Source organism: Pinus tabuliformis, chromosome 7, assembly GCF_031772625.1.
Source record: "Pinus tabuliformis cultivar Carrire ecotype Pingquan chromosome 7, CPIR1, whole genome shotgun sequence".
NCBI lineage: Eukaryota > Viridiplantae > Streptophyta > Pinopsida > Pinales > Pinaceae > Pinus > Pinus tabuliformis.
In genome coordinates this window covers 1879481207-1879553295 of record NC_142293.1, presented here as the reverse complement: position 1 = coordinate 1879553295, position 72089 = coordinate 1879481207, and positions in this window count along the sequence as shown.

The window sequence follows — 72089 nt, the reverse complement described above, 5'->3', positions numbered from 1 at the left end:
AACCCAAAAGGTTGGAGCCTCGAAAAGACAAGGTTGGTGTCTTGGAATATAGGGTTGGAGCCCTTGAGGTTAGTGCCTCTAAATTGGCAACATTGGAGCCTTGGAAGTCTATGTTGGTGCTAGGAAAAGTATAGGTTGGAGCCTGGGAGATTGAAGATCAGTTTCTTCATCTAGGGTTGGAGCCCTATATATATTGTATTTAATTTATTTTAAAGAAGAAATTAATAAAATCGTTTATTCTTATTGTTAATTTTGTGTTCTAAATATAAGTGATCTGACTGGTAAAAATAACAATTGAAAATAAATATTGATTCAGCCCGCCTCTCAGTATTTCCAATAATTGGGATCAGAGCTAGTACCTTCACTCAAAACCTAACAACTTGAAGGTTGATCCTTAGAACAAAAATGGAAAAGCCAAGGAAGAAATGCTCCAATCCTCCTAAAGATGTCTCTTCCTCAACCATGAAAATTGAATGCAATCAAATTGAGAAAGTTCCATTGTTCAATCAAAACTTTGATGTATGGAAGGTAAGAATGAGAAATTTCTTAATGGCTCAAGGCGTTGGAGTATAGGAATCAGTGATTACTGATATCACGATGGATGGTGAATCCAAGGAGTACAATTGAAGAGCAATGAAGAAAATTTTGAATGGGCTACCAGATTCTGTAAAGTCCAATTTGGAAAAATGTTTGTCATCAAAAGATATATGGAACAAACTTCATGACCTTCACTAAAAAGGAGCATTGACCATGACCTCTAGTCAAGAAGATGATGGAAAGAAAAAAGGAAATCTAGAACCCATCAAGGAAGATGAAAAATAAGAATGATGACATCAAGGCCAAAGAATACCTAGAATAAGAAGAAAGAAAATAAGACTTTGAAGAAGATCTCCTGACTAAACTTATAGCTGCCATTGAAGAGATTAACAATTTGAAAAAGGAAAATGAGGAACTTAAGAAGAAAGTGCAAGATGGTGACCAAGACAAGACAAGGAAGGAAGTTGACCTTTTCAAGCTTCAAGTAAAATAAATAGTTAAGGACCTTACCAAACTTAATGAGTAATTTCATAAAAAAAAAAGAAATCATCATGAAGAAGTCATATCCATGAAAAATCAATTGGATAAGGCAAAGAAAAGGGAAGAAACTTTGTCAAGCCACCTTGAACAAAGACTCAAGAGCTTGAACAAACTTGAAGTAGAGATTAGTCAATAAAAGGAAGAGGTCTCCTCCCTTAGATATCAACTAGAAGAAGCAAGGAAATAAGCACAAGGAGATGAGAAGGTGATGGAAGCTTTGGCATTCATAGAAGGACAAGTTGATGAAGCAAAAAAATAAAGAAATAATATGTCATGTCAACTAAAAGAAAAGGATGAAAATATTTTCCTACTAAAACCAAATGTCATCTCTCTAAAAATTGAAATACATGAAGTAACAAGGATGATGGAAGAAATGAAGAAGCAACTAGTTATGAAAGATGAAAATCATGAAAAGTTGAAAGGATAAATTGTATTTCTTAAAAAGGAAGTTGACTTGCTGAATAAGAACTTGAAAATCTCTCAAACCCTAGATGACATCCTAAGTCATCAAAGGTCTCCCCTTGATAAATTAGGTCTTGGCTATGCAGGTGAGTCGTCAAGTAAGAATGATAATGCTTCAAACAACAACAATGTGAGGAAGCCAGGAAGAAATGTTGATGCTCCCAGTTCCAACAAAGGCAAGGAGAAGAATCAAGACAACAATGGAGGGAATCCTACTCCAAGGAAACTTGCAGATGGTGTCAAGAATATAAAAAGCGATGAATATCATCAAAGAATCCCAAGGTGAAAAGACTTCAGGAGTACATTAAGGAAATCTTCATCTCCCAGGTACCAAAGTATATTTCTTGGTTATTGTTATTTTTGTACAAACTTTGGGCACATGAAAAAATATTGTAGGGAATATCATAAAGACAAATATAATGGTCCTCGTCAATCTCCTAGAAGCAATTTTGCAAGAATAAGTCATGATTCCTCATTCATGAATAAGATGGAGTGCTTCAATTGCCATAAAATTGGACATATGGCTCGTGATTGTAACTTGACTTGGGTCCCTAAACAAGCTAAAACATAACAACCAAGCCAAAGAAGAAAGTTACACAAGTATGTAGAAGGAAGCAAATTGGATCCGAAAAACTATTGATCACTCCAGACAACAACACATGTTGTTGATCTGATTAAGTCATCCTTGATATTCCAAGTGCCTATGATTCTTAATCATTCTTTTAGAATCTATCTGTGAATGGGACCTATGAAATTCTTGATGTGTCACACATGGACAATCATCTTTTGATATATCATCTCTTGCTAACAACTCCATTGAAGAACATTATTCCTTACTTATCCGATGGACAATTGTTGAAGATTTATGCCCCTTGATCACAAGGCAGAAATATTTCTTGTCTAAAAAAGTTAGAGGAGTTTATGCAAGAAGGGGGAGTTGGTTCATTACATGAAGAAATGTAGACACCTCTATCATGGATAACATTTCTAGAAGGAAGAGCACCATGACAGGGGGAGTAACATACCTATGAAGAACTACTATTGATGAAGAAAATAAGCAACTTGACAGGGGGAGTACATGGGCACCCCATTTTCCATTAATGTCAAAGGGGGAGAGAATGTTGGAAGGTTAAGAATATATCCATCAATGAAAAAGGGGGAGATTGTTAGTCAAGGTTGTCATTGATGTCAATATGGAATTGATGAGACATAAAATATTCTTGAGAAGTGTGATGTTGTCATAACCCTAGGGAAATCCTAGATTTACATAATGCTCTAACCCTAGTTGAAGTAAACACTAGTCCTAATCATATCCAAACTATTGAAGAAGTTCCAAGTGTGAATACCTTTCATATAAAACCCTATCCTAATCCTTTTACATATCCTAATGAAACCCTAGATGAATCTTTAGGCATTAAACTATTAATGCAAGTTCCATATAATATCCTAGCCTTATTGAAGCTTACACAATATATATACATGAATACCCAAATCCTAGATGAATCTTTATGCATTAGAATATTAATGCAAGTTCCACATAATATCCTAGCCTTATTGAAGCATACACACCATATATACATGAATACCCAAATCCTATCAAATATACCTTTATCCATAAAATGGAAAGACTTTTTTTTTTTTTATGATGCCTTTATTATATAAAAATAAATACTCTATTAAAATAAACTCTTAATTCCCAAACACCTACAAAAACATCATATAGCTATGAACCTTACCATTACCATATAACATGACTTTGTTTAATGGCAAACAAACATGACATACTTGTTCCCTATGACCATACATGGAAGACAATGTATAATTACAACATGTACATGGAAGATGGGATACAATGGAAGACAAGGCCTTTTGCATGGCAGACAAGACTTTTGATGAGATATAACAGTCACATGGTAGACAAGTCTTTTTGCATGATCTTGTTTTTCATCTTTCACATGGCATATTTCACATGGCAGACATATAATGCATCTGCATCACATAGTAGACCAAATATTGACATATATGTCATAAACTATGTTGGACATATAAAAAATAAATAAATAGCATATTGATGCCCAAGGTAAATAATAGATAACAAATAATTGAAAAAAAAACGCGCCATATTAGATGGCCATATTACGTGGAAGTTGAACAGATGTTTAACACTAGATGTTGCATAGTTGATGGACATATTACGCTGAATATATTTGACGTTGGACACTGCATATTTTATGAATGTATTACATATTATGTATTATATAAATTTGGTTGGTTTTGAACGTAACATAATTTTGTAATACAATAATCCTGAGCATTCTATAAAATTAATGTTGGTCAACCCACAAGCTAGCTCCACACCCAAAAGACACATCTATTCATTGAATGGAAAAACTTGTATAAATACAAGTCATATCTCCCCATTCCAAACATGAATTTGGTGATAAATTTGGAGACAAGTGGCCATACAGAAGATAGAAGCCGAGGAGACAAGGAAGATTATTGTTTGGGCAATTCATCCTTTCAAGCTCGGATTGCAGACTTAAGACTCGGTGATAGATAGAACTGAGAACAAATAAGGCTTGCATCTCAAACTGTGACAAACCTATAAACTGAGTTTTGTCAAGCCCAAATTGTTAACTTATCTTAGGGCTCGAACCTGTATATTTCTACCTCAACTCTGATTTGTGGACAAGAGGCTAACAACTCAGCTACCTGTGGCAGTCACAAGTTTTAAGGACCCACTTGTGAAAGTCTCGGACCTCAAGAATAGTGGAAAATCACTTTGAAAAATACTTGGTGTAGTAATAATAACCATTTTTACCATTGCAGTAGCTCAGATTGCTAGCTAGGAAGATATTGCAGTTCATTTGAATTGGCTTTGGAGGTAGGACCTATGAACTAACATCTACTTAGAACCTTCAACTAAGTCAACAATAATTTGGACAACTCATTGAAGGGATTTGTTGGAGGGCTTGGACCTTGAAGCAGAGTTTTTGAGCTCAGACCTATGTTCACAAGGATTGTGTGCTGAAATGATGTAATAAGAAGCATACTTGGAGTCATAAACTACTTCATCTGTTGAAGCAGCCTAGTGACCTATTGGGAGAAGATTGTAGAGGAGGTTTGTTGAAGTAGATTTGAAGATTTCTGTAGCAGAAGCTTGTGTGAAGTCACCCTTGGAGTAGATCTAATAAGGCCATCATTGAAGACATCTTTGAGTAGTCCCTTTCACGATAATTGAAGAAAAACTATTGTAGCAGACTTTGGAAAGTAAACTTGGAAGAGCATTTGAAATAGTTGAAGCTTTGTGATGACACCTTAGAGCACCTTGTGAAGATACTTTGAAATTGAACTTGGAGATATTATTGGAGATCATGATGCATCACTGATTTGATCATGAGGTGGCTTGAAGAAATTGATTGGGTAGCATGAAGGACAACAGAGACACCTTTATATGAAGATATCAAGGTTGTCATTGATGATGTAACGTGGAGACTACAGTGAAGACGAAGATTGACAGGGCTCATTGAAGAAAACATTGGGATTCGTGAAGTATAACCAAATACATCTTGACAAAGTGAAGCTGAGGGTTGGAGCCCAAGAGGTTCGAGCCTTGAAAAGATAGGGTCGAATCCCTAGGGTATCGAAGTCCTCAAGAAACCAGGTTGGAGCCTAAACTAGATATAGGGTTATAGGCCTTGAGGTTGGTGCCTCTAAGTTGACAAGGTTGGAGCCTTGGAATTCGAAGTCGGTGCTTGGAAAAATATATGTTGAAGCCTAGGAGATTGAAGATTGGTTTCATCATCTAGGGTTGGATCCCTATATATATTTTACTTGATTTATTGTAAAGAAGAAATTAATAAAAGCTTTTATTCTTATTGTTCATTTTGTGTTCTAAATATAAGTGATCTAACTCGTAAAAATAACAATTGAAAAGAAATATTGATTCACCCCCCCTTTCAGTATTTCCAACAATCAGAGAAGTGTACATATGATTTATATTTTAGTTTAGTTTTATTTTAAATTACACAAATTTGGAAAGGAGAAATGGTAGGAGGATAGGTAAGAACTTTCACATCAAATTGTGAGGTCTCTCTTAACCTTAGTTGTTGATCTGAATTTTTAATTGCATTAATTTCAATTGAATAAGTTAGAGTGCATGTATAGAGGAAGAGATTCTAGAGGAAGATTCATCAGTAGAAGAAATTCAATACTACAACTACTTAAGACCTCCACTAGATCACATGGTACAGTAAAAACCACATCATGAATTCCTAATTTTGCAAGTAGAAGAAGACCAACTCCTAGAGATGGAAGAGATGTTAGAGGAGGTAGAAGAAATAAATATGGAGATGATGGAAATGAGGAATATCCCTATGGATTTCCTATCTAAAATATTGATGAAAATATCAATATGAAGAATATTTCTATATATGTACTTCCAAATTTTCATGGTATGAGAACATAGGATCCAATTTTTTTTTTTTTTTTTTAGTTTGAAGTACTTTGCAGAATTTATGATTACATACAAAATGCTCAAAAATTAACGTTGTTTCCTACCACATTAAAGATAGACCTCTAAAATGGTTTCTGGCAATAGGAACAAATTCTATGAGATCATTGGATGTAGCGGGACAACTCTTTTTAGAAATATGTAAATATTATTGCATAGAACATGATCTTAAAGAAAAAATTGTTAAAATAAGCCAGAAAAGGGATGAAAATATCATGCAAATCTTGAGTATTTTCTAGAAATATTTGTTTATAATGTTAAAATAGAAAAAAATGCATAAACTAGGATTAGATACTTTAAAAAATCATTTTACTTCAAGCAATTATGGATGAATGGATTGATCTTGTAAATCTAAAGGGTAAAGAGGATGTCTCCCAACTTTCATTTGAGGAAATTTGTGAATTGTGTAAGCATGTATCAAGAGGAAAGGCAAAGTATGGTAGGATTTATTGGTACCCATCCATGGAAAGATTAAGTAAATCAACATCTGGTTTGGTAAGTAGTTTTGAACTTCGTAACTTGCTAGAAAATTTTAAAATAGACATTCTTGGCAACATAAATGAACAAATAGATATGCTACGAATGCAAAATAAACAAAAAGTTGAGAATATTTCCTTATCTATATTTTGTCCTAGGTGCATAAAGAAGCATAATTTGAGATAATATCCACTTGATAACATTGAAATATGTTTTATTTGTATAGAATAACATGCTACAAAGGATTATCCACCACTACCTACATTGAAAGTAGTTTATTAGGAAGATAATGGAGAAAATCAAGATTTGGATCAACTATGTTTTGTGGCACCAAGAAGACCTTGGCATTCCCGACAAGCAAGTATGATACAAGACCCTACCCAAAAATTTCAATCTTATCCATAACAACCTTAGAATAATTGGAATACCCGATTAACTTGGCAACCTTGTCCACCCCATCCTCAAAATAAATCTTGGAAACAGGGTTGGAGAGGATCATATGGAGGGAATAATCCACAATATTATCCATCATATCCTAAAATTCCTAGTATCCTCAGCATCAAGCTCAAAAATCATACCATCCACCTTAACCATAGCAACAGTTGACTTTCAGCCAGCCACTCCATCTACCCTCTACTCAACCACGTCAAAAACCCACTCAATTACCTACATAACCACTTCTAAATCCAAATAATAAAGTAACTCAGCCCACTTACAATGCTCAGGTACAAAATTTTCAAACATACATGATAGATCTGGTGAGCTCCAGTATTGCAGCAAGAATGCAACAAGTCCTGGGCTGCGAAATTTACTTTTATAAACCCAGTAGTTCGTAACAAACTTGGAAGCGTCAGTGCTGTATGGACAAGTACTAGTTCTCACTGCAGGTTGTCACTTGGTTAGCTGGCATGAGATCACTAGGAGCTCAAGCCAACTTCTATAGATTTCAAAAAAAGCTTTATGTGTGATGAAAGAAAATAAATATTACTCTACAGAAGCTATTCTAATTGTAGAAAGGAGAAATACTGGAATGTATAGCAAAACCTAGTAAAGCCTAATTAACAAGCCAATTCTATTTCTACCAAAAGCACTATGAAAACCATGAAAGAAATGCCATTACCTACTCAAGGAAGTAAACAACATCTAACCATGTAAATTCTGGGAGTAAATAAGCAAGAAACATATTTTTGGATTTTTATGTGTTTTTATGTGAATTTAATCATGCATCTAATTTATTGTATGTGAGTGTGACAGCGAACACGTGGCATTAGAGGGTAGTTTTGGAGCTTGAGAGGATGTAGGATAGTGTGGATGGGTCTTAGGAGGTATTAGGTGGCCTTCTAGAGGCTTTTCCCACACTCGGACTTCAAAAGAAAGCCTACAGGAGGACACAGGGAAACTACAGCAGGAAATCAGGGAAACTACAGGAGGCCTATAGGAGGAGACCGAGAGAAATTTCTACTATTTTTAGGGTGTAAGAGTGGGTGAAAAAGGTGGATGAAGGTTGGAATGAGGTGTTAGGGCACCTAAGGTCTACCATGAATCACCAGGAGAGAGAAACATGATTGGGTTTGCTCAAGGAGAGAGGAAGAAGTTCTATGAAAAATGTAGGAAACTAGGGCAGAATTGAGGTGAGACTTGGGAGACCTATAGGGCATGGATCAGATGGAGGGTGTGATTCCTGGTAAGCTAGCCTACTGCTAAAAGATATTTGATGCATATAAATTGACAGTCAACCAATAAAATCAAGCAACCAATGAAATGAGTGCATCCCTAGGAAAAACAGAGTTTTTCATAAAAAGTTCTAAACTATGATGTATGAAAGGAAATGATGAGAAATGTGGTGGGCTCCAGTATTGTAGCAATAATGCTACAACTCCTGGGACTCCCTTCTTTACTTTTATCAACCCGGTAGTTCGTAAAAAACTTGGAAGCGACGGTGCTATATGCACAAGTACTAGCTCTTGTCGCAGGCTGTCACTTGATCAGCTGGCACAAGTCCGCTAGGAGCTTAATCCAACTTCTATGAGCTCTTAGAAGAAGCTTTTAACTATGATGGATGAAATCTAACTCTAAGGAGGCTAATATATTTGCAGAAAGAAACTAAAAGCTGAAAGGAAATGCAACCCTAGCAAACTCTAGTTTTACCGACTAACCCTACTAGTGCAAGAAAAGAGATGAAAGATGCTGAAATGGATGCCATTGACTCTTGGAAAGGTAAAATGCATGTGTCTAAGCTACTTCTGAAGTAAAATTTGGAAAAAACATATTTTTGTATTTTTGAGTAATTTTGCAGAATTATTATGCATGTGCTTTAACTGTTTTTTACTGTGCATAGGTTGATTGGTGAAAGGGGATGAAGAGGGCACTTGCAAGAGGTTGGGAAGATGAGAAGAGGGCCTAAGGGGTCCCTAGCACCCTTCTAGAGAGTTTAACAATGATCAGATCTCGAGAAACTGCCCACATGATCTTCTACAGGAAGTCTGGAGGATGTTCTACAGGAAGAGCCGAGAGAGGATTTCTGAGGGTTGATGGAGGAAAACTAGTGGGAATGTGGAAATGGAGGTTGGATGAGGCTGTGAAGAGATCTAGGCCCTGGTAAATGAGGCTAGGGGGTGATGAAGATGGTTGGATTTGTTCAAGGATGGAGGGACCAATGTTGCACAAAAATGGAGAAATTAGGTCAAACTGGTAGAGTGTGGGGAATGAAGGGAAGGAATCCAGAATCTAGGGTTGGAGCAGGTGGTGTGAGGAAGGAAGGATAGGTAGGGGTAGATTACAGGTGATATGCACACTATTTCTCCAAACTAATCAAAGAAAGACTAAAAACATCAGACATCTATCTACTTTAACTTATTCTGACCTAAAAACGAGAAATCATGGTGGACATAAGTTTATTGGCAGAAAATCATGTAAGACAACTATGAAAACTGAGCAAGAATAGATCTAAGCATGTCATCATAACTGGTATGAACTTCCCTAACTAAAAATCTAACGCTTGCGATTTCATGGAAAGGCAAAACAGTGTTTTTGTGGCAGCAAGCATGCCTTGGTCTCAGCTCATAGTCCCAAGGAGGGAGAGATGAGATCAAGGATTTCTTGGTGGCCTTTTTGAAGGTATTTTCCTTTACCAAACTATCAAAACAACCTGAAGCATGAAAAGCTATTTCAATCATCAAAATCAACCTAAATAACAAAGCAATATGTTAATCTAAGTAGAAAAAACTATTCTAGGAATGCAGCAAAAACATATAAAAGTACACAAGAGGAGGTACTGGCACTTGGGTTGGGCCCAACCCCAAGAGCTACAGCCTCGTCAAAGAAGCTAAAAGCTGATGCAAAGTGAAACTGATCTCCATTACTCAAAAAATAACCATGTCACAAAAAGGTTTACAGCAAAAGCTTGAAAATGAGCTGAAAGGCAAAGCAGCACTGAAGTGCGAAAATACAATTGTTCAAGAGCTAAACTACGAAGGTTGGAAGCCTTCCTACTTATCACCATGAGGAACTCCAACAGCCCTCCTTAACTCAAGGGGCTTGGCTACTCAAAACTGCAAGTAATCAACCACTTTACAAAAGCTGCTTGGCTGCCCTTGGGGATCATCTTCGGTGGGCTGTTGAACTCCGATCTGATGGTGGAGAACTCGAGGAAGGGGCCATTTAGTGTAGGAGACACCCTTCCTACAAATCCTCAGCCTTGTTCCCTCATATTTGGCTGTCAACTAGCTTATAAATGCTTGACCTTGGTCCAAAATATGTCCAAAAATCTGCAATAAGCACGTATTAGACTTCATGGTCAAGTGACTATTCTCATTCATTCAATTAACATAAATATACTAAAAAGCATACATAAACTATGAAGGATGGTGGATTAATGGAGAAAAATAGGCAAAATGAGCCCAATAAGTTACCCATTTTTGGGGCTCATCATCACCCCCTGCTAAATGGTTTGCTCATCCTCTGAGCAACTAATCTAGCTCATCATCTTTGATTGCTTTGATTGCCTCTCTCATATCCCAAGCTTCTGAGGTGATGTCTTCTTCTTGATCATGGAACCCTACTTTTCTCTCTACTTCCTCCCACTGCCTGTGCTCCTCTTCTTCTTTGACTCCTTCCAGTAGTCCTAAAAGCAAGGGAGGATTGAACTTTAGGCCGATCCAGTTGACCTGCAGATTTTTCATTGACTGTTTATAGAGTGGTACTCTTGCCAAGGCCTCCCTCATCCTTTTTGGGGTGTGGTATTCTCTTATTTTCAGACTGTGGGACAGTGTGTTCCATCTCTTTTTGCAAGCATGAATGCAGTTATCCCCCAACAGCCTTTCCATGTCCTCAAAGTGAGCAATGGCCTGAGCTTGTTTCTCAATGTAATTTGAGTGAACTTGGGGGTTTTTGGCAAGTTACTGATGGGCATACACTAAAGCTAAGGGATCTTCTGGTTCTGCTCTGATCATGAGTGGCTCCCATAGTTCCCTGTCCATAACATTTTGAATTTCTCTTGCCCTCTTTTCCTCATGGTTTAACCAAGAGGCCATGGCCATGAGTTGCACATCCCCCAATGAAGCATTGGGGTCCCACAGATTCATGTTTGGAAGGGCCAAATTGTGTAAATAGAATTCTGATAACTTGGCCTTATCTTCGGCTAAGTTGTTGTCACACAAAGCCATGAATTGATGGTAATTCTGAAATGGAATGGTGCCCCTTTGGGCCAAGGTGTTAATTTGGAATTGCAACCATTGATATTTAAGATATAAGGCATATGACTTATCAGGTTGCCTACATTGTAAGGCTTCTACTACCCAGCTAGCCATTCAGGCCAGTTGGGCCTCTTTCTCTTGCACCTGTTTCTTTAGGGACTGTATTTCCTCTGTTTCCTATGACTCCTTTCCCTGTAGCAGTTTTGTTAGCGCCTCAACCTTAGCCTGTAGCTTGTCCCCTTTTTGTTATTCATCAGATGCTTCCTTGTCTACTGGAGGCCCTTCTTACTGCTGTTGTTCTCCCAAAATGGAGGGCCTATCTTCCTTATGACTTCGCTGTAGCTGCAATTGTTTTCTTAGCAGCTCATTCTCCTCCTGCAACTGGGCTCTTTTGAAAAATTCTACATGCTTGACCATGGCCAGTTCTCCTCTTAACTCTTTTAACTTCTCCTCCATGTGGCCTATGTCCTCAATTCCCTTAGATTTGGCAATTTTCATCCATGTGTGTGTTCTGATACTCTCTTGTTCTAATGCAAGGAAGAGTGGCACAAAAAAATTTTGTGGGATGATTTTCCCACCCTCTAACAGGTTGTAGTATGAGCCCAAGCTAGGCTGAGGGCTTGGTTCTAGTATCTCCTCGGTCTTTCCCTCTCCCTGTGATGATTTCACTATCTTTTCCTCCAATTTCTCGGTCTCTTTTAACTTAGCCAGAGTTTCCTGTAGAGACGTCTTAGCTTCCTGTAGAGCTGTCTTTGAGTCCATCATCCTAATTCTCTCTCTCCAGGTGGAGGTTTTTGGGCTTCCTCATTCATAGGTGATAGACATCTTTGAAGGAGACTCTTCTTTTGGTTTAGTTTTTGTGTCCTGAATGACAATTGGCTCTTTTGACTGTGGCTGGGGTCTGCCCACTTTTATCCGTGTGCTCCTCCTTGCTTTAAAGTACATGGAGGTTTGCCTCTTTCTTTTCCCTTTTTGTTTTGGAGGTGTGCTTAAGGCAGCAAGCACAGCTGCCGCCTCCCTTGCCAATATCTCAAGTGATTTCTCCTCTTGTTGTTCTTTTTCCCTGCTTCCTGTAGAAATCCCTGTGACAACTGTTTCTATTTGTGTTGCTGAGATTTCAGGGTGTGTCTTTTCCTTTTGTTTCTGTGTGCCTGCTTTGGCTATGGCAGCCTTCATTCAGGCTTTTTCGGCCTTCTTTGTTCTACTCTGCATCCTCTTTTCCCGTGTTGTTTTTGTTGTTTGTTTCTTCCCTTGTTTTAGGCTCAGCAATTTGGCCCATTTCCCCTTTTTCTTTCTATTCTTGTTGTGCTTGAATGTCTTGTGTTCCTTCACCATTGGTTTTGTCATCTTCCTCAGTGTTTTCTCCCCCCTCACTGCTAGATGAGGTGATGTCTTCAGCCAGAATTCTGATATTTTCATCCCTGGACATGTTTCGGAAGGTCTCCCAAGAGATGGGGATAGTGTAGGTGTGCAAAGAATCTTCCACCAATAGTTTGATGAACCCATGATGGGCCAACTGATCTGGGATCCCTTCATTTAATTTTGTACCACATTCAATTAGTGACTGAAGAAGAAAATAGGGGATGTTTAGTTTCTTGTCTGGAGGCAAGTCAATCCCATGCCTTAATTCACACAACAACCTGAAATGATATCCATATATGATGCTAAATCTCCCTTCACATGTGATGTACTTCATAATTTGGAAACTAACTTCACTCCAGAGAGGAGGAAAGCTGGTTCTTCTAACCCCGTTTTTGTCTTCTACAGGATGCTCAATGGGCAGAAAGAATGAATTCTTGGCAATTTGACCCAATGATCGCTCTTCTTTGCTTCAAGGGAGCCCCAATGGTAGCCCAGTAACTGCACTGATGAGCTTAGGGGTGAGTTCCAAGGTCAAACCCCTCAGTTATCTCTTCATCATGACCCTGAATTTTGTCAAAGAATGATATCCAATTTGCTCGGGTGAAAAGGTCCACCACCTCAGGATGCTCATGCAGTTTGCTAGATTCTGATGGTTCTTTCCTTATGAATCCTCCTGGCATGGTGAGAGTGCTCTTTTTATGCTTTAATCAGAAAAGGAAATGCCTTTTATGGTTTCCCCTGAACCCAAGAAGGAATTTCTTGAGTGTCCAATATCAACTAGCAACAATTCTTTGGTTTTAAGACTGTTGTCACCCAGAACTTGACTATCTGCTTATGGAAAGACAAATTTGGTTTTACAGCCAGAGCACAAGGATCAAGTTTTATTCTCAGCACACAAACAAATATGGGAATTCAAATTTTTTTACACACACAGGCTGGCCCCCATGGCTGCATATATCTTCCCTACAGGAGAATTCAAAAAGGAAACGTGGAGGAGAATTTTGATGCAGAAAACTGGGAAACTCAGTGCAATACGCAGGAAAACATTTTACTTCCAATACACAGGCAGATTTTTTCTCTGATTTTCCAATCTGATGCCGTTCAATTCACCACCTTGCACAAACACATCATGCATAGAGGAGTTTTTCAAGCCTACCTCGTTTGGAGCTCTAAATTCGATGAAAAATCCCAGGTTCTCCTACTCCGAAAAGTTGTGCAGGTTTTCCCGTAGAACCTTCCTGTAGAAGGCCCTCGGTTCCTGTAGAATGTCATTGTGCTGCTAAGCGAGCTCGATACGCGGGAGATTTTTGAAAACAAGTAGGAAAACCGATGGATGATGAATGGTTAACAGTTTTTGGAAGCGAAGGACGTGTACTCCAGTCAAGGACGTTGCAAGTGCAAGATGAACAGAAGGTGGTGTAAGTTTCAGCCGGGCATCTTTTAACTGCGACGTGATTCATGGTGAGGGGATGAGGTGGCTGGACCGGACCGTTGATCCAACGTCACAGCCATAATTTCTCTGCGTGTTTCTGACCGCCATCACCTCCTTTCTGCCGTTATCCACCACCACCACTACTAGTCCCGACGATTTCTCCCGGAATGGACACTCCACACGTGCTGGTTGCACATTTCATTGGCAATTTTGAATGTAATGGGGCTCATTTGGATCCCACGAGGATATGTAACTAGCCGAGGGTGGCCAGTTGACTGGCCACTGATTCCACTCAATCTGAACCATTCCCATACACACGCAGCTTTTAAAATATAATTTATGCAATTGACGAATGAGTTTAGGCACTTACCTGTGTGGTCACAGTTGCGTTATGCAGACTTCGGGTTTTGGAACCACTCCTTCATTTGTTGTTGCTTCATGCATGGGTTTTGTAACCCATTCCTTCATTCGCTAATGCTGCATGCAGGGTTTTTTCTTATCTTTGGTTGCTGCTGATATTTTCTTGTTCAAGGAGAGCCATTTGCATGTCTCCTTTGTCATTTTTGGCTGTCCCTATCTCCAGAGTATGTCTTCCAGAGGGATCAGTTGCTACAGGATTCCTGTAGGATGTCCTGTAGCTGCTTCTCCTCCTAGAATGCAATGCTAGAATGAGCAGGGCTATACTTCTGAGGAGGGGTTTGGCTGATGAGGCATCTAGATGGAGATTGATAGGTATGGTGAGAGAGACACTACTGCTTGATTTGTCACTAGAAATTCTTGCTGGAAATATGAAGAAATCAGGGTTTTTTTGTGTCACTGTGCAGGAACAAATAACTGGATGAGTGCAACGGAGGTGTAAAGAGATGAAAATGGGTGACATATGGTGATGGACGGAAACAGGGGTGTTGGCAGATCTCACAAGCAGATTCCCAACCTTCGGATTCTCTTCTGAGATCAATTTTGCTTGTCTGTGGGTTCTATAGGATCTTCCTTTAGAAGACACAGAACTTCCTGTAGAAGGTGAAATCTTGGTCCGAATGAGATCAAATCTTAGGAAAGGGGAGTGTTCATGGAGGAATTGTTTGTGAGGGATGCTTGTAGCCTGGTGCCAACCTCTTTCCTTGTTTTGTGCGATCCTCCTAACCTGTAATGTCCTTCTTGCAACCTGCAAATTTTTCAACAGAAGTCAGGTTTATTTTTCCGTGTTTTTTTTTTTTTTTTGAGAGACAGTTGGGGTGCCTCTAGGAGGTTTTCACCCTCACTGTCTACCCCAAGCGCCTCTAAGAGGTTTTCACCCAAGGATATTTTTAGTATTTTTCTGTTTTTTCCTCTTTTTTTTCTTTTGGTGCTCAGAATGTGGATGGGGTGGAGACAGGGACCTGCTCCACTACAAGCACTGATTATCCAGAGTTTCAATGAACTCCTGCTTAGAAAGGGGCTTCTTGTAGATTTTCAAACGATTCCCATTGATGAGCATGGGGATGGCTTCTTCATCAATGGTCCTGATAAGGACTGAACCATTGTCGTTACATTTCTCCACTGTATATGGTCCCAACCATCTTGTCCTCAGCTTCCCTTTGAAATCCTTGTATCTTGAATCATATAACAACGCCCAATCTCCTGGCTGAAATTGCTTCTCTTTAAGGTGTCGGTCATGCCATATTTTTCTTTGAAGTTGGACTACCTCTGAGTGGAGGAGGGCCTGCATTCTTTGTTCATCTAGTCCATTCAGATGAAGTAGTCTTTCCTGTTGCGCATGGCTGAGATCTAGGTCTAGCTGAGCTGCCAACCTCAATGTGTTGTATTCAAATTCTATGGAAAGCAAAGCCTTCTTCCCGTAGACCAACTCATAAGGTGTGAAACTTGTTGTAGTTTTCCAAGTAGTGTTGTAGGCTCGGTGGCCTCAACCAAGCGATCTGCCCAATCCTTTCTGCTGTTGCTCACAACTTTAGTCAAGATCTCTTCCAAAGCCCTATTAGTGACTTCCACCTACCCATTTTCTTGTGGATGATAAGGGGTGGAAGTTATGTGCTTAATCTTGTGATGAGCAAGCAGGTCTTCAATCAGGTTAGAGGTAAATTGGCTTCCTTGATCTGTGACTAATTCTCTTGGGTAGCCAAATTTATAGAAGATATTTTCCCTCCAATACTCAACCACTTTTTCTTCTATTGCTGCCTTGATTGCCTTTGTTTCTGCCCACTTTGTCAGGTAGTCTGTGCACACAATGATGTAAGACTTTTGTCTTGAAGGAGGGTTGATAGGACCTACAAAGTCCATGCCCCACTTCTCAAATTTCTTGAAAGTCACCTGAGGTTGGAGGGGCATTTCATCCCTTGGAGTCGGTTTCCCCATCCTTTGACATCGGTCACATTGGATGATGTATCTTCTGACATCTTGATGAAGAGTGGGCCAATAGTAGTCTGCCTGTAGAATTTTGAAAGTGGTTCTCTTTGCTGCAAAGTGGCCTCCACAAGGTCCATCATGACAGGTCAGGAGAATGTCAAAAACTTCCTGCTCCCTGACACAACGCCTCAAAATCTAATTTGGGCCAAGTTTGAATAGGTTGCCCCCAATCCAAGTGAATGGGGCACTTTTCCTCACGATCTTGGTCTTCTCTTTTGAGGATAGGTGTGGCGGGAATTGTGTTGAAACCAAGTAATTTGTTATATCAGCAAACCATGGTGAGAGTACTGAAATAGCAAACAAGTGTTCATCTGGCATTTGATCATCCACCACCCCTTCTTCTCCTGCATGCAAATCTAGTCTAGACATAAAATCAGCAACAACATTTTCCTTACCTGGCTTGTCAACAATGGTCAAATCAAATTGCTGCAATAAAAGTAACCATGTAATGATACGAGCATTTACATCAGGTTTATTCATCAAATACCTAATTGCAACATGATCAATGTGTACAAATGTCTGATAACCAGTGATGTAGTGTTTGAACTTGTTTAGGGAATGGACTACAGCTAGGAGCTCTTTCTCGGTTACAGTATAGTTTAATTCTGCCTTGGACAGGTTTTTACTAACAAAATATATGGCATATGGTAGCTTCTCTTCAACTTGTCCTAAGGCTACTCCTATGGCTTTGTTCGAGGCATTTGTGTGAATGTGGAAAGGTAGGGTCCAGTTTGGACCTCTCAAGATTGGGACAGTTACCACTTTATCCTTCAACACATCCAGAGCCTCTTGACAATTGTCAGTCTTCATAAACTCAACATCTTTCCCCAAAAGACCACACAATGGAGAGGCTAGCTTACTGAAATCTTTAATGAACCTCCTATAATATCCCACTAAGCCTAAAAAACTCCGAACATCCCTTACCTTTTGAGGAGGTGGAACCCTTTGGATGATAGCAATCTTGTTGGGATCCACCTGTAAGCCTTGCTGAGAAATTGTATGACCTAGCACGATCCCTTCAGTCATCAGGAACTCACATTTTTCAAGACTGAGGGACAGGTTCATTTCAACACACTTGGTTAAAACTTTTCCCAGGTTAGTCAATGCTTCTTAGAAGTTGGACCCATAAGGAGTAAAGTCATCCATGTAGATTTCCACTGAATCATGAACCAGCTCAGCGAATATGCTCAGTACTGCTCTCTGGAAAGTGGCAGGAGTGTTGCATAACCCAAAGGGGAGGACCCGGTAGGCAAAGGTACCCCATGGACAAGTGAAAGTGGTCTTATCTTGGTCTTCCGGGCTGATTTGGATCTGATTATACCCGCTAAACCCATCTAGGAAAGAAAAGAACTTCTTCCTTGCCAGCCCATCTAACACTTGATCTATGAAAGGAAAAGGGAAATGGTCCTTCTTGGTGGCTTTGTTAAGTTCTCGATAATCTACACAGATTCTCCACTTCCCGTTTTTCTTGGGCACAGGCACCAGAGGAGAAACCCACTCCCTGTCAGAGATGGGGTAGATGAATCTTGCGTCCAATAACTTTTGCAGTTCTTCTTTAACAATGTCCTTAAGGGCTGGATTCATTCTTCTCTGAGGCTGCCTGACTGGTTTACAATCCTCTTTGATTTAAATGTGATGGGTACAGGCTGAAGGGTGGACTCCCTTCATCTCCTTGTAGCTCCAAGCAAAAGCATCCAAATGGAGGTTCAACAAGCTACACAGCTCCTTCTCTTGAGAGGGAGATAGGGACGAGTTGGTCTTCAAGGTTCTTTCAGGGCCAAATTCCACATTCTTACTCGAGAAGAGGTCGGATCAGCCACACAGAGATCCCCTTAAGCACTGGCTTGCGGGTCTCCTACCAACTCTTATAATGGCAGCACACTAGGAGGTGGATTTTGGATTAAATTCTCAATAAGGTCATCCTCGGTTTGAGGACGCCTACTGGTGGCTTCCACGGTGCATACAGGTGCAGAGTAGAATTCATCCTCATCTTCCTCCTCTGACCAAAGAGGTAAGTCATGTTCAAGCAAAGGTTGGGCAGGAGGATATAGGACTAGCTGTTTGGACATTGGCCCATTCTTAATGGTCATGCTCCCAGCTCGACAACTGATGTAAGCATCTGCAGTAGCTAACCAAGGCCTTCCCAAAATGAGGGGGTATCTAGTGAGTTTTTCCTTTGGCTGAAGGACCAAAAAGTCCATAGGGTACTCCCAAGAATCAACAGAGACTAGGACATCTTCCACAATCCCTTCGGGAGTCACGGTGGAGCGGTCTGCTAACTGCAGTACTGTCGAGGTCTTTCTCAGGGAACCCTGAAGGTTAAGTTTGAGCATAGTGTCCCTGGTCATCACATTAATGGAAGTCCCTAGATCAATCAAGGTGTGGAGGATTATGGTGCCATTGATGTGGACATCCACTACAAGACTCCCAGGGTCCAAATATTTTGGACAGATTACTTGTCCCAACATTAGATCGGACAATTGTCTTATGCCATTAATAGTTGGGGCATCTCTCTTGCGCCTGCCTGGGTGCCTGAAACACTTCTCTTTGATCAATTTGTTGTAGATTGGTACATCTTTTATGGCCTAGAGAAATGGTATTTTTACACACAACTGTTTAAGTTCTCCCATAAGTTCAGTCTCTTCTGGGTTTGGTTGTGTGTATCCAGTTAGTCTCTCAGGAAAGGGTGGAATGGCTTTGGGTTCACTTTCCTATTTTTTGGCTTCATCCTCCTTACGATGAGGTTGGCTGTCTGGGAGGACCTTCCCAGACCGTAGGTTGATCTCCTGAATCTCCACCGTGTAGGTAGGGCATGTTGTCTCTCTAGTATATACCTGTTGGGCTTGTCTGTTATTGGGGTTCGGGTTCGGTTGAGCAAGCATCTGGGGTTGTCCTGGAGGAGTAGGAGGTAAGGGCTGTGGTTGAGCAGTTGGTGGAGGTAAAATGGCGGGAGGAGAGTTGTACTGGGGCCTCCACCCTTGTTGCGGTGCATTCCATTGAGGTTGTGGCTGAACATGAGAATGAAACGAATGAGCAGCAGGTTGAGTATGGTATTAAAGGTGGATATGACGAAGGAGGGGGTGTGGACCAGGAAGGATGAGCGGGGGGGCCCCAAGAAGGTATGGGAGTGGATTGGTTGGGGTTGTAATATGTTTGGGATGTCCCTTGCATCCCCTGTTGGTAAGGTCTAGATCCATGTGGCCTCCTTTGGTTGAGGAAGTAGAGTGGTTTAGTGGCTCCTTCAGCCCCTTGGTACATGGCTTTAAGTCCGGGTAAGGTTGGGAACTGGTTTGTAGGGTGGTCTTCCTCACAAATGAAACACACCTCTACTGAGTGCAATGGACACTCGTTCTTAGGATGCTTCCTTGTGCATCTGGGACAAAACATGGCCAAAGCCCTCTCAGCTTCTTCTTTTTTCTGTTGGATTCAGAAAGTATCTAGTTGCATGCCAATGGTCTATCTCACCTCACTTTTAAGGTCTTCCATCTGATTTGTAAACTCATGTTTGGAGAAGGTGGCACTAGCTGAAAGTGGATTCCCCCTACCTCTTTTCTGGGCTACCCTAGAATGGATTCTAAACATAGTCTTTATGTCATCATAAGGTAGTTGGTAGATGTCTCCCCCAGCTAGCAAAATGGAGGCTATCTAGAAGGTCTTCAGGGAATCCTCGGAGCACAACCAGCTTCAGAGATTCGGGGTCAAGTGTGCACCTAACCCTTTTATAACTGAGTTGGAACCTTTCTTCATATTCTTCCAGAGACTCATCACTTCCCATGGTCATTTGAAAGATTTCTCCCTTCGTTTCCTTTGACCTACAGTAGTCCCGGTATTTGTTGTTAAAGGCTTGCTGCATTTGAGCCCAAGTTGTGATACTGTTTCTAGGTAACCCCAAGAACCAACGTAGTGCTACATGGAAAGAGTTTCAACTTTTGCTCGTCTTCTGCATAGTCATAAGTTCGACAAAGGACAACAAACTCAAACAAGAAGGTATCAGGGTCTTCAGTGGTCAATCCATGGAAGTGAGGTAAGGCTGAGGGACTTATGTTTTTCATTTTTGTGTCCCCATTTGTTTCTCAGATGGGAAAGACACCTTCTATTCTCTCCTCATTCCCTATATCGTTCTTGTGTTCAGCCATGGTATCAAGAGGAATGTTTTCTTGCTCTTCTTCTGTTATAGGATCTTTGTATACCTTTGGAGATTAGGTTCTTTTGGATCACTGCCACCGAAGAAGAGAGAAGGGTGACTCAGTGATGTGGTGGGGGTGTTGGGTAAGAATTTTCCTGTATGGTCTCTGTTCCTACGAGGCATGAAAATGAAATATTTTTGGTTGATTTTTGTTTTTTCTGCTTGTACCTGCAAAACTGAAATGGATTGAACTGCAACTAACTAAAATCTATCTTGTTGGAATGAAAATGCAGAATTGAAATGAAAGCAGGAAAGGACTAATCTATGCTGCTGAAATGAAATTGCAGAAAGGAAATGCTAAGCTACGCTTGCAGAATTGAAATGCTAATTTATGCTTGCGGAATTGAAATTGTAGAATGGAAATGCTAATATACGCTTGCAGAATTGAAATTCTAGTCTAGGAAAGCAGGAAATGTCTAATCTACTTTTGCGGAAATGAAATTGCAGAATGGAAATGAAACAACTACTCTACGCTTGCTGAAATAAACTACTGAGCAGAAGGTTGTAGTAGAAAATAGAAGAAAAGCAGCAATCACAAATACTCTGATGCTTCCTCGGCAACAGCACCAAAAAGATGGTGGGCTCCAGTATTGCAGCAATAATGTTGCAACTCCCGGGACTCCCTTATTTACTTTTATCTACCCAGTAGTTCGTAACAAACTTGGAAGCGACGGTGCTATATGCACAAGTACTAGCTCTTGCCGCAGGCTGTCACTTGATCAGCTGGCACAAGTCCGCTAGGAGCTTAAGCCAACTTCTATGAGCTCTTAGAAGAAGCTTTTAACTGTGATGGATGAAAGCTAACTCTAAGGAGGCTAATCTATTTGCAGAAAGAAACTAAAAGCTGAAAGGAAATGCAACCCTAGCAAACCCTAATTTTACCGACTAACCCTACTAGTGCAAGAAAAGAGATGAAAGCTGCTGAAATGGATGCCATTGACTCTTGGAAAGGTAAAATGCATGTGTCTAAGCTACTTCTGAAGTAAAATCTAGAAAAAGCATCTTTTTGTATTTTTGAGTAATTTTGCAGAATTATTATGCATATGCTTTAACTGTTTTTTACTGTGCAGAGGTTGATTGGAAAAAGGGGATGGAGCGGGCACTTGCAGGAGGTTGTGAAGGTGAGAAGAGGGCCTAAGGGGTCCCTAGCACTCTTCCAGAGAGTTTCACAGTGATCAAATCTCGAGAAACTGCCCACGTGATCTTCTACAGGAAGTCTGCAGGATGTTCTACAGGAAGGCCCAAGAGAGGATTTCTGAGGGTTGATGGAGGAAAACCGGTGGGAAAGTGGAAATGGAGGTTGGATGATGTTGTGAAGAGTTCTAGGACCTGGTAAATGAGGCTAGGGGGTGATGAAGACGGTTGGATTTGTTCAAGGATGGAGGGACCAATGTTGCACAAAAATGAAGAAATTAGGTCAAACTGGCAAAGTGTGGAGAATGAAGGGAAGGAATCCGGAATCTGGGGTGGAGCAGGTGGTGTGAGGAAGGAAGGATAGGCAGAGGTGGATTAAAGGTTATATGCACACTATTTCTCCAAACTAATCAAAGAAAGACTAAAAACATCAGAGATCTATCTACTTTAACCTATTCTGACCTAAAAACCAGAAATCATGGTGGACAAAAGTTTATTGGAAGAAAATCATGTAAGACAACTATGAAAACCAAGAAAGAACAGATCTAAGCATGTCATCATAACTGGTATCAACTTCCCTAACTAAAAATCTAACACTTGCGATTGCATGGAAAGGCAAAACAGTGTTTTTGTGGCAGCAAGTATGCCTTGGTCTCAGCTCATGGTCCCAAGGAGGGAGAGATGATATCAAGGGTTGCTTGGTGGCCTTTTTGCAGGTATTTTCCTTTACCAAACTATCAAAACAACTTGAAGCATGAAAAGCTATTTCAATCATCAAAAGCAACCTAAATAACAAAGCAATATGTTAATCTAAGTAGCAGAAACTATTCTAGGAATGCAACAAAAACATATGAAGGTACACAAGAGGAGGTACTAGCACTTGGCTTGGGCCCAACCCCAAGAGCTAAAACCTCCTCAAAGAAGCTCAGATCTGATGCAAAGTGAAACTGATATCCATTAGTCAAAAAATAACCATGTCACAAAAAGGTTTACAGCAAAAGCTCGAAAATGAGCTGAAAGGCAGAGCATCACTAAAGTGCAAAATACAACTATTCAAGAGCTAAACTACGAAGGCTGGAAGCCTTCCTACTTATCCCCATGAGGACCTCCAACAACCCTCCTTAACTCAAGGGGCTTGGCTGCTCAAAACTGCAAGTAATCAGCCACTTCACAAAAGCTTCTTGGCTGCCCTTGGGGATCATCTTCGGTGGGCTGCTAAACTCCGATCTGATGGTGGAGAACTCAAGGAAGGGGCCATTTAGTGCAGGAGACACCCTTCCTACAAATCCTCAGCCTTGTTCCCTCATATTTGGTTGTCAACTGGCTCATAAATGCTTGACCTTGGTCCAAAATATGTCCAAAAATCTGCAATAAGCACATACTAGACTTCATGGTCAAGTGACTATTCTCATTCATTCAATTAACATAAATATACTCAAAAGCATGCATAAACTATGAAGGATGGTGGATTAATGGAGAACAATAGGAAAAATGAGCCCAATAAGTTACCCATTTTTGGGGCTCATCAAAATGCTGCAAGAAAGGAAAACATGAAAAAGTATTATTGCAAATGAGGAAGTGGACATGATAAAGGAGATCTAAAGCAAAGCAAAACTGGACTATCAACCTACTAAAGAGTTGCAAACACTAGAATTCCTAGGAATGAGGAAAATCTGTGTTTTTGGGGCATCAAGAGTCTTTGCCTCAAATCATGGTCCCAGAGGGAGGAAGAGAGGCCAAGGCACTATTGCTAGCCTTTTGAATATTTTCTGATCACTACTTAACCTCCAACAGAAAGAAAAAATGGAAGCAAACTACTAAATCATCAAAAGCAACCTATTCTTAACCGTAAGGAAAATACATCTAACAACAAATTGATCTACAAACTGAAGTAAAGCATACAAATAAAAGTAAAGAGAAGCTTGGCTACTTGGATTTGGCCCTAACCCAAGAGCTTCACCCCTCTGAGGTAACTCAGTGCTAGCTCAAAAAGGATTCCATCTTCATTATCAAAACAATAACAAGATTACATGAAACTGTCACAAAATAATAAGCTCTAAATTTGAGTAGAGTTTACATAAGAAAAAAATCTCGACCCTAACTCTAAGGAGGCTAATCTATTTGCAGAAAGAAACTAAAAGCTGAAAGGAAATGCAACCCTAGCAAACCCTAATTTTACCGACTAACCCTACTAGTGCAAGAAAAGAGATGAAAGCTGCTGAAATGGATGCCATTGACTCTTGGAAAGGTAAAATGCATGTGTCTAATCTACTTCTGAAGTAAAATCTAGAAAAAGCATCTTTTTGTATTTTTGAGTAATTTTGCAGAATTATTATGCATATGCTTTAACTGTTTTTTACTGTGCAGAGGTTGATTGGCAAAAGGGGATGGAGCGGGCACTTGCAAGAGGTTGTGAAGGTGAGAAGAGGGCCTAAGGGGTCCCTAGCACTCTTCCAGAGAGTTTCACAGTGATCAAATCTCGAGAAACTGCCCACGTGATCTTCTACAGGAAGTCTGCAGGATGTTCTACAGGAAGGCCCAAGAGAGGATTTCTGAGGGTTGATGGAGGAAAACCGGTGGGAAAGTGGAAATGGAGGTTGGATGATGTTGTGAAGAGTTCTAGGACCTGGTAAATGAGGCTAGGGGGTGATGAAGACGGTTGGATTTGTTCAAGGATGGAGGGACCAATGTTGCACAAAAATGAAGAAATTAGGTCAAACTGGCAAAGTGTGGAGAATGAAGGGAAGGAATCCGAAATCTGGGGTGGAGCAGGTGGTGTGAGGAAGGAAGGATAGGCAGAGGTGGATTAAAGGTTATATGCACACTATTTCTCCAAACTAATCAAAGAAAGACTAAAAACATCAGAGATCTATCTACTTTAACCTATTCTGACCTAAAAACCAGAAATCATGGTGGACAAAAGTTTATTGGTAGAAAATCATGTAAGACAACTATGAAAACCAAGAAAGAACAGATCTAAGCATGTCATCATAACTGGTATCAACTTCCCTAACTAAAAATCTAACACTTGCGATTGCATGGAAAGGCAAAACAGTGTTTTTGTGGCAGCAAGTATGCCTTGGTCTCAGCTCATGGTCCCAAGGAGGGAGAGATGAGATCAAGGATTGCTTGGTGGCCTTTTTGCAGGTATTTTCCTTTACCAAACTATCAAAACAACTTGAAGCATGAAAAGCTATTTCAATCATCAAAAGCAACCTAAATAACAAAGCAATATGTTAATCTAAGTAGCAGAAACTATTCTAGGAATGCAACAAAAACATATGAAGGTACACAAGAGGAGGTACTAGCACTTGGCTTGGGCCCAACCCCAAGAGCTAAAACCTCCTCAAAGAAGCTCAGATCTGATGCAAAGTGAAACTGATATCCATTAGTCAAAAAATAACCATGTCACAAAAAGGTTTACAGCAAAAGCTCGAAAATGAGCTGAAAGGCAGAGCATCACTAAAGTGCAAAATACAACTATTCAAGAGCTAAACTACGAAGGCTGGAAGCCTTCCTACTTATCCCCACGAGGACCTCCAACAACCCTCCTTAACTCAAGGGGCTTGGCTGCTCAAAACTGCAAGTAATCAGCCACTTCACAAAAGCTTCTTGGCTGCCCTTGGGGATCATCTTCGGTGGGCTGCTAAACTCCGATCTGATGGTGGAGAACTCAAGGAAGGGGCCATTTAGTGCAGGAGACACCCTTCCTACAAATCCTCAGCCTTGTTCCCTCATATTTGGTTGTCAACTGGCTCATAAATGCTTGACCTTGGTCCAAAATATGTCCAAAAATCTGCAATAAGCACATACTAGACTTCATGGTCAAGTGACTATTCTCATTCATTCAATTAACATAAATATACTCAAAAGCATGCATAAACTATGAAGGATGGTGGATTAATGGAGAACAATAGGAAAAATGAGCCCAATAAGTTACCCATTTTTGGGGCTCATCAAAATGCTGCAAGAAAGGAAAACATGAAAAAGTATTATTGCAAATGAGGAAGTGGACATGATAAAGGAGATCTAAAGCAAAGCAAAACTGGACTATCAACCTACTAAAGAGTTGCAAACACTAGAATTCCTAGGAATGAGGAAAATCTGTGTTTTTGGGGCATCAAGAGTCTTTGCCTCAAATCATGGTCCCAGAGGGAGGAAGAGAGGCCAAGGCACTATTGCTAGCCTTTTGAATATTTTCTGATCACTACTTAACCTCCAACAGAAAGAAAAAATGGAAGCAAACTACTAAATCATCAAAAGCAACCTATTCTTAACCGTAAGGAAAATACATCTAACAACAAATTGATCTACAAACTGAAGTAAAGCATACAAATAAAAGTAAAGAGAAGCTTGGCTACTTGGATTTGGCCCTAACCCAAGAGCTTCACCCCTCTGAGGTAACTCAGTGCTAGCTCAAAAAGGATTCCATCTTCATTATCAAAACAATAACAAGATTACATGAAACTGTCACAAAATAATAAGCTCTAAATTTGAGTAGAGTTTACATAAGAAAAAAATCTCGACCCTAGTGAGGCCCTAGGCCTCTCTACTTATACATTTGAAGCTACCAACAACTTCCTTAAAATCAGGGAGGCTTGGTTCCCAAAACCCGAGATAACTCTAAATCATCTTCCACTTGCTCGTCTGCCTTCTAGTGCATGATTCAGTTACTTGTACTCCAAGCTGAATGAAGGGGAATTTGAAGTGAGGAGAAATAAATGAGGGGGATTCCCTCCTATAAGTCCTATCCTCTATCTACTTCGAGTGATTATTGTGGTTTGGCCACCAGATCCTTGACTTTGACCTCGAAATCCATCAATAATCTGCATTAAATACATGTTAGACCACAAGGCATAATAACTAACTCAACTCACCCTATAAGCATAAATATAATCAGAAAATCATACAATAAGATAAGAGAATGGTTGATTTAACAAGGTTAGGAGGTAAAATGAGCCCATATAATTACCCATTTATGAGACTCATCATCACCCCCTACTGAAGGGGTTGCTCATCCTCTGAGAAACCTAGTCAATATCTTCATCTTTTATGGCCCTGTTGGTCTCCCTAGGATTCCAAGCTTCTGATGTGGTCTTATGTTCTCCATAAAATCATGTTGTTTTGTCTATGTCCTTCCACTGCTCCCTCTCTTCTTCTTCTCTTCTACCTTCCAGCATGCCTAATAGGAGTGGAGGACTCAGTTTGAGGCCAATCCAGTTGACCTTCAGCATTTGCATCGAGTGCTTGTACATTGGCACTATTTTCAATGCCTCCCTCAGCCTTATTGGGGAATGGTATTCTTTGATCTATAAGCTTTGGGGTAGGGTGTTCCATCTTCTCATGCATGCATGCACACAGTCATCCCTAAGTATCCTTTGCGTATCTTCAAAGTGTGCAATGGATTGTGCCTGATTGGTTAGATATTTAGGGGAAATATAAGGGTCATTAGCAAGTAGGTTGTGTGTGCTGATGAGTGCCATAGGATTTGATGGCTCAGCTCTTATCATTAATGGTTCATTCTGCTCTTTTATCAACAATCTTTTCATTTCTGCTACCCTCAATTCTTCATGGTTCATCTATGAGGCCATGGCCATTAATTTCAAATCCCCTATCTTGGCATTGGGGTCCCACACATTCATGTCTGTGAGGGCCATATTGTGTAGGTAGAACTCTGTCATCTTTGTTTTATCCTCTAAGGTGCTTTGGTCACACAGATCCATGAACTGCATGTAGTCTTGGAAAAGCATTATGCCTCTTTGTGCCAAAGTCTTTATTTGGAACTGAATTCATTGGTCCTTCAGATAGAGGCCATAAGATTTGGTTGGTGTTCTACATTGTAATGCTTCCATGGATAAGATGACCATGTATGCCAGTTTAGCCTCTTTCTCTTGCAACTGCCCCCTTAGTAGTTCATTCTCATTTTCAAGGTGGCTTCTTGTAATGGCCTCTCTGTCTCTGAGAGCACTCAATTCTCTGCCCATTTCCCTGAGTTTGTTTTCCATATGGCCAACATCCTCAAATCCTTTGGACTTGGCTATCTGCATCCACCTATGTGTTCCCACTCTTTCTTTCTCCAATTTGAAAAAAAGTGGAATTACAAATGTCTGTGGGATTATCCTACCTCCCTCAAGTAGATTGTAATAGGAGACAAGACTAGGCTAGGGGTCAGGTTCTTGTAGCTCTTGTGCTTCCTCCTTCACCTCTTACTGTCCTTCTATCTTTTTCTCAAGCTTTTGTGTCTCCTGTAGTTTTGACAGTGTCTCTTGTAGGACTGTCTGAGCCTCCTGTAGGTCTGGTTTTGGGTCCTGTAGTACTACCTTTCCCTTCCATGTAGAAGATCTTGGAGTCCCCCTTTCATAGGTTATGGGTGTCTTGGAAGGAGATTCTTTCACCTTGGTAGATGGTGAATCTTCAATGGTAATGGGAACTTTTGAAGAGGGCTGAGGTTTTCCTGTTTTAATTCTTGTGCTCTTCCTTACCTTGAAATACATGGAGGTCTTTCTTTTCCTCTTCTGCTTTGGCTTGACTGGTGTACTGAGGGCAATGAGGGCAGTTGCTGCTTCTCTTTCCAAAGTCTCAGGGGACTCTTCTCCTTGCTCTACCTTCTCTGCCTCTTTTTCTCCTTCTTCTGTCTCCTTTTATGTCTCCTCAACTTTTCCCTCCTCTGTTTCTTTTCCTTCCTCCTTCCTTTCTTGATCTGCTATGTCACCACTAGCTTCATCTTCTCCTCTTTTCTGTTCTTCCTCTTCACTACCAGTAGGACTGACATCATAGGTTAATGCCTTTATGTCATCCTCAGCTGTCATATTTCGGAAGACTTCCCATGCTATAGGGAGTGTAAAGATATGGAGGGCTTCCTCTACTAGGATTTTGATTAAGCCATGGTGAGCTAACTGCCCTGAATTTCCTGCTTGTACCTTGGTGCTAGAGTCAATGAGGGACTAAAGGAGAAAGTAAGGGATACTGAGCTTTTTAGGTGTTGAGGTATCCATGCCATACCTCAAGTCATGGAGGATTCTGAAATGGTATCCATAAACAATGTTGTGCCTCCCCTCACAAGAAATGTATTTGATTACTTTGTAGCTAACCTCATCCCAGGGATATGGTATATTAGCCCTTCTAATTCCATTTTTATCTTCAACAGGGGTTTCATTATTTGGAAAAATTTCTTCTTGGCGGCCTGACCAATTCGTTTCTCATCTTTACTCCAAGGCAGCCCAATAGGAAGGGTAGTGACCCTACTGATGAATTCAGGATTTATTTCAATGGAGAGGCCTCTAATGGTTACAGTAGCATGAGTTCTTGTGTGAGGGACTAGCGAGAGAGAAAATTCTTGGGCAATTTCATCATCAAGCCCTCGAAATTTCTCGAAGAAATTCATCCAATTTGCCCTTGTGAATATGTCCACCACTTGAGGATGTGCATGGAACCTAGTGGAGTTAGTGGGCTCCTTTCTCATAAACCCCCCTGTCATACTGCCTATACTTTTTTTGAAGAACCAAATATGGAGGTGGAGACAAAGAATTTTGAGAAAAACAGAGAAACAGAGGATACTGTGGTTTTTTTTTTTTATGTATTTTCTACCCTCTTAAAGACTTATTTCATCCTCAAATTGAGACTAATTATTTCTCAATTCAATATTCAATAGAGGGCATTCATGAACCCTACCTCTTCAGACTTAAATTTGTGCCAAAACCGTGTTTTCTCCCTTCAAAATGACTCATTGCCCCTCCTGTAGAATCCCGTTGTCCCTCCTGTAGATTTCCTATAGGTGCTCTTGTAGATTTCTTGTAGGTGCTCCTGTAGACAACACCGAGAGCAAGAATATGGAGGAAATAGATTGAGGATGGTGGTTATGATGCTATGGGGGCACAAGAACACTGTTGTGTGGCTGAGTTACGAGGAGGAAATGAAGAAAAGGTGGTGAGAATGTGTAGGGAGGAGTGCTCATTACCCTTTATGGATATTTTCGATTATGAGTGTTGAGCTGGCAAGGTGTACGTTGCCCATATTCGGACCATTGGTCCCAACCTACTTGGTCATCATGGCCCCTCCTCGTAATCATCCCTCATTATTGCATCAGAGTTCACACTTTCTCCCACTACCTATCCTTGGTATCTTGTGCTTGAGTTCACTGTGCGCAGATGTGGGTGACATCTTGGATAAGTGGAGTCAACTAAGTGAAGGTGGCCAAGTTAACTGGCCGTCTTTCCCTTGTTTGATCTCAACCATTTCATTGCCTTCATATGACTTCTAATTACACAAATGCAAATAGAGGAGTGACTTAGTTACTTACCTGTGATCCAAGTGTATTGGCTGTGAGGTGTTGTGGATTTCATTGCTGCATGCCTTCAGTTTTCTTCATGCATGTTGTCCCTGCTTGTTGATTTGTTGTTGTGTGTTTTTGGCAGGTTCTTCCTTTACTGGAGATGAGCTGCATGTTCCTCTTCAACCTTCAGATATGTTGTCTCTTGTTTCTAATGCTTGACTTCTATGGGATCAGTTGCTACAGGAATTGCTACAGGAGCTCCTGTAGCTGCTTCTCCCCTTGAAACTTCAACTATTTCCCTTTCTTGGAGCTTGAGAATGATGCCAGAGGTGGAGGTGAATGATGGAGGGATAGTAGGTAAGCTTCAGGTAAAGTTATTGGTGTCTTTCCCTCCTTTTATTTTTGTTTATTTTTCTTTTTCACTGAAAAAACTATTTTTCTATGTTTTTTCTTGGACAGGGAAAAAAAATTAATGATGCTTGGGGTGTGATGCAAGCTTGGAAATGATGGAAAGGAGGTTTGAATATGGGTGGAGGGATTATAGGTTCCTCGTGAAGCTTTATTGTCCCTCAACTGCCTTTTGTAGACACTTTTGGCTCTCTGTAATTCCTACAGGAGCCTCCTGTAGAAAACACAGTTTTGGAAGAAAAAGGTACAGTTGGGTGAAAGAGATGCCAAAAATGATGGAGGAAGCTATGGAGAAGATGAGATGGATGCTTGTGTGAATGTCAGGGTCCCCTTGGTACCTTCTTCTGGTCCCTGTAGTCCTCCTACAAACCTGAAATGCAATAAAAATTCATTTTTCCTTCTTTTTTTTTAAAAACAACTAGGGCACCTCAGAGAGGTTTTCACCCTAATTTTCTGCCCTGGGCGCCCCCAAGGGAGCTTTTCACCCAGGGATCTTATTCTTTCCCATTTTTCTCTTTTTATCTCTCTTTTTTTTTTCCATCATTGGGCTGCCTCAGGAGAGGTTTTCAACCCGATGATGGGACTCAAGCATCTCAAGGAGTTTTTCACTTGAGTCCTTATTTTTATCTTTTTCTTCAGTGAGTGGGTGAAGTGGGAGCTAGGACATTCTCCACTACCATCATTGTTTTATTCAAATCTTCAATAAACTCTTGCTGGAGAGGGGTTTCTTGTATACCTTCAACAGATGTCCATTGACAAGCATGGGGATGGCTTCATCATCAATGGTTCTGATCATAACTGAACCATTGTCATTGCATTTCTCCATAGTGTAGGGTCCCAGCCATATTGTCCTCAGTTTTCCTTTGAAATTCTTGTATCTTGAATCATAGAGTAGTGCCCAATCTCCCTCTTGGAATTGCTTCTCCCTGATATTTTTGTCATGCCATATCTTTATCTGAAGCTGAACTACCTCTGTATGGAGAAGGGCTTGCAATCTGTATTCATCCAACCCATTGAGCTGAAGTAATCTTTCTTTTTGTGCGTGGCTAAGGTCTAGGTCTAGCTGAGCTACCATCCTTAGGGTATTGAATTCAAACTCAATTGACAGCAAAGCCTTCTTGCCATAGACCAGTTCATAGGGTGTGAATGCGATGGTGGTCTTCCATGTTGTGTTGTAGGCCCAAGTGGCCTCAACTAATCTGTCCACCCAGTATTTTCTGCTGCTGCTCACTACCTTAGTTAGGATCCCTTCCAATGCTTTGTTCGTGACCTCCACTTTCCCATTGGCTTGTGGATGGTAAGGGGTGGAAGTCTTGTGCTTAATCTTATGATGTGTGAGCAGGTCTTCAATCAGGCTGGAAGTGAACTGACTGCCTTGATCTGTGACAAACTCCCTCAGATACCCGAACTTGTATAATATGTTTTCCCTCAAAAACTTAGCTACTTTTTCCTCTGTCACTGCTTTGATTGATTTTTTCTCCGCCCACTTTGTCAGGTAGTCGGTGCACACAATGATGTACTACTTTTTCTTTGAAGGGGGGTTGATAGGCCCCACAAATTCCATGCCCCACTTCTCAAATGGCTCAAAGGTCACCTGAGATTGCTTGGGAATTTCATCCTTTGGATTGGGTTTCCCCATCCTCTGACACCAATCACACTAGCTCGTGTATCTCCTCACATCCTGATGAAGAGTGGGCCAGTAGTAGCTGGCTTATAATATTTTTAAGGCAGTTCCTTTTGCTGCAAAATGACCTCCACAAGGCCCGTCATGACAGGTCAGGAGGATGTCAAAGACTTCCTCCTCCCTGACACATCTTCTCAAGATCTGATCTGGGCCAAGTTTGAAGAGATTGCCTCCAATCCAGGTGAAAGGGGCACTTTTCCTTACTATCTTGCTCTTCTCTTTTGAGGATAGGTGTGGTGGGAACTGTGCTGAAACCAAGTAGTTTGCTATATCAGTAAACCATGGAGAGAGTATTGATATAGAAAATAGGTGTTCATCTAGCATTTGGCCATCCACCATTCCTTCTTCACCTGCAGGAAAATTTACCCTAGATAAAAAGTCAGCAACAACATTTTCTTCACGAGGCTTATCAATAATGGTCAGATCAAACTGCTGCAAGAAAAGCAACCATCTAATAATACAAGCATTTACATCTAGTTTGTTCATTAAATATCTAATTACAGCATGATCAGTGTGCACAAAGGTTTGATAGCCTGTGATATAATGTCTGAATTTGTTTAAGGAATACACGATTGTGTAGTTTAACTCTGTCTTTGACAAGTTTTTGCTTATAAAGTATATGGAATAAGGTAAATTTTCATCAATTTGTCCTAAGGCTACTCCTATTGCTTTGTTCGAGGCATATGTGTGAATGTGAAAGGGTAGGGCCCAGTTTGGGCCTTTGAGAATCGGGGCAGTCACTAGCTTGATCTTCAAGGTATCCAGGGCTTCTTGACAGTTTTCCGACCATATGAACTCAACATCTTTGCCTAAGAGGCCGAACAAAGTAGAGTCTAACTTTCTGAAGTCTTTAATGAATCTCCTATAATATCCAGCTAAGCCTAGGAAACTTCTGACATCTCTCACCTTTTGAGGAGGTGGGACCCCTTGGATGATGGAAATTTTGTTGGGGTCCACCTACAATCCTTGTTGAGATATTGCCTGACCTAGCACGGTCCCTTCAATCATAAAAAAATTCACATTTTTCTAGACCTAGGGACAAGTTCATCTCTATACACTTATCTAGAACTTTTCCTAGGTTAGATAAAGCTTCCAGAAAGTTAGAGTCATAAGGAGTAAAATCATCCATGTATATTTCTACTGCATCATGAACCAGTTCAGAAAATATACTCAATACCGCTCTTTGGAAAGTGACTGGAGTTTGCACAAACCAAAGGAAGGACCCAGTATGCAAAGGTACCCCATGGAAAAGTGAAAGTGGTCTTATCTTGGTCTTCCAGGCTGATTTGAATCTGATTGTACCCGCTAAACCCATCTAGGAAAGAGAAAAACTTTTTCCCTGCCAGACCATCTAACACTTGATCTATGAAAGGTAAAGGAAAATGGTCCTTTTTAGTGGCTTTGTTCAATTTCCGATAGTCGACACAGATTCTCCACTTACCATTTTTCTTTGGCACTAGCACCAAAGGAGAGACCCATTCACTGTTAGAGATGGGATAGATGAATCCTGCATCAAGCAATTTATATAATTCTTCCTTAACAATATATTTAAGTGTTGGATTCATCCTCCTTTGAGGTTGCCTGAATGGTTTGCAATCTTACTTGATGTATATATGATGAGTACATATTGAAGGGTGCACTCCTTTCATCTCCTTATAACTCTAGGCGAAGGCATCTAGATGTTTTCTCAGTAGGCTGCATAGCTCCTTCTCCTGGATAGTAGATAGGGATGGATTGATTTTCAATGTTCTTTCTGGGCCTAACTCTATGTTTTTGACACGGAGTGAAGTAGGGTTGGCCACACATAGATCAGTTGAGGGGTTGTTTTGGGTTTCTCTTACTATCTCTTCTAATGGTGATATACTGGGAGGTGGATTTTAAATCAAATTCTTAATCATATCATCCTCACCTTGCAGTTTCCCCCCCATGGCGAGTTCTAATGCACAAAGTGGTGCAGAATAAACTTCATCCTCATCCTCCTCTTCCAACCAGAGAGGTAGATCATGTTCTAGCAGGGGTTGGGTAGGAGCATATAGGGTTAACTACTTGGACATGTGCCCATTCTTTATGGTCATGTTCCCAGCTCGGCAGCTGATGTAGGCATTGTCTGTAGCCAACTAGGGTTTTCCCAGAATGAGAGGATACCCAGTGAGCTTTGCCTTTGGCTGGAGAACCAAGAAATCAGCAGGGTACTCCCAAGAATCAACGGAGACCATCACATCTTCCACAATTCCCTCAGGGGTCACGGTGGAGTGGTCTGCTAGCTACAGCATTATCATGGTCTTCCTGAAGGAGCCTTGGAGGTTAAGTTTAAGCATTGTGTCCTTTGTCGTCACATTAATGGTAGCTCCTAGATCAATCAATATATGTGGGACCATTGTGCCATTGATGTGGACATCAACTACTGGGCTTCCAGGATCCATATATTTTGGATAGATTATCTACCCCAACATCAGGTCAGACAGTTGTCCTATGACATTGATGGTTGGGGCATCTCTCTTGTGCCTCCCTGGATGCCTAAAGCACTTCTCTTTGATCAACCTATTGTAGATAGGCACATCTTTTATGGCTTGGAGAAGTGGTATCTTCACTCATAAGTGTTTCAATTCTCCCAGGAGTTCAGTCTCTTTTGGTGTAGGCTGGACTATCATGGATAGTCTCTCAGGAAAGGGTGGATTTGCTTTAGGTTCGCTTTCCTCTTTATATTCCTCAACCTCCCTCGGTGGAGGCTGGCTATCTGGGAGAAATTTCCCAAATTGCAAGATAATTTCTTGAATCTCCACAACATAAGTTGGGCATGATGGTTCCCCACTATACACTAGTTGAGTCTGTCTGTTGTTCGGGTTTGGATTTGGTTGGGTAGGCATTTGGGGTTGCCTTGGTGGAGCAGGAGGTAACGGTTGTGGTTGGGTAGGTGGTGGAGGAAAAAGAGTAGGAAGAGAGTTGTATTGGGGCCTCCACCCCTGATGAGGTGCATTCCACTGAGGTTGCGGTTGAGAATAGGGTTGAAATGAATGAGTGGCTAGTTGGGCATGATATTGAGATGTGAAGGACCAAGGAGGAGGTGTGGACTAGGAAGGATGAGCAGGGGGCCCCAAGAAGGTATGGAGGGGACTTGGTTGGGGTTGTAGTATGCCTAAGATGTCCCTTGTATCCCCTGCTAATATGGTCTAGGTCCATGTGGCCTCCTTTGGTTTATGCAATAGATCTGTTCAGTGACTCCTTCGGCCCCTTGGTATACAACTTTAAGTCTGGGCAGGGAAGGGCACTTGTCTGTAGAATGATTTTCTTCATAGACTGAACAAATGTCTATAGAGTTCAATGGGCATTCGTTCCTAGGATGCCTCTTGGTGCATCTAGGGCAAAAAATGGTGAAAGCCCTCTCTGCTTCCTTTTGTTTTCTTTTTATATGTAAGGTATACATTTTCATGGCACGAGTCTGCAAAATCTCACTCTTGAAGTCTTCCAACATGTTTCCAATTTCACCTTTAATGGACAAATTGGAGGAAGAGGCACTAGCTATGGGTTGACTCCCCCTACCTTTCTTTCTAGCTGCTCTAGAATGGTTTCTAAAAACAGTCTTTATGTCCTCATAGGATAGTTGGTAGATGTCCCCCCGGTCAGTAGATGTAGGGTGTCTAGAAGGTCTTCCCGAATTCCCCTGAGTAGGACCAACTTCAGAGACTCAGGGTCAAGTGTACACCTGGCCCTTTTTTAATTGAGCTAGAACCTCTCTTCATAGTCTTCCAGGGACTCATCACTTCCCATGGTCATTTGGAAGATTTATTCTTTAGTATCTTTTGACCTACAATAGTCTCGATACTTGTTGTTAAAGGCCTGTTGCATCTGAGGCCAAGTTGTGATGCTATTGCCAGGTAATCCCATGAACCATCATAATGCTGCACCCTTGAGAGTAGAAGGGAACAGTTTCAACTTTTTCTCATCTTCTGCATAGTCATAAGTTTGAAAGATGACAACAAAATCAAACAAGAAGGTGTCAGGATCTTCTGTAGTCAGACCATGGAAGTGAGGTAGGGATGAAGGGGTTATATTCTTCATTTTGGTGTCCCCATTGGTCTCCTGAATGGGAAAGGTACCCTCTATTCTCTCTCCATTCCCACTAGCATTTCTATTTTTAGCCATTGGATCCAGAGGAATGTTTTCTTCTTCTTATTCCCCTATAGATTCTTCAAACATGTCTGGCTATTCACCTAAGGGTTCTTCTTGATTGCATCAACCGAAGAAGAGAGAAGGTTGGTTGTGTGGAGCAGTGGGGGTGTTGGGCAAAATTTTTCCTGAGTTATCTCTATTCCTACGAGGCATGAAAGGAAACATTTTTGGTTGGATTTTGTTTCTTTTTCCTCACACTGAAAGTACCTGCAGAAACTGAAATTGAGATCAAACAATACAAATTGCAACTAGCTGAAATGAACTTGCTGAATAGAAAATTGCAGAATTGAAAAGGAAAGCAAGGAAATGCAGAGCTGAAAGAAAAGAAATGACTAGTCTACTTTTGCTGAAATGGAATTCGTAGAATTGAAAAGGAAATCAAGGAAATGCGGAACTTGAAAGAAAAGAAAGGACTAGCCTACTTTTGCCGAAATAAACTATTAGCATAATGTTGCAATGGGAAATAGAAGAAAGCAGTAATCATAGAATACTCTGATTCTTCCCCAGCAACGATGCCAAAAAGTGGTGAGTGTCGATATTGCAGCAAGAATGCTGCAACTCCCGGGCTGCCAACTTTACTTTTATCAACCCGGTAGTTCGTAAAAAACTTGGAAATGTCGGTGTTGTATGCCCAAGTACTAGTTCTCAATGCAAGTTGTCACTTGGTCAGTCGGTGCGAGATCACTAGGAGCTCAAGCCAACTTCTATAGATTTCAGAAGAAGATTTATGTGTGATAAAATAAAGGAAATATTACTCTACAGAAGCTATTCTAATTGCAGAAAGGAGAAAGACTGGAATGTAAAGCAAAACCTAGTAAAGCCTAATTAACAAGCCAACTCTATTTCTGCCAAAATCACTATGAAAACCATGAAAGAAATGCCATTACCTACTCAAGGAAGTAAACAACATCTAACCATGCTAATTTTGGGAGTAAATAAGCAAAAAGAATATTTTTGGATTTTTATGTGTTTTTATGTGAATTTAATCATGCATTGAATTTATTGTATGTGAGTGTGGCTGCGAACAGGTGGCGTTAGAGGGTAGTTTTGGAGCATTGGAGGATGTAGGATTGTGTGGATGGGTCTTAGGAGGTCTTAGGTGGCCTTCTGGAGGTCTTTTCCACACTCAGCCTTCAAAAGAAAGCCTACAAGAAAAGCTACTGGAGGACACAGGGAAACTACAGGAGGCCTACAGGAGGAGGCTGAGAGAAATTTTCGCTATTTTGAGGGTGTAAGAGTGGGTGGAAAAGGTGGATGAAGGTTGGAATGAAGTGTTAGGGAACCTAAGGTCTACCATGAATCACCAGGAGAGAGAAAGATGATTGGGTTTGCTCAAGGAGAGAGGACGAAGTTCTATGAACAATGCAGGAAAATAGGGAAGAATTGAGGTGAGACTTGGGAGACCTATAGGGAATGGATCAGATGGAGGGTGTGATTACTAGTAAACTAGCCTACTTCTAAAATAGATCTATTGCATAGACACTGACAATCAACCAATAAAATCAAGCAACCAATGAAATGAGTGCATCCTAAGAAAAACTGAGTTTTTCATACAAAAGGTCTAAACTATGATGTATGAAAGGAAATGTTGAGAAATGTTGCAAGAAAGGAAAGCATGAAAAAGGACTATTCCAAATCAGGAAGTGGACATGGTAAAGGAGATCTAAAAAAAAACAAAACTATACTATCAACCTACTAAAGAGCTGCAAACACTAAAATTCCTGGGAATGAGGCAAATATGTGTTTTTGGGGCAGCAAGAGAGTCTTTGCCTCAAATAATGATTCCAGAGGGAGGAAGAGAGGCCAAGGAACTATTGCTAGCATTTTGAATCTTTTCTGATCACTTCTTAACCTCCTACAGAAAGCACAAATGGAACCAAACTACTAAATCATCAAAAGCAACCGATTCTTAACCATAGGGAAAATACATCTAACAACAAATTGATCTACAAATTGAAGTAAAGCATAAAAATACAAGTAAAGAGAAGCTTGGATGCTTGGATTGGGCCCTAACCCAAGATCTTTAGTGCTCTGAGTTAACTCAGTGCTAGCTCAAAAAGGATTCCATCTTCATTATCAAAACAATAGCAAGATTACATGAAGCTGTCACAAAATAATAAGCTCGAAATTTGAGTAGAGTTTACATAAGAAAAAAATCCCGACCCTAGTGAGGCCCTAGGCCTCTCTACTTATACATCTAAAGCTACCAACAGCTTCCTTAAAATCAAGGAGGCTTGGCTCCCAAAACTCGAGATAACTCTCAATCATCTTCCACTTGCTTGGTTGCCTTCTAGTGCATGATTTGGCTGCTTGTACTCCAAGCTGAATGAAGGGGAATTCGAAGTGAGGAGCAATAAATGAGGGGGATTCCCTCCTATAAGTCCTCTCCTCTATCTACTTCGAGTTATTGCTATAGTTTGGCCACTAGATCCTTGAATTTGACCTCGAAATCCATCAATAATCTGCATTAAATACATGTTAGACCACATGGCATAATAACTAACTAAACTCACCCTATAAGCATAATTATAATCAGAAAATCATACAATAAGCTAAGAGAATGGTTGATTTGACTAGTTTAGGAGGTAAAATGAGCCCATATAATCACCCATTTATGAGGCTCATCAAAATCCTCTTTATCTAGATGATATTCATCTTAGGCCATGAAGAATATTGCAAAAAATATATCCCGCTATTTTCATAGAAGAACAACACCTAGAAGAAGATGCATAGGAGACTAAAGAATCATTGACCACATTTAATGGAGAGTAGCCATTAGAACCTAAGATTGAGGGGTTCTTGATATACCTATCATTAGATCCTTTATGCATCTATTTTCGTTGCGACAACACCATCAAAAAGTTTGCCTACACCTGAATTTTGGATCATACTATGAATCTCGCAATCAGTCGTTCTATAGTCACTTCTTGGTTGGTTGATGATTTGTTAAGTCTTTGAGCATGATTTGTTAAGTCTTTGAGCTCTTTTCTTGAATTGTAAGAGTCAAAGTAACCTGCTCACACATGCTCAGACCACAACAATTTCATGAGCGCATTATTTTACGCAAGCTTGAACAAGCATAGCATAATCCATCAACATAATGCCCATGTAATGATTCAACCTATATCGATAGTTAGTTTGTGCTTTCATTAATAGTCTTTCACTTTTGGCTGTGATTGTACTTCTATTTCGGTGAGTTTTTCAAACTATCGCCTTTGCACGCCTTTTCTCTCATGAGTGTTTCTTTCATGTTTTCAACTATCACTTCCACTTTATTTCACCATAATTAGTGTCATTTTCATGTTATCTTTTCTCTGGAATGTGTCGCTTTCACCATCTTTCGCATATTGCAAATTGCATTCACACTTTTCTTTTCATAAAGTAAATGTCATCTTTTGGCACGGGAAGTGTTGCTTATCATGTAAACTAGATTTTTATCTTCTTCCAAAGGGTAAATTTGGTGTCGATGAGTCCTTCTAGTCATGTAGACATGCCTTACACTCATTCCCAAATATTTGTGCATTTTCACACAAGTGTCATCACTTTCGTCGCAAAGTGTACTTTTTATGTCGCACTTGGAGAGGTATGGTTTATCAATGTTGCATTGAGGGAATCATGTTGTTATTATTTTCTGAGTGATCATTTTGTGTCGTCAACTATTTTGAGTGTGGTGATCATGATCTAGTTTCGTATTTATTCACCTAAGCCTCACTGATCCCACACTTAGTCTTATTTATCCTGGAAACTTGAATTCACTCAACGCTCCTGAACTATGCATTGCATAGTCTCAACCCTCAAGACCCGACCTTGCCTCTTGAAACTATGCATTGTGTAGTCCCAATGCCCAACCCTAACCCTTGAGCTCTAGAACTGCACAATTTATGCCTCCCAGATAGCCACAACTACGCATTGCACAATTTCAAGCCTCAAGCTTTCAACCTGACAGGTTGAGTTGCACAATTGCAAAATCATTGAGATTGGATTGTTGAAAATAGCAACAAGAAATGATAAAAATATCATTTCTATAAATAGAATTTCAAGATATACTCCAACTCTGTTGGAAATAGAAAAAAATAGAAATGCAAAAAATAACATTGCTATAAATAACATTTCAGGATAGATTCCAATTTTAATTAGTCCCTGAATTAAAATTCGAATTTAGTCTAGCAGTTGTTTGAAAAATAATTAATTAATTCATCTTGAGTTAATTAGTTGGAGAAAATCAAACATGAAGTCTTTGTGAAGACATGCAACAGTTATCCATTTGATTGAGGAAGTTATCCCTTAATTTAAGGAGATAAGGATAAGTTGTATTTGAGTTGTAATTAGTTAGCTCAGTTAACTGAGTTAAGCCCAGTTAAATTAGTTCCAAACAGTTGTAGGAACTAATTGTGAGTTTAGTCAGTTAATGCATGCATGCATGCAACTATTGTTCTCCAGATAACTAAATATTCTCTCATAAATAACTCATGCATGTTAGTTCAGAGAAAGACCAATTGAGATTAAAGGAAGGGACAATGTACTATCAGTTGTAGGAATTTTTCCTATAAAGGAAACTCATCCATGCAGAAGGAATTATCTCCTTCAGGATTGTGCAGTTATTTTTGAGTTTGGTGAGTTGTGTGAGAGGTAAATTCACACATGGCGGCATTGGACCCCAGGAGAAACTGCACAAGGAAATAGGAGACTTGGAGGACTGAAGGAAGGCATATGTTGTGTCTATTCAGTATATGAGAAGCATTGTAGGATTGTATTGCGAGTTGGATAGCTTGTGAGCTAAAGCTTTGTGTAATCCAAACATATTTCTACTTGTATGATATTACAGAGATCGGGGTTTTTAGCTGAGGCTTTCCCCAGAGTATTCTTTTGTGTTCATGTGTGATTTCTTTCTCATTCTCTGTTATATGTGTTCTATTTTGATCTTGCTCAAAATTGATTAAGCTTCTGCAAGTTTGTTGTAGAAGTAGATCTAGTATTTTGTTTTAGTATATTGCATAATCTGTTGATCTACAGTGAGAAATTCTACATGGTATCAGAGAAAAGGTGACCAAAGCAGAGAACAATATACAAAGAAGGGAGAAGTTTGAAGTTCCTGATTATAGAAATCGAATTCTTATCACATTGTTGGGTTGTGTTATATTCTTTCCACATAGTTAATAGGGGGTTTGAAGGGCACCCGTAACCCCACTTTATGGGGTAAAATTTTGGTTTTGGACCATATGTTAGGTTGGGCGGGCCCACCTATGGTTTTGTGCATGATTTTCGCACATGTTTTTTGGATGCGATGGTTTTCGGTCCATGGTATTGGACGCGATGGTTTTCGGTCCATGGTATTGGATGCTTCGACATGTATAAATATGTATTGTAACATTGAAAGGAACATAATGAAAAATCAAGCTGGTAGTCCCGGTTTTGGGATCCAGAGAAAAATCTCTGTGCATATGTGTTTTATGGCTTATGCTCTCGCATTGTTTATTTTCTTTGTTTAAGAATTCGTATGCAGGTTATTTCTGTACAGGGTTAAAACCTACATTTGGTATCAGAGTTGTTTTGGCTTCAAGGGGACGCCTTTGTTGCTGAGGGGTTTCGCTCGGGCCTGTGGTAGACCCTGTTCAGTGGGAGATCTGCGAGATCAATTCTGGTGGTGAAAGAAGATGGCGAGCAGTGGAAAGATAGAGATTGAGAAGTTCAATGGTCAGAATTTTGAGTTGTGGAAACTCAAGATGGAGGATCTGTTAGTGGATAAAGATCAATGGATCGCGGTAGATCCGGGTACTAAACCATTGGGAGTGACCAATGAAGAATGGAGAAGTTGGATCGGAAGGCAAAGAGCACAATACAATTGTGTGTCTCAGATTCAGTATTGTTGGATGTATCAGGGGAAGCTACGGCAAAGGCTTTGTGGGTCAAGTTAGGGACTTTGTACCAATCTAAGTCTCTGGTGAATAAACTATTCCTGCGGAAAAAGCTGTATAACCTGAGGATGAAAGATGGAGACTAGGTGACAGAGCATCTGAATGCGTTTAATACTGTGGTAAGTCAATTATTATTTGTTGATATTAAAATTTCATATGAAGATAAGTGCATCAGTTTGTTGTGTTCTCTACCAGATTCGTGGGATAGTCTGGTTATTGCAATAGGTAGCAATGCAACTGCTTTGTAGTTTGATGAAATAGTCTCAGCCTTGCTGACGGAGGAGATGAGACAGAAAAATATGGACAACCATAACGGTGATGCCTTGTCTGTACGAGGACGGTCCCAGAACAGAAATAAAAATAAGTCATCGAGTGGGAGATCTAAATCTAGAGGGAGATCTAAATCTCCAGGAAAACCTACAAAAGTGGTGTGCTGGAAATGCGGAAAGGAAGGGCACTTCAGAAGGGATTGTAAGTCTAAAGCTCCTGATAAAGGAAAGGGATCTGATGATGCTCCTTCTGCAGAGGCGAAAACCACCTCAGATGAAGGTGGGGATGTGTACTTGGCTTCTTCAAGTACACATGTAGATCATGAGGCATGGTTGATTGACTCAGGTGCATCCTTTCACTTCACTCCGCATAGAGAGTGGTTCTGCGAGTATGAGAAATACGATGGTAGTGATGTCTTCTTAGGAGATGATAGGAAGGCTAGAATCATTGGTTGAGGAAAAGTAAAGTTGAAGTTGCAAGGTGGAAGGGTTAGAACACTTCCGGGTGTTATACATATTCCTGCATTGGCCAGGAATCTGATTTCTGTAAGCAAGTTTGATGATGCAGGTGTAAAGACGGTGTTCAAGAAAGATACCTGCAAGATGGTTCGAGGAGCACTGATATTGATGCGGGGAGTTTGGATTGGAACTCTGTACAAGCTGCAAGGTAGCACTGTTGTTGATGGGTGCAATAGTTCTATGGTTCCTGAAAATGGAGTAGAAAATCTAGTGGTCTTTGGAGAGAAGACCATGTTGTGGCATCAAAGGCTTGGACATATTGGAGAGAAGGGCCTTCGAATACTTCATGGTAAAGGTATGGTAGAAGGTATGAATGATAGCTCTCTGGATTTTGATTTCTGTGAAAATTGTGTGTATGGGAAGCAAAATCGGGTGAGTTTCCCCTCTGGTGGTAAGAGGACGAAACAGATATTAGAGCTTGTGCACAGTGATGTGTTTGGACCTGTGAAGATTCCATCACTAGGTAAGTCTGTGTACTATGTATCATTTATAGATGACTTCTCAAGGAATACATGGATATATTTCCTTAAGAAGAAATCTGAAGTCTTTGACAGGTTTAAAGAATTTAAGGCTCTGGTGGAAAATCAGACAGAGAAGAAGATAAAGGTGTTGAGGACAGATAATGGTGGAGAATTTTGTAGCAAGGAATTTGAAGAATTTTGTAAGAAGTGTGGTATAGCACGACAGAAGACTCCATATACACCTCAGAAAAATGGAGTCGTAGAAAGAATGAACAAGACGTTGATGGAAAGGGCAAGAAGTATGCTCAGTGGTGTCGGGTTAGGACAAGAATTCTGGGCAGAGGCGGTGGATACGACATGTTACCTGATCAACAGATCACCTTCATCAACGTTGGAGGATAAGACTCCACAAGAAGTATGGACTGGTAAGAAACCCTCTCTTTCACATCTAAGGGTATTTGGATGTGATGCATATGTACATGTTCCAAAGGAGAAATGAACCAAGTTGGATAGTAAATCTGAAAAGTGCATCTTTATTGGGTATAAGGATGGTTTAAAGGGTTATAAGCTTTGGAACCCAATCACATGGAAGGTTGTGTACAGCCGAGATGTGTTGTTCAGAGAGGTAAAAGATGTTATTCAACATGAAGTCCAACCAAAGGAACCTGAGAAGATAGAGTTTGAGCCAAAGGAGGAAGAATCAGACTCTGCAGCAGAGGAGGAATCAGAAGATGAAGAGCCACAAACTCCGGCTGTGAGAAGATCAGTTCGAGAAAGAAGGAAGCCAGAAAGATATAGTCCATCTGCTTTCAGTTCAAATTTTGGTTTGTCTGTTACTGATAATGATCCCAGAACTATGAAGGAAGCAGTGGATTCAGAGGATGGAAAACTCTGGAAAGAGGCCATGGTCGATGAAATGGCATCTTTGCACAAAAATGAGGCTTGGGATCTGGTGGAGTTGTCGGCTAGAAGGAAACCCATTGGCAGCAAATGGGTGTTCAAGAAGAAGACAAATGAAGAAGGAAAGGTGGAGAAATACAAAGCTCGGTTGGTAGCAAAAGGTTATTCCCAGGTGCCGGGAATTGATTTTGGTGATATTTTTTCTCTTGTTGCCAAGGTAACTTCTATTAGATTACTTTTATCTGTTGCTGCTGCTTTTGATTTTGAGGTAGAACAGATGGATGTGAAGACAACATTTCTTCATGGGGATTTGGAAGAGGAAATCTACATGAAGCAACCTGAAGGCTTTGCGGTGAAGGGTAAGAAAGAACTGGTATGCAAGTTAAAGAAGTCTCTGTATGGGTTAAAACAGTCACCAAGGATGTGGTATCAGAAATTTGATACATTTATACGGGGACTTGGCTTCACCAGAAGCAAAGCAGATCATTGTGTGTATTTTAAATTAATTGGTGACCGTATTATTTATCTGGTCTTGTATGTGGATGATATGTTGCTGGTTGGAAATGACAAAGAAATTATCCAGGATTTGAAGACCCAATTGTCCTCCAAATTTGACATGAAAGATCTTGGTGCTGCAAACTATATTTTGGGCATGGAAATTAAAAGAGATCGGTCAAAGAGGAAGCTCTGGTTAAACCAAAGGAAGTATGTCGAGACAATACTCTAGAGATTTAATATGCAGGATAGTAAACCGGTGAAGGTTCCTATTCCTGTAGGTGTGAGGTTATCTGTTGAACAGTGTCCCCAGACACAAGAAGAGGAAGAGGACATGTCCCGTGTTCCATATGCAAGTGCAGTGGGTAGCCTGATGTATGCAATGGTCTGTACTAGACCAGACATTGCACATGCAGTGGGAGTATTGAGCAGGTTTATGTCAAAACCTGGGAAGGAGCACTGGACAGCAGTGAAGCGGGTTTTCAGGTATTTGCGTGGCACTAGTGATTATGGTTTGTGCTATCAAGGAAGACCAGGATTGGATAGAGTGTTGGATATTCATGGCTTTTTTGATGCAGACTGGGCTGGAGATCTGGATCAGAGAAGATCTACAAGTGGGTATGTGTTTAACCTATCTGGAGGTGCAGTCAGTTGGATGAGTAAGAAACAATATGTAGTGGCACTATCAACTACAGAGGTAGAATACATGGCAGCCACTCATGCAAGCAAGGAAGCAGTTTGGTTGCAGAGATTGTGTTCAAGTATGGGGTTAGTACAGGGAGCTATAAGAATAGACTCTAACAGCCAAAGTGCAATTTTCTTGGAAAAGAACCCTGCTTATCATTCAAAGACAAAGCACATTGATGTTCAATATCACTTTTTGATGGATATGATAGAAGACAGAAAGGTGTTGCTGGTAAAGGTGGACACTTTGAAGAATACTGTAGATGCATTGACAAAATCTGTGAGCTCTGAGAAGTTCTCTTGGTGTAGAGAAGCAATTGGAATCTCAGGGCTGAAAAAATGACTAAGCTCTCCTGTGGCCCCCTGTGGAAAGAAAACAACAACTTAGAGATTGTTGGGTTGTGTTATATTCTTTCCACGTAGTTAATAGGGGGTTTGAAGGGCACCCATAACCCCACTTTATGGGGTCCGGGGCAGCGCCCCAGAAAATTTTGGTTTTGGACCATATGTTAGGTTGGGCGGACCCACCTATGGTTTTGTGCATGATTTTCGCACCTGTTTTTTGGATGCGATTGTTTTCGGTCCATGGTATTGGATGCGATGGTTTTCGGTCCATGGTATTGGATGCTTCGGCATGTATAAATATGTATTGTAACATTGAAAGGAACATAATGAAAAATCAAGCGGGTAGTCCCGGTTTTGGGATCTAGGGAAAAATCTCTGTGCATATGTGTTTTATGGGTTATGCTCTCGCATTGTTTATTTTCTTTGTTTAAGAATTCGTATGTAGGTAATTTCTGTACAGGGTTAAAACCTACACACATCTCATATTTCACCAATGGCATTTAACGGTTTGAGACTCGAGTATGCCCTGGATGGCAGCTCAAATTATATAGCCTGGAAGGATCACATGGAAGCAGTATTAGAGGACAACGGTTTAAAGGACTTCATTGATCAAGAAGTCCCCAAGCCAGTAGCTGTTAGTGCCCAAGAATTGGAAAAATGGAAAAAATGTGTGGCTAGAGTGTGGAGAATCCTTCTAGAGGGAGTTTGAGACCACATAGTCTCGAGTCTCCATGGGAAGGAGACACCATTTTCAATGTGGAAAAAATTGAAGTATTTATATCAGAACAACAATGATCAGAGGAAGTTGGCGCTGAAAGACAATCTTAGGAAAATCAAGTGTGAAAAGGGTGACACGATCTCTACATATCTGAACAAGCTCACCACCTTCTAGGACAAGCTTGGAAGTGTAGGGATCATGACAGTCGATGATGACATGGTGAGTCTTGCTCTCCTCGGTCTTCCTAAGAGCTGGCATAGCTACAAAGGCTCAGTAAATGGAAGAGAGAAACTGCCAGATTGGGAACGACTGTGGTCGGGTCTAATGTAGGAGGAGATCAGTAGAAGCACCACAGATGGTTCTTCATCCAAGGAGGATGAATACAATTGCGCCTTAGCGAGTAAGGCATAGAAAGGGAAGGAGAAGGATTCTCATCCCAAATTGAGTTCTTCTCATGGAGGGAAGAATATTGACAAATCTAAAGTGTGATGCTTTAATTGTCATGAGGTGGGCCATTATGCAACTAATTTTCCATTGAAGAAATCCAAGAAGGGATCCAAGGAAGGATTTGAAGGTAAGGCATTGGCCTCTCAGTTCGAATTGGATTTTACCCTCATCGCATGCACAGATTCATCGATGATGGGTTGTGGTTGGTTTCTTGACAGTGGAGCCTCATTCCACATGACCGGCGATAAGAGTCTATTCAGTACCTTGGAGGAGAAAGACCTGAAGATACTCATAGCGATGGGTAATGATGAAAAGTATAGTCTTTTAGGTGTGGGCACGGTCTCTTTTCAAAGGGAGCATGGAGCTCATATTACCCTGACATATGTGAAGTATGTGCCAGGACTGAAGAAGAACTTGGTATCGATCACGATGCTGGAGGACAAAGGCTATGATGTAGTCTTCAGAAAGGTAAAGGTTTTCCTTAGACACATCACCACGAGATAGGTGAAGCAGATCAGTTCATGAGTCAAGAACCTGTATGCTCTTGAGGTTCAAGATGCATGAAAAGCCTTGAGGAGCAAGGAAACTGTTGAAGACTTGGTGGTTGAGAGGGAGAGTACACTACCTCTCAACATGTAGCACCAGAAGAAGTCTCAAACAATTATGGAGGAGCCACAATTGGTGAAGCAGCTTCAGGAGGTTGTGGAGCAGCCACAACTGGAGAAGCTGAGAGGAGACCGCGTGGAGGCATCCACTCATGCAGAGACCTCCAGTAGGGAGAAATTTTGAGCCAATTCAGTAGAGAGATCACATGCAGCCATACCTCCAGGTGTGAGGTGGGGTGATGTGAAGTGATAGTCCCATGAAGGCTAAAATAGGGGAAGGATCCTTGAGGTACCTAGCATCTTTGATTAGACCTTGCTACGGGAGCCCCGACGAGGAGTAGCAAGACTGGATGAGTGGGTAGAGATAGATGTGGATGAAGCAGCAGAGGGAGCTTCAACATCAAAGGGTGTTTCTAGCCCAACAGGGAGGTAAATTGGGAGATCAGTTACTTACTTCACAGTAACTGTGTTGCAGTGCAGCATTGGGCAACACGATGCAACATGATGAGAGGAGGTGTAGTGTTGATGCAGTGCTGGGAGATAGGATCAGTAGTAGCACGGATGCAATAGGAGGAATCAGTGTGATTGATGCAGTCAGAGATCAAAGTGACGGAGGCTAGAGTAGTCAAATACAGAAGAGCACAGAGGTGCAGAGTTTTCAGTCGACATAGGCAATAGCAGTCAGAGACTTTAATGACAGAGGCATAATTCTGATTCAGGTTGGATATTTTTTTGTTTCTAGAGTTGTTGGAACAACAACACTTGAGAGAAGTGTTGCGTGCAGAACATTCTAAAGGTTTAGGATCAGGTTCGAGTTGAATGCATTTCTTGTTGAGAGGGAGCGTTGAAAATAGCAACAAGAAATGCTATAAATAGAATTTTAGGATATACTCCAAATCTATTGGAAATAGCAAAAAATAGAAATGCTAAAAATATCATTGATATAAATAGCATTTCGAGATAGATTCCAGTTTTAATTATTCCCTGAATTAAAATTCGAATCTAGTCTCAATAGCTGTTTGAAAAATAATTAATTAATTAATCTTGAGTTAATTAGTTGGAGAAAATCAAACATGAAGTCTTTATGAATACATGCAACAGTTATGCCTTTGACTGAGGAATTTATCCCTTAATTAAGGAGACAAGGATGAGTTGTATTTGATTTGTAATTATTTAGCTCAGTTAACTGAGTTAAGTCTAGTTAAATTAGTTCCAAACAATTGGAGGAACTAATTGTGAGTTCAGTCAGTTAATGCATGCATGCATGCAACTAGTGTTCTCCAAATAATTGAATATTATCTCATAAATAACTCATGCATGTCAGTTTAGAGAAAGAACCAGTTGAGATTAAAGGAAGTGACAACGTACTATCAGTTGGAGGAATTTTTCCTATAAAGGCAGCTCATCCATGCAGAAGGAATTATCTCCTTCGGGACTGCGCAATCATTTCTGAGTTTGGTGAGTTGTGTGAGAGGTAAATTCACATAGGTGGCAGCATTAGACCCTAGGAGAAACTGTGCAAGGAAATAGGAGGCTTGGAGGACTGGAGGAAGGCATATGTTGTCTATTCAGTTTATGAGCAACATTGTAGGATTGTACTGAGAGTTGGATAGCTTGTGAGCTAAAGCTTTGTGTAATCCGGACATATTTCCACTTGTATGATATTACAGAGATTGGGGTTCTTAGCTGAGGCTTTCCCCAGAGTATTCTTCTATGTCCAGGTGTGATTGCTTTCTCATTCTCTGTTATATGTGTTCTATTTTGATCTTGCTAAAAATTGATTAAGCTTCTGCAAGTTTGTTGTAGAAGTAGATCTAGTATTTTGCTTTAGTATATTTCATAATCTGTTGATCTACAGTGAGAAATTCTACATGGATCTCCTTCCAAAACTACGCATTAGGTAACTTCAACCCTTAAGCCTCAACCTTGAGCCCTTGAACCCCTTAACTACATTATCTCCCAGCTTGTTCTCCTACAAGAACTGCACATTGGGAAACTCCTTGCCTCAAGCGTCAAGCTTGACCTCTTGAACCCCTCAACTACATAGTCACCTAGCCTGGCCTCTTAAAACTATGAACTAGGAAATTTTTTGGCCCAAGCCTCAATATTCACCTCCTGAGTCCCTCAACTATGCAATTCCTCAAGTTTTTCCTTCCATAACTAGGCATTAGGAAACCTCAAGCCTAAAGCCTCAAGAATCAAGCCTCGAGCTTGAAATCTTGAGCCCCTCAATTGTGCAATCATGTAACCCTGAAATTCCAGAACTATGCACTGCATAGTCTTAGGTTTCAGTCTCAAACCTTGGCCTTTAGGACTCACAATCCTTGACCCAATCACTCATTCAGTTATCTGATTCTCGCCCTAACAAGTGATTTCAAGAAACATCTTAGATTAGGGGTTTTTAGACTGATGTCATCTTGTCATGAATGGATTTCAATTGCAGGTACTCTATATTACCATGACATGATGATGATGGAGTAAAAGGATAAGGAGACCATGCTAGAAAACACCTATGGAGCTAAAGATATAAGATGATCATCAGGCGAGAAGGTGAAGGAACACCATTTTTACAATAGAATACAAAATATTAGGACCACATGAAGACTCCATGTTGATTCACATTCCTTTGGAGGGTGGATGTGAAGAACACAACATACCTCTCATGAAGATGAAGTATTGGATACATCTCTTATTGATGAAAAAGCAACAAGAGGAACAACTTGGCACTATCACCTTGCCATGAATTCCATATTATCATTGTGAAGTTGTGACTTACGCAAGTGTCACCATAATCTCATGTGTGTCCATGTGTCTTAACATATCTCTTGTGGATTTAATGATGTAAATATCAAAAGAAAAGGACAAAATTTAATGTAAAGTGAAAGTCCAAGAGTCATCCATAGAATGTGAAAAGTCACGAAGGAGTCAAAGAGTCATAGAGAAGTCAAATAGTCATGAGAGTAGTTCAAGAGTCAGAAAGGAGGTGAATGGTCATCCCATTTGTTATATATACATCCACATATCTCATGAAAAGGAATTTTCACCATGGATTCTCCCATAAGGCTTCAGAGAGATAGAGTCTGTAATTTTGGGGAGCAAGTAGTGGCTTCAATGCTTCACTATTGGAGCTAGTGATATTCAATGTATTCATGTGTCTTAGGACTTTTACTTAATACTTGAAGCCTCATGAACAACACGTTTTCATGCATGGATTGTGAATATTTGTAAGACTGTTCTATGAATGTTTATGATTCATGTTTTATTTCACTTGTACTAAAGTAGTTGAACTATTTCGGTTATTTTAGTGCTTCTCATATTGAGAATGTGTTGTAATGGTTATAACGAGTGTTGCATCTATATGGACTATTCTGCTTGATGTTAGGCGAATCCTTCTTGTTTGTGTGTGTCTCTACTAGGGTGGTACTATCACCTCTCTCTTAGAGGCTCAATTTTCCTTCCCTTTGTAATAGAAGAACCTTGATACAACTGCAACTCAACATTCACCAAGCACACTTGTTTGCTTTTTCAAAGGCACATACACACTTCTCTCTCTTGTTGATAGCTAAAGCCAAGGAAAATCTTTAAGTAAATGGAATCCAAGCCATATTCCATATGGGACTCCTACACCAAATGGTGTGAGGTCTAATTGGGACCCCATATTAGGGAGATCCCCTTGAAAGTTAGCGGATCCAACACCATCAACATTTCTGGCGCTAGAAGGAGGTCCAAATGATAGGTTGTGCCTGTTGAGTCTAATTTGAATATATTATCCAAAATGGATCTTTCCCAAATCATGATCCTGAAATATTTTTCTAAAGAGCTTGACATTACCATCCCCACAGAAGTTATTCATAACCTGTCTCAATTTAAGTTTGATGGTGAGGGTGAATTGACTCTTCGTGAACATATGTTTCAATTTGTCCATTTTTTCCTTTCTAATGGAATACATTGTAAGTATGTCATGGGAAAATTGTTCACCCTCACATTTGAAGGTCGTATTAAGAGATGGTGTCATACATTACCTGCTTCTTCTATCCATTCATTCGACCAAATTGTGAAGGAGCTTCATAATTAATTTGATAGGTATGATTACTAGGATGTTCTTAAAATAGTTAATCAACTAAGAGTGAAGCACCATAGATCAATGGAGGATTTCTCTGATCGATTCCTTCACGTTTTTTATGAATTCCATGGAGAAGACATGGATTGGGATTTATTTAAACAAAAGTTTAATCATTTGGTTCATATCTCTTTGCATGGTTAATATGAAGCCCCTGATTTTCTTACTTCCCAATCTCTTTTAAATCATGACACACCTCTAATTCCAGAGGTGGAACCTACTACTCCTTTTTTCCTTGTCCTCCCCCTTTTCTAGTTCCAATTTGGGTGCCACTCTGTGATAATGATAAATTTGGGAAACCTACAAATCAAATTCCTAATTCATCTTCTCATCCTCCTTCCGCTTTTCATGATTCATATCCAATGGGGGAAACCCTAGAATGGTTCATGAAGCCTATGGTGAAAACCTTTTTCCATTCCTCAAGATGGTATTAACACTCATAACTATAGTATTAAATATGATTTGAATTCTTATGACCCCCCATCATCTCTTTCTCATAATCCCTTCCCCCTTGATCCCCTTGATCAACCCCCTCCAAATTCAAACAACAATTAGATGCAAGATAGTCATTTCTCATAGGTAGAGGAGTAGGAAGGTGAGGATTATTTCAATCTTTCTTTTGCTTTTCCAAATCCTCTATGTCAAGATAATGTTCTTCTGCTCTTGGAAAATGCTAAGTATACTAACCTTGGTAGTCCATCAGTTGAATTTGATCCACTTAATAAATCTATAGCCTTGGGAAACAACCATTATGATGATGACAACTTCATTGAAGTATGTGATGATGAATGCCCAAGTGCACCAGTTGATTTTCCAGTTTCTCAAGAATATTTTGTTTCGAAAGATCTAGATCCTAAATATGTTTTGTTCAAATAAAATTCACTTATGAACACTTATTCTTCTTCACCTCCCTATCCCTTGTACTCTTTATTTTGTAATGCATCAAGTTGTGATGAAGATTCTCCATGCTCCTCAAGTTTGTTATCTCATGAGTTGAATCTTGAAATGACACATTATAGTGAGATTATCCATGATGAAGAAAATAGAAATGAAATTATAGATCATCCATTCCATCCCTTATCATATTTTGATTTGTATGAGGGAAACTCTTCGAATCAGTGTGATCATGTTTTTTTCTAATTCATAAATCCCTAGACTTGTGATTAAAACAGTACTACAACTTGAGTAGTCTATTTGTTGAAGTTGAAAAATTTCATCAAACCAATGATGTAGATAGCCGCCATCTAGAAAATGGTGATCCTGTTGACTTAAAAAATAGCAGTTGTCCACATGAAATCTATGATCTGACCCAATTTACAAAAAAAAATTATTTATCTTTTCAAAGTATTGAAACTTTTAAGAAAGTCAAGGAACTTGTGACTCTAGTTAATGGTTATGTCAGGTTCTCATGATCTTGGTGAAATTCATGAACCATGTCAGATATGGATTTTCTCGTAGAATTCTTTCATTCATATTGTTTCACTAGATGCAAACTTGTTGTTGATGGATTTGGGGATTTCTCATTACAATTTTCTAATTTCTCGAGATGAGGTTTCTCATCGTACAATAGTAATGAATTCAATGTCATGCAAATATCTTGTGTTTAATTCAGGTTTGGTCTGTATACCTTTTTTGAATGTTTGTAAATGTGAAGCCAATCAATTTGAATATTACCTTTGGCCAAAAAATTCATATATGTTGAGTGTTATGGTCGATAATCAGCTCCTAGTCACTCTTGTGAATGTCTTGGTGACACCATAAATCCTACTGAGTGTTAGCAAGTGATTGAGTTACTTTTTGAATCAAGTTCTTCTTTTTAATCCATTACATCCTGATTGTTTTCATATATTTTCTATACTATCATTCCTTTTCAATTATTTCGATTATTACAATGTTTGTAAAATTTGTCACCAGTTACAAGAAAATCATTTGTCACATTCAACATGTGAGGTAGTTGGTTCTATTGTTTAGAGAATTCACAGAGTTGTTCAAATTGATTTATCTTTGTTAACTACTAACTCGGAATTTGATGCTTTAATCAACCCATCTAATCATGATTTTGGATTTGATGATTTTCATTCAACTTACCATTTTCACATCAACACATTTGATGATAGTTGTTTTACATCCTTTGATATTTACGGTTTAACATCTCACTATTTGGTACTTGTAAAGCAATTGAAGCACTTCATCCTTTGTGGATGGTTATGTTAGATCCTCACTATATTTATAATCCCTATGAATATGATCAGATTCATTTTCCCTCACAATATTCTCATCTCGATCCCATGCCCTTGATTGAAAATTCATCTTTTCAAATATTTCAAGGTTTTCAAGAGGATTGTTTCGAATTTCACCATCCAACCATGGAATGATTAGATAAATCTTACTTGGCAAGCTCCATTACAAATAACAATTTTTGTTCTTTCCTCATACTTTCTAAGGAGTACAGTGTAGATCAAGATACATTTACGAGAATCTTTCAACATTTTTTCAATTATAGTTTCCATTGAAAAGGTAATAATGTAAGTTGGTTAGAAGTAGTGGCTATGACATATCTTTCTGTTGAAAAGAAAGACCTTCAATTTGTTATGCAAGTTATTAAATATTTTATATTTTCCACCGCACATCATTTTATATCTATTTTAGTTACTCATATATTTATGTATGTAGGTCAAGAGAAGTTATGGTGGATTCATTGGATACTCCATTACACTTGACCTTGACCTTCTAGCTTGTTAGGTTAGGAGTAGGTCTAGCTGCATTATAGTTTCCCCTCTCTTGCACTCATCCTGCGTTTTCTCTCCTTAGTCTTTCTTTTGTTTTCTAACTTTTGTCTCTCATTCTATTTTCCGTTTAACCTCCATTTTCTTTGTCCTTTTGATTTTGTTTCCCTGTTTTATCTTGTCTTTTCTTTTGTATTTTTTTTAATAATACATTTCATGAAAGATGCTTCATTGGCTCAAAAGATAATGCAACAAGAATTGAAAGGGGAAATTAGGATGATGAACAATGCTTGGCTTATCTGTTTTCCTCTTCCCTATCTTAAGTTACATTTTTAGTCAATGATGCTTCAATGGAAAATATGATCCTTCGTAAGGAAAGCTTTGTGTCAAACCATGATATTTGTGTCTATTTTGGAAACCACATGCTTACACTCGGTTCTTTATGTTTTAGTTTTTACCACGCTAATACGATATAGTAGAGAAGGACAAGGGGAAATCTAAATGAGAAAACTAATATCAGATATTTTACATATGATTCTCTGAAGGAAAAACCTCTTATGATCTCAATAAGTCAGGATCCCTCTTCTACCCATGAAATGAATAAGTGTTGATGAAGAGTCCTCTATAAAATAAATAAATAAAGTGTGAAAGAAGATAAAGGCTTCCTGCACAAAGAGGCGAGGCAAGCAACTCCACCAGGGTACTGTTTAGGCTCACTGACAGTGGAGTAATGTTTTTGTTCTTGAAGTGACTCCTCTAGGGTATTGTCCAAGCCTGCTAGTAGCAGAGCAAAACTGGAGATGAAAAACTATACTCTGAAAATAAAAAGGTCGTGAATAACATTAACCTTCTCCTTATTTGAAACATTGTGATATCGTTGGTCTTATGTTTGTGTTCAACCAAGAAAGGATGAATGGGACTATGTTTTACACATGGGGTAAGTGAGGAATCCAAAGTAATCCAAATGATGAATCAATAGTTTCTGTGATACTAGACCATTTGCATAAAGATAAACCAAGGTAGAGAAGCTAGAGTTCTACTAGTGTGTTGCCAAGTGTTGTCGCTGTGACAACACCCTCCAAATTATCTCCTACACTTGAATTTTGGAGCATACTGTGGATCTCATGATTGGTCATTCCATAGTCAATTCTTGGTTGGTTGATGCTTTCTTAAGTCTTTCAGCTATCTTCTTGAATTGTAAGTGTCGATGTCACATGATCAGTCTGCAACAAGTTCATGACCACATTCTTTTACGCAATATTGAATAAGCATAGCACACTCCATCATGAAACTACCTATGGGATGATCAACTTATTTCAATAGTCAGTGCGAAATTGTATTAACAATCTCTCACTTTTGGCTATGATTGTATTTATATTTTGGTGAGTTTTTCAAACTATTTCTTTTGTGCACCTTCACTCGCGTGAGTGTTGCTTTCATGTTTTTGATAGTCTCTTTCACTTGATTTCACCTTTAATACTTAGTTTCATTTCAATGTTATCTTTGCTTTGGCATGTGTCTCTTTCACCATCATTCACATATCGCAAGTGTCGTTCAAACTTTTATTTTCATATAGAAAATGTCGTATTTTGGCATGGGAAGTGTCGCTTATCATGTGAAGTGGAGTTTTGGCTTGTTGCAAAGGGTGAATTTGGTATTGACGAGTCTTTCTAGTCATGTAGACATATTTTACACTCATTCCCAAATATTTATGCACTTTCGCACAAGTGTCGTCACTTTCGTCACAAATTGTACCTTTTGTGTCACACTTGGAGAGGTATTCTGTATCATCGTCGCATTGAGGGCATCATGTTGTTCTTGTTTTTTGAGTGATTAATATTGTTTAATTTATTATTTTACATATATGATCATGATCTAGTTTTGTCTCTATTCACTAGAGCCTGACTGATTTCACACTTAACCTTATCTGGAAAATTTCACTCCTAGGAAGCTTGGCTTCACTCAACCTTCCTGAATTACACATTGCACAATATCAACCCTAAAGCCTTGACCTTTCCTCTTGGAACTATGCACTGCATAGTCACATTCCCTAGCCTTGATTCTTGAGCTCTATAACTACGCAATTTATTCCTCCCAGTCAGCCACAACTGTGCACTATGCAATTTCAAGCCTCAAGCTTTCAGCCTCACACCTTGAACTACGAAACTACGTAATGGTTGAGAATAATTATCCTTCCATAATTTCACATTGGGTAACTTCAAACCTCAATCCTCCACCTTCAGCCCTTGAAACCCTTAATTGTGCAATATCCCAACTTGTTCTCCTGAATTACACACTGCACAATATTAACCCTAAAGCCTTGACCTTTCCTCTTGGAACTATGCATTGCATAGTCACATTCCCTAGCCTTGACTCTTGATCTCCATAACTATGAAATTTATGCCTCCTAGTCAGCCACAACTGTGCACTATGCAATTTCAAGCCTCAAGCTTTTAGCCTCACACCTTGAACTACGCAACTACGTAATGGTTGCGACTGATTCTCCTTCCATAATTGCACATTGGGTAACTTCAAACCTCAATCCTCAACCTTCATCCCTTGAAACCCTTAATTGTGAAATATCCCAACTTGTTCTCCTGCTAGAACTGTGAATTGGGAAACTCCTAACCTCAAGCCTCATACTTGACCACTTGAGGCCCTCAATCACACAGTCACCTAGCTTGACCTCTCAGAACTGCACTCTGCGAAACTTCAAGGCTCAAGCCTCAAGATTGACCTTTTGATTTCCTCAACTATGCAGTTCCTCAAGTCTGTCCTTCTAGAACTGCACACTGGGAAAAATCAAGCCTCAAGCTTGACATCCTGAGCCCCTTAACTGTGCAGTCACTTAACCCTGACCTTCCATAACTGAACACAACACAATCTCAGGCCTTAGTCTTGAACCTTGGCCTTTGAAATTGCACAATCCTTTAGCCAATCTCTCAATCAATCACTCGGTTCCAATCCTAACAAGTGATTTCATGAAACATGTTAGATTAGGGGTTTTTGGATTGATGTCTTTTCATGAATGCTTTTCAGTTTCAGATACTCTATCTTATCATGAAAAGATGATGATGGAGGAAAATAAGAAGGATACCATGCTAGAAGACATCTATGTGGATGAAGAGATATGATGATCATCAGGCGAGAAGATGAAGCAACACCAGATTACAACTAAAGACCAAGGATCAGGACCACATGAGGACTTCATGGTGATGAAAAAACCTTTGGGTGGTGGATATGAAGAACAAAGCATATCTCTCATGAAGATGAAGTATTGGATACATCTCTTATTGAAGACAAAGCAACAAGAGGAATAACTTGGCACTACCACCTTATCATGAAGTCCATATTATCATTGTCAAGTTGTGACTTATGCAAGTGTCACCACAATGTCATGTGTGTCCATGTGTCTTTCCACATCTCTTGTGGATTTAATGATGTAAATATCAAAATAAAAGGAAAAAATGTAATGTAAAGTGGAAGTCTAAGAGTCATCCATAGAATGTGAAAAATCATGAAGGATTCAAAGAGTCATAGAGAAGTCAAACATTCATGAGGGTAGTCCAAGATTCACAAGGGAGGTGAATGGTCACCCCATTTTCTATATATACACCCTCATAGGTCATGCAAAGGAATTTTCATCATGGATTCAAGGATCATAGAGACAAAGTCAGTACTTTTGGGGAGAAAGTAGTGGCTTCAATGCTCCACTATTGGAGCTTGTGATGTTCATTGTATTCATGTATCTAGGGACTTTTACTTAATACTTGAAGCCTTATGGGAAACACATTTTCATGCATGGATTGTGAATATTTGTAACACTGTTATATGAATCTTTATGATTTATGTTTGCTTTCACTTGTACTAAAGTGGTTGAACTATTTGGGTTATTTTAGTGCTATAATAATGAGAGTGTGTTGTAATTGTTGTAACAATCATTGAATTTGTGTGGAATATTATGCTTGATGTTAGGAGAGTCTTTCTAATTTGTGTGTGTATATACTAGGGTGGTACTATTAGCTCTCTCTTTGAGTCTCACTTTTTCTTCCCTCTGCAGGAGAAGAACCTCAACACACTTACAACTAAACATTCACCAGGCACAGTTAATTTCTTTTAAAAAGGCACATACTTGCTTATGTCTCTTGTTGGCAGCTAAATCCAAGGAAAATCTTTAAGTAAGCAGCAATTAGGCCATATTTTGGATGGGACTTCTACACCAAACTGTGTGAGGTCTAATTGGGACCCCATATTGGGGAGATCCCCTTGAATGTTGTTGGTTCCAACACTGTCAATAACATCCAATAGATAAACCATCCTGTTAGTGTCAATCACGTTTTCCTTCCACCAGTGATGAAATGTTCTCTTTCAGAATGTCCATTAGGGTTTAAGGTCAATTTTTTTGTCATTTCACTAAGTCCTCCATGTAAAAACTTTGGTCAATGGTTAGTGTGTCTAGGATTATTTCCACTCCTTCAATATTTCCATGTTCAGTCACTGCCATCACTCAGTTGGATGTGCTATCATTGAACATATAATCATCATCACTTTAGTCATGTCACCATGGTCTTCATTCTGCTTAGTGCCTCCCTTAGTACATTAGGATTTCACAATCACCAAACTCTCATTCCATGCATAAAAATCCAGCAAAGGAGGAGTGGTAATAAGCAAGTTTCTTTAATAAATTTGATATCAAGTGTAATTTTACATTTTCATATGTAATAATCACTTAAAGGTTCAATGTCTCAAAAAGGCCATAAAGTGGCCAAGTTTCAAATATCAGAGATCATAAAGTGTCAAGGGTCCCAATTTGAGTTTAAAAGGATAAGAGGAGTTACTTTCTAACTCATTTCACTTTCAAATTTCCAAGCATATCTCAGTTATTATCATGCAGGAGGAAAACTTGGTGAAAATTGAGGGTTTTTGCTATATTCCTAGTCGAATGCGACCCTTTTGAGAAAATACAACCCTTTTGTGAAAAAATGTGATGCTTCTATGCAAAAATGTGACCCTTTTGATGTGAATTGCGACCCTTTTGTGGAGCAGCGCAACCCTTTTGTGCAGATTGCAACCTTTTTGAGTGGAGCGCAACCCATCTGTCTAGAAGTGTGACTCTTTTAAGGAAGTGTGACCTTTCTGAGCCAGATCGACCCATAAGGGTTTTATTCTTGTTTTTAAGGAGATTTTAAACTTCTTCAAATATCCAAAGGTAATTCAAGGACTTTTAAAGCTTCTGCAAACAGTAAGTGGGCATCTACACCATCCTTTCAAATATTTTTCTCAATTTGAATTGATTATTTCTCAGGGTTTTTCTCCAACAAATTCTTGGTGAATAAACCTAGCTTCTACTAATTTAACATTGTCATCTATCATCTAGAAAACCCTAAATGTAAAATCTGCTATCATTCCGCCACTCATTTTCCATTGATTTCATCAAACCTTATCCTCCCATTACATTTTCACCTTGAGAAAACTTCCACTTTAGTTTTATCAACATCATCTGGTTGTTTTACCATTAGTCAAATTTAATGGAGAGTGAACAAGAGAGTGAAAAGAAAGTGCACAAGGGAGGACATCATTCAAGGTTTGAGCCATCCAACCTGAGAGAAATCAATGCTTCTCCATTTGCCTAGAAATGTTTCAGAAATGTTGGTTGTATGAAGTTTTGTGAGTAGGTTGCAGAGTTTGGTTCCCATGTCCCTTTAACAAGCATCTTTGCCCAAAATTTCAACATAGATAAAGTTGTCATAGCAGGTATTGAGTTCAATGTCTCAACAAGAATTATTTCTTTAGTCACAGGTATTCCAAATCATGGTGACACCTGGTTCAAAGGCATGGAATTGTCCCTTGATGATTATAAGATGTTCCTAAAACCTAATGTCAGAGAGACCTTTGAACATGTTTTTCCTTTTAGACATCTTATTAACAAGTATGCCCCTCTAATGAAGCTTATCATGAAGTATTTTACATGTGAATATATATTCTCTAGATTATACAGGTATCATGTTAGGTTACTTATGCATTTCACCTCTACAAGAACACTTGATTTGTGCAATTTCTTGTCTAAGAGTGTGGTGAAGATGACTAAAAAAATTCACACCATGGGACAACCTCATATCACAAATTTTTTTCACCATATCCTGATCAATATGGTGGTTATGCATCAACTCTTAGTCAAGCAAATCACTTGGGAAACCTTTTTGGATAAATTGAAGAGTTCTCATGTCATTAGTCCCACTGTTTCTCCTAGCAAAAGAACATCATCAGGGCCTAGGTTCACAAGGTCTATGAAGCATGGTTCAAAAAGAAAGCATGCAAAGGTTTTAGAGGAAATTAGACCTAAGGTAACCAAGACATATCAAAGAGGGAACAGGCTTTTGTTTTCTCCACAGATTTTGGAAGGGGCCAAGCCTTCTACATCAGCACAATAGGGATTACATTTGCAGGGTGAGCAAGCTATCCATCATGACATACAGATAGTGGACTTGGAGTCCCAAGATGATCATCAAAACCTGAAAACAGTTATCAAAGAGAAGGATTCTCATATCAGGGAGCTTTTGGACAATGTGGCAAGAGCCAAATTCGTCATTTCCTTCCTTGAGCAAGAAAGTGAGTAGCTAAAGGCAAAGCAATTGCTTCTAGAAAACAATTTGTTCAAAACTAGTATGAAAGACTCCAAAGGTAAAGAAATGTTTGGGCATGATGAGCAAGGTGAACAAGAGAGGGAGGTTGGGAGGAATAAGCCTAGGACAAAGGGTCTTAAAGGAAAATTGTATAAGGAAAAAGACCAAAACCTATTGAATTAGGATTTGAGTCTTGAAGACATAATAGTTATGGAGATCAATGAAGACATGAAATATTGGCTTAGCAAAGCAAATGACCATTTGGAGAAGCTTCTTCATAGAGATAACATGGAAAATCAGATGCTAAGGCACATGGCCCATCAGTATCAAACAAGGAATCATATTTCACAAATCATAATCAAGAGACTGAAAGCAAAACTGAAAGAGGTCCAGGACAAGCAAAGGGAATCAAGAAAAGGGGTAAGAGAGTGAAATTGGTGGCTAAAACATCCAAGAATGTTTATCCTATCTTCCATAATATCCAAGGAATACATTTTGAAAGTTTTGGAGAAATTTGGAATTTTTTGAAATTTTGCAAGAAAGGGCACAAAGAAGCACTGCGCTGAGGTGCGACCCTTTTTTCCTGGACATCCAAATGAGGTTTTTTCTACATGGATGGATGCATTATGATGCGAAAATTCCAAATATAATCCTAGTTTTGCATGAAGGATTCCCATTTTGATCAGAAACTCAAAAAACCTCACCTTTTTCACCTCTCTTCCACTAAATTTAGAATGGCGCGACGCTTTTGAGTCAGGTTGGGAGAACGCGTTTTTGGAGGACTTCCAATGGGTAATTTTCCAAAATTCAAGACGATCTAGAAACTAGAAAGAAAAATATAGTTTACCATTCTTTCATTTTTCCATTTTGACATGGGGAATATACCTAAAATAGCTTCAAACAGGTGCGACCCTTCTGCAAAATTTCCTGTTTTGGTGCATGCTGGTGCGACCTTTTTGCTGATTGGCGCAACCCTTTTGGTTCTGGTGTGACCCATCTAGTCTGGTAACCTCTTGAGTATTGAATGATGGAAAATTTGAGATTTTATGATCTATTAATGTTACTTTAGGTTTCTTAGTTGGTTTTTGCCTCACTTTATGAGGAAAATTGTAATTAATGAGGAGATATGCTCTCCTAAACTTTAGCCTAAATTGTGGAAACTATCTCAACTATCCTAGTTTTCAGTGAGGACTCATCAAAGCCAGTTATGATGAGCCTTGAATAGAATTTTTGACCTGATGAGATGTCATATGTTGTATTTTCCTATATAAGATGGAAGGGAATCATTTTCCAGGGGTTGGACATTTGAGGAGAGAACCATTGTAGCCTGTATTTGACATTTTTGGAAATCAAAGGACACAGTTTGCAACTATTATTTAGGAATTCCTGTGCAGTAAGTTTGTCATGTTATTTTTCCTTTGCTCTTACTTTATATGAATGATATTTATCTTCTCTTTCCATTCATCAACTCTTGAATTGTTTTCCTTACAATTTATAAACAGAATTCATTTCACTAAGCTCTGTTTTGATGGCAAATTATTATATGTTATTTTCACTCTTGCTTAATGAATTCATGTTTCATGCTCATTAAGACCTTTATGCTTCTTCTCAACACCATACTACACTGACAAAACCTGAAATCCATCACAAAAGTGTTCCTACCTTACTCCTTCATATCTTTGTTGTTGTAATCCTTTGACCCTCTGGCCTAACTACTTTGTTTTTCTCCCTTATCCAACATCAAAAACCCTAAAATCCTTTATCATCCAGTCATCTCTTGGCTATGATTTCATAGAGAGAGCCCTCTCTAGTTTGGTAGGGCTAGCTACCAAACTGAAAGCTTGGTCTGTGGTTACCTTCGTCGATCTCCACATCAGCCTAGGACATTGTGGAGGATAACACATCCCATAATAGAAGATTTGATTGGTATGGAAAACTAGGACATACAAAAGGGTGAAAGCATGGAGTTAGGTTACACATTTTGGCTAAATGAGGGTGTCTTTTGTGAAAAAAGGATACTCGATCGAGCAATTTTAAGTGCTCGATTAAGCAATTTTTAAGCGCTCGATTGAGCTATTGAGGTGTTTAAAAATAGCTTGATTGAGCTTCTGTGTAACTCCAGGTTAGGAGCTTGATTGATCTTTATGGCTCGATCGATCCCTAAAGCTCAACCAAGCGTTAAAGTTGGAAAATTTTAAATTAATGTAAATATCAATAATCATATGAAAACTTTAAAATTGTAAGTATTTGATAGTTTAAAAAAAACAAAAAAAAAACTAAATTTAATTGATAATTACATTTGAATAGGTAAATAACAATGGTGTTGATTAATTTCTCATTACATTTCTAGCATTTTGTTGTATAGATTTAAAAAAGGATTATATCCCACTTGCAAGTGAAATTGTAATTTTCGTATATTTATAATTTAGTAACTTAAAAATTAGTTTTTACTATGTTTTAAATTTTCAATAGTATAATTTAAATAATCAATTTATTATAAATATACTTTAAATAATGAATTTATTATAAATATACTTTAAATATTAAATTGACTAAACATAAGGAAATTATAATTTTTATATGAATAAGTGTAATTCAAAAATGTGAATTTGACGTTGCTAGAAATGTATACTTTATAAAATTCATTGAAGAGTTAATAAACATGATTCCCTCAGTCATAATGGTATCTATTAAAATCAAACTTATATGTGTGTGTGTGTGCACAATAATATCCAGTTGTTTAGGAAAAAAATGAGTACAGTAATAATTAACATAGTTGTAATAGTTGTAAGTTATAATTGAATATAGTTGTAATGGATGCAATGATATCCCCGGTAATAAATCTCTCTCAAGTTGTAAAATGTGATTGCACTCAATTATGTCCTTAGTCTGCACAAGTGCGAAGTATATATAGAAATATTTAATCTTGATTTAGACTTGCAATATATATTTTTAAAATAATAAAAACATACGGAAATCATAAATTTTAACACATTATTTGAGTAATTTGTATTTGAGTAATCTAGATTTAAATGTGCGTATGAAATTATTTTTAAAATAATAATTTGATAAAATTTAGTGTATCTTAGTTTTTTGTTTTTATTTATTTATTTATTATAATTTGATTTATTTTTATTGAAATTTTCTATATAAAAAAATTATAAAATGATTAAGTATAAAAATATGTTATATTTAAAATCAAAAAAATAAACAAATTATCATTTTTAAGAATTTCAAAATTGAAAAAGTAAAGTTAAAATCTTTTATAAAAAGTTATGTGTGTGTGTGTGTGTTCTCAATAAAATAAAATAAAAGTTGTATTTATAATTAAGAAAAATTAGAGTTTGGAATATATTTGAATATTTATAAAAATTATTTTTGTGGAATAAATAAATTTTATAATTCGCTTATAGATAAGTATTGAGAGACTTCGTTTTTTTTTTTTTAGATAATTATGATAGTTCGATCGAGATTCTATTTAACCACGTTAAGGGCTCGATCAGGGGTTTATTAAACTGTCGATCGAGCTATTTGAAATTTAAATTTCAAATACTCAATCGAGCATTTTAAGTGCTCGATCGAGTTGTTGAGGGCCTAAAAAATAGAGTTTTAACTCCTCTTCTGTAGGTTTCTTTGCAACACCTGTTACACTAAAATTTGTCACCATGACTATCTGCAATTAGTATGGCTCTATCAACTGTCATACTATCCTCCTTGGCAAGTCTCATACCTCTGCTCCTCATGTCAAACTCCAAGAAAGAGAGAAAGTCCTTTAAAAGTCAATTAACTCTGGTTACGCAGTTTCTCTTAGCCTTACCTGCGTGTACGCACTTCCAGTTTATAAAACCTGCGTACTTGTACGCTCTGTATGTAAAGGTATGGCTGCGTACTCCTGTAAAGGTCAAAAGGCACAAGTTTCACTTCAAAAAAGTTACTTGTGGTCATTTCTAGAGCATTCTAGAAGATGGTTTGACGTGGATTGGGCGCCTCCAGATGGTTCATGCATCCCTATGTAAGAGGAACTTATCCCATGAAGAGGGGAGCTATCCCATTGAAAGAGGGGCTTATCCCATTCATGGTGGACCTGATTAACTTCCTCCAAAGCACTATAAATACATGCATTGGGCCAGAGGGTGGGGAGGTTGAAAGCTGAACATTCCTAAGGGTAGATGTTGCTGAGAATAGGACTCCCTTATTGAGCTTGAGAGGAGAGATTCCCATCCTTTCTTAGCTTCATTTGGAAGTGGGTGAGCTGATCAAAGTAAAGGAAAACTCTTGCTGGACCTTGGGAGGAACTTGCACAACACCAAGGCTCAGGTTGTAATGGTTTCTTTTGTTTCCACTTAATGCAAATAAACTCATTTTTCTCAACAAGTTGTTATACATGATTTGTTTCATATACTCCTTGGTATGTATGATGAATATGTGTTATTTTATAAGTTATTCAGGTGCTATGTAATCTTTTGGCTTGTTAGTGAATTCAGGTTTCGAAGAGAAGGAGGAGCTCATCCGGATCGGCGAGGCTGGACTACTACAAAGCGTTGGACTAAAGGTATGTTACAAACACCTGATTACTTGTATTCTAAATGCATATTTAGAGAAAGGTAGTGTTTACTTGTCTTGTTTGTCACTAGAAAGCCTTAGCTTCTGGGGAGGTCGGTTTTGTCCGCAAAATTGACTCTTTCCGCATGACAAAATGGCCACTCCACTGGGGAACTCCATTGGTGTGAATGATTTTTCCTTTGTCTGAAACTTTGATTTGAGATAAGTCATTTTCTTTCTGGTTTTTGGTTGTCTGACTGTGTATTTGGGTGGCTTAGCTTAGGGTTAAATTAGAGTTTAGTTTTTCTTGGTTTTGCTAGAAGTACGCAGCCTCTGCGTTAAGCACAGTGCGTACCTGTACGCACTGCAGCTTTGTGCACAGAGCGTACACGCACCTGTGTAAACAGGTTGCCTGCGTACGCTGTCAAAATTGAGAAAATTTCAATTTTCTCCTTGTTGCCTTTTTTATTTTTTTTATAAGTTGTTTTTACCACCCAGATCCACTGGTTACCTGCCAGAGATCTTCATCTGAACTTGTTTCATCAGTGTCAAGAGTTTTAGTGGAATTCGTAGAGGTTCTAGCCTTAGGGTTTTATTTTTGCATTGGTCCTGTAGTGACTTTGGCTTTAGAAGTCGTAAAACCTTGGATCTCCCTGGTCTTTGCAGTCTTCTTAGGAGTCGGACCTTTCATAGAATCCACCCTTGTGAGACATCTACCTTTGTTTTGTCTCTTTGCCGAATCTCGGAAAAGTTTGTTGTTTGAACTGTGAATTTCATTTTACGAAAAAGAACAAAAGATTTTGATGTTTGTTTTTGGCTAGTTTTTGATTCTGCACTAACTAGTCCTTAGTTAAATCACGACTGAGTAAAACATCCTAGGATCATACTTTGTAGGTTTTGGCCTCATTAGATTTGCTTATTAGGTGAATTTCTTTTGATTTTATTTTAAGTAGCTTTGATTTGATTGTCATAGATTTGTAAAGGTTTGCTTTTTGATTTTTAAATGCTTTGTTAAGTAGGAAAAGATCCAAAAATATCTTTTGAAGGAAAAGTTTGCTTAGTGGCATTTGAGTCTTTGAATGGAAAAGGAATTTTCGTAGAATAATTAGTGGTCATGTGTTGTATGCTTTGGAAAAGATAAAGAGATTGTTTCTTTGATTTTCATTGCCAAAAAAGTTGTCTTTATATCAATTTTGCATTCTCCAACTCTCTTAGCTAAGATATTCATTGAAAAAGAAAATTAGTATAAATCATCCTAAGTGCATCTTTTTAGTGGTTTGAGTCGAGCCTACACAACATCAGTTTCATCTCCGCTACCTTTTGTCTTCAAGAAAAGCCATAAAAATTAACGCTTAAAGTAAAATCAACTTAGTAACTTTTATTTACTAGGGCTCTGAAACACCAATATAGATCAGGCTAGTGTCTTGGAGTAGGAGAGTAATTAACTCTCCAAGACAGCAAAACAAAACAAGTAGCTTATCTTGTGGTAGGATAAATCCAACTGTTTCATTTGTACTCTGGGAAAGCTCCTCTTAAAGGAGAAGCACGAGACCGTGTCCGAACCAGTGAGGGGATCAATCCTCCTTCATTGGGAAAGACGCCAGATACACATGTATTACAAACGGTAAACCTCGGATTATTGTCGAGGAGCCCGGGGTCACTTTTCGGTAAACCTTGGATTATTGTCAAGGAGCCGGCAAGGGGATTGAGCTTGTTACTCTGCCCTTGCGTGCTATCGGGTCGTAGACTATTCCCCCAGGTATATTTGTTGCTGTTGGTAACCTTAGTGACCATTATCTTTAGGATTCTACCCGAGGTGACGGTGGAGGGAAGATCCCACTGTACCTAGAGCAGACGTCGGCTAGACTCACTTGGATTTTCCGGAGGGTTCACTTCACTCGAGATGGTTAAAGTGGAGGAACTTGTGCCGGTCTATTCATTAAGCAGGTTGTCGGGGTAACTGTTCCACCCACCACTTCTGTACTGAATTCGGCGATGTTGGGCTTCATCACCAACTAGTGTTTTCAGTCCGGAAGGCTACTGTTTGTGTATGGTTTGACGTCCTAGATTCTTTAGGCGTGTGATTCGAATTTGTTTGGTTCTTTAGAGACTTTAGGCGGTTTGCTTTGAGATTTTACTTTGTTTGCGTGCGCAGTAGTTAAAAGTTTTTAACTGTGGCGGAATTACTGAGACAGTCCCGTAGACTTCGGGGCCAGTCTCTTGAGATTGTTACTGTAGCCGATTTGTTGAGGAAGTCCCGTAGACTTCGGGGTGAACCTCCTGAAGACGTCCCGGGTCATTACGAAGGTTTGAAAGTCCTTGTAACTCCTCCTAGTGGCAGTAAAGTAGGTTCCCTGAAGAAGGAGAGTCTTCATTGGTAGTCCATCCAGATTACCAAAGTCTAGAAACAGGTTATAATCCTGAAGCTGTTGCAGTTTCCGAGCTTGTTGGTAGTTTTTCATCTACTAGTGATATAGGCGAAGAACCTGAAATATCTGAACCTATTACTCCAACTTCTAGTGTTCCTGATTCACCTAGGGTAGAAAGAGTCATCACCGAAAATCTTCCTTCTGGTTTGATAGCTATTGAATAACTTGCTCCAAAAGAAGAAGTAGGTGTCCCTATCCCTGAAGATCAACCTACCATTGATCTAAGGGAGCGTGAATCTATTTTTTACAGTCCACCTAGAAGTACTACTTGGTATCTTTCGTTAACTAATTACTTAGACAACTCAGGGATAAGTTTTTCTCCACCTCGTACTCCTTATCCACCTGGAGGTATTTATACTCCTGTAAATATGTCTAGTCAGTCGTCCATGTTTACTCAACCTCCTGAATCTTTCTTGTATGGTGGTCCTTCTGTTCCTGCTGGGTATCAGTCACTTTCTGGTACTTTTGCAGGAGCATCTCCTCAACCCATTGGACATGGGTCATTAACTGGAAACAATGGTAATAAACCGTTGGGCGTAGGAGACATTTATATGATGTCAGGTTCAAATCCCGGTTCTCAACCTCAAGGTGGCCAGTTACCGCCTGGGGGGCAGCCTCAATTAACGCCTGGGGGGCAACCTCAAGGTACACAACTTACGTCTGGGGGGCAACCTCAAGGACAGTATGTACCCATGGTAGAGTACATTCCTCAAGGTCAACCCCAGCCTCAATATGTACCCCAGGGTCAACCTCAGTATCAATTTATGCCTCAAGGTCAACCCCAGTATCAGTACTTACCTCAAGGGTATCTACCCCAAGGTCAGCACTTGAGTCAAGGTTATCAACCACCCCAAGGTCAATCTTATGTTCAAGGTACGGGAAATGTACCTTTCAATTATCAATCCTACCCTCAATCCAGTTATGGATCTCAATATCCTCAACCTGTCTTGGGTCAATACCCCGGAATGAACATAGTGTGGGATCCATCGCAAGTTCAACAAGTGTTGCAACCAAGCGTACAGTTGTCATCTCAAATTGGACAACCTATAGTTTCTGGTCCACCCCAGCAACTAGTCCAGTCTAATGTTCAAACTTCTGTACCTTCGGTAGTTACTCAGTCGCCAATTGCACCTAGTACTCCATCTCAAATGACTGCTGCAACTACAGCAACATCTATTCCATCCACCACACTTACTTCTGGAGTATCGACAGCTCCGGTTTCTACTATCTCTGCCACTACTCTGCAGACATCTTTACCATTTTCTGTATCTACGATTCAAACTACGGTTCAAATGCCTGTGGGGCAGCCTGGTTTAAGTACGGTTGTCACTACTCAACCACAATTTGTTTATCAACCGTACTAGGGAAAGTACCAATACAGGCCTACTGTCCAACAACCGGTTTACCAGTATCAACCGTATCCTGGGTACACTTATCAACAACCACAGCAACCCCAGTATGGTCTGGTTAATCCTGGTTTTCCGGGAGGATACAATATCCCGAATGCGATTCCTGTTCCAAGTTATCCTGGATATCCTCCTCCTGGGACTGGTCTTGTGACTCAGAGTTTTAGGGATCCTAATCGGCAATTGTCATTTATCGCAACTTTGGATTTACTAGACTTGACGTGCCTAACGAATGATCCAATAAATTATCTTCCGTTCTGGCCGCCAATGCCAAATAAGTTGCCCAGTGACATACCCAAGTTCGAAGGTAAGTCTGGAGAGGATCCGTCAAATCACGCGATGACTTACCACCTCTGGTGTGCTTCAAATTCTATCTCGGATGATTCGATCCGTTTACGTCTTTTTTAGCGTACGCTCATTGGTCTCGCAGCCAAGTGGTACATTGAGTTACCACGAGCCTCTTTTTATAATTTTAGTCAGTTAGCTACCTCATTCTTAACACATTTTCAGTTGCCGGTCAGATATGATAATGGCACCGAGTTATCAAATTCATTAAAACAGTCGACGTCCACTTATATTTCCGATCATATTCATGAATGGAGACGTCGAAGGCGATTAGTGAAAGTTTTCATCCCAGACCAAATCTTAGCTGAATGGTTTGTTAAATCATTATTACCAAAGATTACTGAAGATGTAGCTAAGGCCGGAGTAGTTACTGAAGAGCAAGTGATTGCTCAAGAGTAGTACCTTGACTTAGTTTATACTCAGTCGGGTATGTTACACGAAAAGATCCCAGATCTTCCAAAGTCAAATCAAATCGTTGCTGCTCCTTCGGGATCTCATGCTGCTGATGGCATGATTGGTACGGTAAATACTAAAAGCAAGAAGAAGTCTTCAAAGAATTCTTCGCCCATTATCACCTTACCAGACTCCCCGACAGGAGAATCTTCTGCTGAAGTTTCCGCTGATATTCATGCTGTAGAGTCATCTACGGCTAAACCAAAAAATGGTGGGAAGAAGAAAGGCAAGAAGAAGAATAAAGCAGACAAAACTCCAAAGGAGAAAAGAGAAAAGTTGGAAACCAATGACGAAAAGCGCAAGCCCCGATATCCTTGTCTTATTTGCGAAGAGGATCATTTTACTAGAGATTGCCCTCATCAGGCCGAGGTTGCGAAACTCGTCAAGGGTTCCCAAATTCCTGCTGTCTTGAAGGACCCATTTCCGAAAGATAGCAAAATGATAGGTTCTTCCTCAAGTGCCGCTAAAGAACCCATATTGATGATGTCTCATGTAAGGATTGCGACTCGGTCACACGATTATGGTAGTAAAAGTCTCGTTGATGGATCGAAAGAAGCAGAATCTTCTCAGTCAAATCCATCAACCTCAACTCCCGGTTCTGATCCACTATAGATCGAGAGACCTAACCCTGACTTAGTAATTAAACCGCCCACCAAGGGTGTACTTCGAAGGTCTGCTTTCAATCCACATGCGAGAGCGGCCCAGAATTACAACATTTTTGAGGATTTAGCTGTTTCACCCTCAGCAATGTCGGCTTTAGAAGTGCTGCAATCATGCCCAGCACAACGAAAATTACTTTTGTCGGCTATAGGAGTTGTTGATGTTCAGGACCCGAACCTAATAATCTTTGATCTAGAAAATAGTACACCGCGTTTACCTCATCAGATGGCTTTCCAAATCCTAGTGATAGTAAAAAATAGGCCTATTCATCGGACTGTAATTGATGAGGGAGCTTCCACGTGTATTATGTCGATACAGTGTTGGAGATCGCTTGGTTCTCCTTCACTAAATAAATCCCCGACAATTCTTAAGGCCTTTGATGGCTGTGGGTTCCATCCGTTTGGCATTCTACAGGATTTGCCTATAGGGGTTGAAGGAAAAACCGTTAGTCTGGATGTGGAGGTGGTTGATGCCCCTCTAGACTACAACCTTCTCTTGGGTCGAAGTTGGTCTTACACTATGACAGCGGTCGTCTCATCCGTCTTCAGAGTAATTAAAGTTCCACATAATGGCAAGATCATGACCATAGACCAGCTGGCTTACTTTTCATCCGACCCAGCCTCTTCAGAGAGTATCCAGCATGTCGGTAAAACGACTATCCCTTATAAGGATGTTGGTGTAGGATTAGTTAAAGATGCCGGTTTATTGGGCACTTTTCCTTTTCCTCCAATCAACGCCGTGTCTTCATTCGCATCCATTCATATGATTACATCAGATACCATTGTTTACGATGATCCTTGGATCGTTCCTTCCGAATCTAAAATAGACTCATTTGGTGATGCTATGCCTTTGAGTCCGTATGAAATTGCTTATGAAGCCGTGCAATCTTTTCCCGACCTGCGTTCAACCAAAATCGACCAAATGAATGTCGTCCATGAGGAATCACTTTTCACTTCAACCTCGGAGTTAATAGCATTTCCCGAAGTTGTGTCATCTAACGAACAACTTTGTGAAGTCCTGTGTGTAGACGATTTACCATGGGAAGATCTCCATCATAGATCTTCGTTTTTACCTAAGGATGATCGCTTTGAAAACGATTTCTCATCAGTTTTTATAGCTGAATATGTCAAGGAAGCTCGGAGTCCAATGAAAC